This window comes from Anguilla anguilla, chromosome 11 (assembly GCF_013347855.1).
Source record: "Anguilla anguilla isolate fAngAng1 chromosome 11, fAngAng1.pri, whole genome shotgun sequence".
Classification (NCBI taxonomy): domain Eukaryota; kingdom Metazoa; phylum Chordata; class Actinopteri; order Anguilliformes; family Anguillidae; genus Anguilla; species Anguilla anguilla.
Window position 1 is genome coordinate 28,427,360 of NC_049211.1, and position 72,089 is coordinate 28,499,448.

General features: G+C 39.9%; 4 protein-coding genes across 4 annotated transcripts in view; 1 reads left to right on the forward strand and 3 right to left on the reverse strand.

Moving 5' to 3' along the window:
- Nucleotides 1-9,991: 9,991 nt before the first annotated feature.
- Nucleotides 9,992-16,759, reverse strand: ocstamp (osteoclast stimulatory transmembrane protein). Its single transcript, XM_035382237.1, has 3 exons — nt 16,681-16,759; nt 13,128-14,130; nt 9,992-10,312 (listed from the first exon to the last, which is right to left on the reverse strand). The coding sequence occupies exons 1-3, from the start codon at nt 16,722-16,724 to the stop codon at nt 9,992-9,994; spliced, it is 1,368 nt and encodes a 455-aa protein (XP_035238128.1). The 5' UTR covers nt 16,725-16,759.
- Nucleotides 16,760-18,288: 1,529 nt separating this feature from the next.
- On the reverse strand, nt 18,289-40,754 carry slc13a3 (solute carrier family 13 member 3). Its single transcript, XM_035382392.1, has 13 exons — nt 40,612-40,754; nt 38,650-38,915; nt 36,928-37,091; nt 34,584-34,647; nt 33,429-33,611; nt 30,549-30,674; nt 29,487-29,585; nt 28,177-28,281; nt 26,952-27,049; nt 25,045-25,157; nt 23,833-23,994; nt 23,098-23,235; nt 18,289-21,186 (listed from the first exon to the last, which is right to left on the reverse strand). The coding sequence occupies exons 1-13, from the start codon at nt 40,720-40,722 to the stop codon at nt 21,004-21,006; spliced, it is 1,812 nt and encodes a 603-aa protein (XP_035238283.1). The 5' UTR covers nt 40,723-40,754; the 3' UTR covers nt 18,289-21,003.
- A 430-nt stretch (nt 40,755-41,184) lies between these two features.
- mc3r (melanocortin 3 receptor) lies at nt 41,185-60,243 on the forward strand. Its single transcript, XM_035382394.1, has 2 exons — nt 41,185-41,373; nt 58,211-60,243. Exon 2 carries the CDS (start codon nt 58,312-58,314, stop codon nt 59,281-59,283), a length of 972 nt encoding a protein of 323 aa, XP_035238285.1. The 5' UTR covers nt 41,185-41,373; nt 58,211-58,311; the 3' UTR covers nt 59,284-60,243.
- An 11,804-nt stretch (nt 60,244-72,047) lies between these two features.
- Nucleotides 72,048-72,089, reverse strand: part of LOC118207998 — a 5,654-nt gene continuing 5,612 nt past the window's right edge. Inside the window, exon 5 of the mRNA XM_035382238.1 lies at nt 72,048-72,089. This exon is cut by the window's right edge and continues 15 nt beyond it. Within this exon, the coding sequence (XP_035238129.1) occupies nt 72,048-72,089 (42 nt within the window).

Sequence of the window (72,089 nt, forward strand, 5' to 3'; positions counted from 1 at the left end):
GATGCAGCAGGATGGACAACTGTGACATCAAGGAGATCCAAGCCCTGTGGGTACAGGTGTTTAAAGCTTTCTGATGAAGCAGACACGCTCCCTCTTTATACAGCTAATTTTACCCTAGAAACACTTCTACCAGCAATCACAGACAGGAGTATGACCTTTCAATAGTCTAACGTGATAAGTACAAGCCATCCAAGGTTAACTGGGAATTCATTTGAATTATTAACTGCTTATTAGACTGTAGAGGAATTATACTCTTCCTGTGTTCCTCTACTCCCAATCCTTGTATATATCAGTTATCATCTTATCTCCGATGTTTCCACACTTTGAGAGCCACTTGTGAAGAACTGCCTGGCTGTTTCTGCTAATGGATATGCTGAATGTCATACTTGTCATACTTGTTCCTGGTTATGGTTATACACTTTGTTGTACGTCGCTCTGGATAAGAGCGTCTGCCAAATGCCTGTAATGTAATGTAATGTAATGAAAGTCCTGTTCTGAGGAGCTCTTAGCAAGCCAAACAACTTCAAGACTTCCTGCGGAGATCACTTTTTATCTCAAACTTGCATTAATCATTACGTTATACTGGTAATTGCATTAGCCTAAATATTTATATATACATCATTCATCTGTTGCTGAATGGTATTTTCTACAAGACATGACCTGACAAGAACCACCTCCCCTGGAAAGCTGCCATGGGAGAAAGTGGCTTTAATGATCTTGTAATGGGTGGCGCTATCATGTCATAAGCTCACAGTAACTGTCGGACTTCAACCAATCGAAGTGATTGTGGACAACAGAACATTTTTACTGGCTTATTACACCTGGTGATGAAACCCGCTCCATCCCATTATCAGGGTCATGAAGTTTAACTGTCCTATTAAGGCTAGGAAGTAGGGCACAGTTTTCAAACTTCTGTAAGTAATATGTATAATAAACGGTCAGTTTCAAAAGGCTGGAGGCCATCATGAGGAGTACTGTAGTACACATTTTATTGATCAGCCAAACAGGAGAGAGAACGCTGGAACTGACATGGCTGTTCAAAACAAATACATCTTCTGCTGACCACTGCAGGGAGAACTCCGCAATCGCTAAATTCGGTGTAAGGTCGCCCCTGCTCACAAATGTTGCATTAGTGCGCAAACACACAATAGTGTGCAACACTCTAAAGATACACAGGCATTATACCTGAAATTTGACAAACCGTTCTCGTTTGAAAAGTCTCATTCCTGCCAGGCGCCCGAGAAATTGCGTCGTTTCTGTGTTGTGAAACTCAAATGCCTTTTCTCCTGAACGGTCTTGAATAAATGTGCGTCTAATGAGAGTCGATTTGGATGGAGATGGAAGCTCCACAAAGCATGGTGCGGAGTAATAAGAAAACGTGCATTTTAACGGTAAGAGAAAAACGTAGATCTATGCAATGGCGGCATTTGCATACGTTACATAAAATAAATCAATTTACCACTCATGAGGCGCACAGTAATTGTGATTGGAATGTGAATGCTTTTACGCACGACTCGACTAAATCCAAGAGCAAAAATGCATTTGAATATTATCCAATACGTTTTTGATAAGGTCTTACAATTACAAATTTCTCAGCTGTTTGTGCAGCAGACACTAGAAATTTCACACGCAAATGATAATATGAGTAGGCTACATTAGATGTTAATGACAATATAATTACACACGGGCCGAATAAATAATGGATGAACTGTAAATGCCCTCAATGCAACAGTGGTGCTAAAATTTGTTTGAAATACTTAGAACACATCACAAAAGGGAAGTGTGTGTTCTAAGTTTCTTGGTATTAATTCTCCACGTTTTCTGTCTTAATTCCAAATTACGCATTTTCCCACTGGAGTGACTCGTTCTCGTAAATGAATGTTCTCTCTCAATACGGCAGTTAGACTAAGTAAATTCAGTCTGCCACCCTGACAATAGGCAATGCTCCTTCCGTCAATATGGTATCATTCCAAGTTGTATTCTTACTTTTCACCCCCGCATATCCTTATGCAAATTAGCTGTGGCAAACATCTCGAGGTGCTTTGCGGCCCCCTAGTGGAAAGAACTGATTTTTACACAACGTCCCAGGCCCTGCTGAATGGTAGCCCTTTATCCTGTGACCAAACACACATAATCCCATGCATTTGATACACTTGACGTTCAATAAATGGTGTTCCATACCGTTTTAAATAGTAGATGGTGTCGTGCGGTATGTACTGTAAGCCTGCACCCTCGAGACGATACACTTGGCAAAGCTGGCACTGATTTTGAGGCTTAAGTAGGCTTAAGTACAATGCTTTGTCTTTGGACATTGCAGTACTACTCCCAATTGAATAAGACATTTTAATCAGCCGGCTTTGTAAACATTGTACTTGGAATTAAATTGAACCAGCCCTTAACATGTGCTGCATCACCAGCCAATCATGTAGAACATATGCCTACGACGTGTATGACCAATTTCAAGTCACGCAGAGGCCTTTAGAGAAACAAAACTCTGGACCAATGCAGACATGGTCTTTCTGCTTACCTTCTATTGTAATTTAGTTGTATTGAGTCCTTTGGGAATCTTTTTTCCCTTATAAAGAGAAGGACTCCTTGTCTGGACAACTTTAAGGGGACTTGCCTGAAAAAGGAATGCTGGAGCACTCAGAGCAATAGACACTGTTTAATGAGCAGAGGTGGCCGACGTTTTGACCTCTTCCTCAGAATAAAAAACCAAAAACAAATACAAGGACCGCACCAGTAGGGATATAAATACCCTCCCAATAATTACACAATGTAATGTGCACATGTGTAAAGACTAATAATTCTTTGCACAAATTACCACATACAGTACCAGTCAAAAGTTTGGACACACCTGCTTAAACCAGTTTTTTCATGATTAAAAATACTTTAACCTGTATAAACTTGTCTATAAACACTTAATATTTAATTATATGATATCTGCACTTATATAAGCAGATAATCATAAGTGAATTGCATTCAAAAGTTTAATTTTTAAATGAAAATTGAAATCTTGTAAGGTCAGGGGGGGGGGGGGGGGGGGGTACGTACCTTGGTACGTACTGGTGTTCATGGTGACGTCTATCTTAACAGGTGCAGAATTTTTCATATAAAAAAAATTATATATATAAAGACCACCCACCATATTTCAAGATGCATGGGATTTATTCCTACATCAGTTTCACCCTTCTACCCTCCATTGGAAATATATGATACTGCACTCCAACTAAAATGATTCTATCTATGTGGTAATTTGTGCAAGGAATTATTATTATTATTATTATTATTATTATTCACACATGCAGACTTTATATTGTGTAATTGATCGGAGGGAATTTATATTCCTCCTGGTCCTTATCTGTTTTTTTACTTTGAGGAAGACGTTGTAGGCGTTGAAACGTCAGTCTCCCCTGATCATTATACAGTTGGCTCATTACAGTTACTAATTTTATCTGTCCTTCCTTCCTTTCCTTGCATCCTTTCCTAGGATGAACGGCCAAACGGGTTAAAAATTCTTGAAATTGAGATCTGGAATCAAGCGTTGTCAACGTGTTGTCATATGGAATGGAAAAGGGTCAAATTAGCCTAAACTAGTCGCGGTTTACTTAAAAAAGCGGCGGAAAACACGAGTTGTCTTTCCACAAAAAATGTCGAAAAACGGCGTAAAAACGCGAGTGTTCTTTCCACAAGATGCACGTTTTTTACGCATGACTTGTGCCACTTAAAACGCGTATTGCGAACAGTCAAATAAGCTCCGCATGGTGATTTTCATAGCCAATAATGTTGAAATTGCTTCAACCAAATCAATTATGATCAAGGTCAGACCAGACCAGGCAGACCAGTTCACTACAAATGTTATCTGCTGCTCCAATTCTCTCTTATCTGATGCTAAAAAAGTGCCTATTAAATTTTACATATGTGTGATATGAATTCATGACTGTACGTTATTTCTCAAGGCAACGTGATGTTAAATTAGATAATATAAAAGTTACAGGTATTGAGATTGCGGAGTGCTCCCTGGCTGTCACAGTCCGCAAGGAGTTGCACCGATGTTAGATCCATTTCTAGCCTACTATCTGCAACAATGTTTGTCGGCTCACTGAAGTAATTGAGTGCCGTCTCATCAGATAAGCCGAGAACATAATGCATGAATTATACGTATTTCTACCGAACTTTTCCTCTGGCAGAGTTGACAAGTTATACATACTGCAATCTCGTTTACAGTTGCTCCATTTCAGTGGCGCAGTACTTAACTCTAGGCATCAGGATACATTCTGCTCACAATAAGTTTTAAATTCCTAATAGATTGTTTTGTTTCATTTTAAATACGTTCTCAATATGGGCGTTTTGTTTCACTACTTTCACTAGACAGCTCCGCTGACTTGCTGAACAAAATTAATGTTATGTAATTTCAACAAATTTCCACAAGGTGGCATTCAGACACCAACCATTAGTAGTGTATGGTGGAGTAACTTCTTTTTAAATAAATCAATTCTCAACATACATACAGATGCATTTTTTCTCTTATTTAAAATATAAAATCCGTATTAATAACAGTTTTGGAAACGAAACGCGTCGAGTTTATGGCTTAATTTTGACCCATTTGGCCTTCCATATTGTCAATGTGTTTTTTGCGCTCTCAACGTGCTGACAACGCATGCTTCCAGACAACAGTTTCACGTATTTTGACCAGTTTGGCTGTCGATTCTATGAAACGCAAGGAAAGGAAGCAAGGACGGTTAAAATAAGCGATTGGAACGAGCCCAGTGTCTTTTTCTCCGAGTGCAGTGTGCTGCAGCGTTCCTTATTTCGGGCTAGTCCCTGTGAAGTTGTCCAGGTAAGGAGTCCTCTATATCCTCCTTCCTTTTTAACTGCACTCTTTATTGTAAATGTACAATTACCCTATGCCATATTTATCGAAGACATTCACCTATGTCCATTTAAGTGTGCCCAGACAGTGTCTGTAATTGTAGTCATGGAGAGTAACTATATTTGTAAAGACCGAGGAGGACCCATATTGACATGTATGAAGAGTAGCCTCTCAGAACGGGCTCTACGGAGTGAGTAATTAGGCTATATAGAACACCTCATACAAGCAACATACCCCAACAGCAGCGTAACTGCATCCATCATATTTTAGTGACGATGGTACAGTCCCGGCATGCATTCAACTATATTTTTATTTCCCCCAGTTTCTAGTTTGCCTTAAATTTTTTTTATCTTTATTTTTATTTACCCAATGGAAAATGATTAACCCCAGGGTTTGTAAAGATAAGCAATACAAGTGGTTTTGTGTTACAATGAGTTTTTGGATGACCTGAGAAGTAAGGTAGCCTATGCAAAATATGAACACTGACAGAAACAATGACGCTAGTTTTAACGAGTTGCTTCTTTGCAGCAGGCCTAGGTCCTAGCACTGCCGGTAGATTTTTGTGGGTAAAGGAATCATTAATGAAGTAACTTAATTGCATTAGCTGACTAGAGAACAACAGATGTAAGAGATGTTTTGTTAACACTCACATTTTAAGTGGGCTACAATTTGTCTTCAGTGGGCCTATTTCACTTCAGTCCTGGATTTCACTTAGATTTTAGTCCGCACTTTAAAGAAGGAGAATTTTTGCAATTGAAGCTATGTGAAAGCAGAAGAGGCGATACTCTGCATTTGTTTGCTTCTGTTCTATTACCATTAGATGTGAAATAGGCCCATTTGCTGCCCCATGTCTTTTGACGCTCTAGGCGGTCAGAGTTGCCTACCCCTTGTAGTAGGGAGCTAATGGTAATAAGGTGTTAACTTGAGGAACCCTGGTCAACATAAACACGTCCCATCCCTGGTGAAATGAGACCATTCATGCCCCCTCACGTCAGAGTCGCAGTCAGTCAATGATGTCCAGTTTAGATAGTAATAAGCAATATATGACAATCATGTACAGTGGAGGAATCTCAAACCAGAGATGCCTCTGTCTCTGCTTGTGGCAAGTACCTTGGCTACCCGGGCCTCTCTGAAGCCACCCTCTGTAATTTAAACAGGGACTTGAATAGTATTTTCTGTTATGAAAATGATTGGTTTGCATAATACACTTGAATTCTGAGGACAAACCACTCGAGACAGCACAATTGCTTTAGTCAATTCAGATGAATCTGTCATAAATGAAGATGTGCAAGCCAGTTTTACAGCAAAACCAGGAGACATAACAGTGGTGAAATTTTTAGCTTTAGAAACTTCTTTTCTCCATTTTTTTAAAAATGGTGACCGCTTTAAACCTTGAACTCCTTCAGATTCTGCGCACAACCCTAAACTTGCACGTTGATGTGTCATGACTCACAAGTCACCCTCGCTACATGTAATTCAAACAGTGGGTTGACCCATGTGGCCTTTTAACAGTGGAAGGTGAGAATGCGCATCTTACTGTGAACTTCAAAGTCCCAAAGGCAACAACACATTAATATGTGAACAGAAGGACTTGAGCATCCTTTGTGCTAAGACTTTTACATTAGGCTGCCAGATATATTTGAATGCCTTTAAAGTGTAAAAAGCTAATTTCGCAATGGTCATAGTATGTACTCAGAATTAACTAATACCCAGCTGAATTACTGGAACTCATGTAAAATAACTAACTTCTAATACTGACACATACCAAGTACAGTGCACAAAACCTTTTAAAGTCAACTTTAGCATAATAACATCTGAGGAAATATACTGAGAATTACATTATAATTACTTTAAAATAATCTTTTGTATTTTAAAAGTAAAAAAATGAAATGAAAGGGAGATTGTTGTTTTTTTAAAGTTTCTTTTACTTTTTAGTTAGAAGCAAAGATTCTAGTTTCAGTTTAATTTAAATTTCTTGGGAAACTGTGTTTCGTATTGTTATTAGAGTGTAAAAATGTTTTTTTGAGGCTCATTTTAGTTTCAGTTTTCATTAACTTTGCTTGGATGAATACACTACATATAAATTAATAAGTTTCTCTTAGATGTTTATAAAGGTTTTGGCCAAAGAGAGTATGTCTGAGTTTAAGGACTATTTAAGTGAAAATTTTTATTTAAGTTGCCGTGAAAGATTCATGTATTGGTTATGTTTAGAGATGACTTAAACATGAATTAAGTTCCCTTGTACAATATTTTATTTTCAGTTGCTGAGGAGCACATCATTGTAAGAAAAGGGAATTCATACATACAGTATATTCATTACCTTAAGTGAAGTATACAGCATTTTAAAGTTTTACTTTGGCTTTGGTTTGACAAGGATAAAGACATTTGTTGCGTCCAAATCAGTGCCCTGCCATACTATTGCATTGTTGAGTACACTGGATGAGAAAGTTAAGTATGTGAAAATTTCTGTAAATGTGGTATACATAAAATCCCCAAAAGATATACTTATTTCTGGGTTTTCTCTGAGTACATTTCAGAGCATACTTTTCAGGAAGTACTTGAACATTTTGGTGCCATAATTATGATGCGCAGCTTCACTTTAAAAACTTTTTCCTTCAACAACAACGAAAAGTGAGCAAGGGCCGGACATCTTAACAACATTTCCACAGTATGGTTGAAAAATGTGACAGGAGCCAGAAAACCGGGCTTAAGTGCAGGAAAGTTGATTTAGAGTTTTTTATACCATATGCAAGCTGAGAAACAGAGCTTCAAATAGATGTATCATACATGGAGATTGGAAAATTACTGAGGAAGTTGTGCTATTTTGAAGTTAGATATTTATGCTGGATGGGCCGCCAGAAAACCAGAGATTTTCACTTCCAAAGATTGACAAGGGATTCCCACAGTTTTGTGACATATTTCCTTAGCAACCATGTGTTTAAATAGATACCAGTTACACCAAATTACACATAATGCATTGGGGTGGTATATTCTACCTATTTGATGTTGAATGCATAGAATACAAATATTTAAACTGCTTAGAAATCAACTTTAATGTAGGTTGAAAGCAGAAGTTGGGACCCTCACTGCCTCTTGTTCACACCCACTCAGACTTTGAATTAATTTATTCAGCCTTAGTCACACCCCTCTCTTGAATAACAATGATGCCTTTGACAAGCTGTCAATAGCTGATGTCCTACTACTCACCAGTGAAAAGAATAGTACTGTTCATCATTCTGAAAGTAATTAAGCTACCACAAACTACTGGGAAATGTAGCTACTAGAGCTTAAATAGATACCAAATTACACATAATGCATTGTGGTGGTATATTCTACCTATCTGATGTTGAATGCATGGAATACGTAAGGAATAAACCACGACGGGCAACTAGAAAGGTTACAATTCCTGAAGGAATTGTGTGGTTTGCTTCAAATTCCAACTGGCACTGTCCTCAAGCCTCAACGCGGGTTGTAGCTGTGTGTCCGTAGCTTCTACTCTTGCGTGCAGGATAGCATCCGTACGCGCTAACTAGGTTAACTAAAGTAGGCGAAACGCTAACATGTTAAGATGTTATCTTCTGTACAGATGGGATTTCTGTGAGTTCCCGCATGTTTGATGAATGGTGCTACTCGTTTCAGCAAGGCATCAAAACGCCTAGCACGCATTCGGAAATAAGAGAAGTGGACCCATACCATAAGTCAATCAAATTCATCTCAATAGCTGTCTTGCTTTTTAAAATCGCACGGTCATGCACTATGCAGCGTTTTTTCCAAGACCCCCTGAAACCGGGTTTGAATGCCAACTAGTTTTATGATAGGTTCGCCGCACTTGTTACCTAGCCAACATTAAAATTCAGCTGGGTTTTAGCTGAAAATCGTCCCACGGCATGCATTTTATCCCGGTTAGCTAGCTAGCTAACTAACTAATGAATTATATTAAAAACAGCGGTTAATATAAACGCAGTCGTTAACAAAGATAATGCGTCCCGTAGCCATGAGTTAAATACGGAACGCCTATTCTAATGTCCAAATAAGAGACGATTCAGTATTTTGCGCGATGGTTGGCAACCCTAAATGAAGCCAGTAACTAGAACCGTGATTCAACGTTGCCATCAATTGCGAAATTGGTCACTGAAAAAGGGAGGGGACGTAACAACAATTCAAAATCGAAAGAATAATGTTGTTGTTTTAACTTAGAATTTGGATTTTGTAGCGCATTGATTTTAGAACTGTTAAAAGGCCGAGGTATCCCTTTACTTCATTTACTTTTACCATGTCAATCCATTCGTTCTTGTCACTGGCACTATCTAAATTTAGCTCTGTAATTTGGCGGAGAGCATTAGCCATGTTACCAGCGTTGTCACACATGATAGAATCTCCCACGACACTGGTAATCACTCGTAAAAAAGTAGACTAGATTCTAAACAGCACAAGGTATTTCCTGACTACTTATGCAGGAATGTCATGCGGAATGGTCATTAATATGGATGTCCCGCCCATTGTCCTGCCCCCTCGCAACAAGCAGACAGAGAGAGAAAGAGAGTTTAATTATTTAACTTTTTCTCATGTTTACCGATAAAATACGAGTTTGATATTAAGGTATTATAAAGTATACATGTTTAAGAAGTCATTTCTGCAAAGAAACCGAATTTTGGTGAAAGTGAAAGTGAAGTGTTTTCAACTAAGACGCGATTTCTGGAGAATCACCTCGTGCAACTTATGCCTGGGTTCAGTGGCTCCTGTCACAAATAGTATGAGGGATATTTTTTGCATACTGCATGTTGCGCACTGAACAGTATGCAATTAAAGGATCACAGTATGCTAGTACATAGTAGGCTACATAGTAACACAGGGCACAGTAGATAGGGTTCTGATTTGGACGCAGCCCATGTTTCCACTACCAAGGTTTGGTATATGTATTTGCTTGGATGTATTTCATATATCATATTAGTTGCTCACAGCCTTTTTGTATTGTGCCACTAGCAAAGTAACCTATGCCTCCACAACTTTGATTATAATATGCAGATACATTTCTGAAAGGTAACCTGTATTTTGTCACAAGATATATTTCAGTATGCTTTGCCCACCTCGTTCTGCCTGCTTCCTCGGATTTCACATTTAACTGCCACCCTTCTGTTTCTCCTGTCTGGTCAGTATTTTCTTAAAAATGAACTCCGTCCTTTTCCTCTCCTGCGTGGGGAAGAAGGAGGCGGAGACCTTCCTGCGGGCCCTCCTGACGTAGACCTCCAGTAGCACCATAGAGTAAGCCAGCAGGTAGAGCAGCCCCAGGGCGACAGTCACCCCTGCATCGGGCTCGGACGGCTCTAGAGTGCAACGCTCTGACATGAAGCCAAAGTTCCAGCCGTAGTCCTTCGTAAAGTTCACTTTGTTTTTCCTACTGCAGAACACTATGCAGGTGCTGGGGATGAAGAGCTGCACCTGCCAAAAAATGTGGGGAACAAAATAAACAATGGGCACTCACGCAAAAATAAAGCCATCTCTTCTAATACTTCCAAGGATGGGGCAGTATTTCATAAATACATATTTGATATATGCTGTTGCTTTTATGTGCTTCATATATAGTGTGCTTTTATGTGCTTCATATGGGACATATTTTTTCTTGATTTGTTTCTGTACTCCACAATTTTATTTTTTTAATGTAAGGACATCTTGTTAAAATGTTGTTTAAGTGCACATCCTCTGCTTTTACATTTTGGTTTCACCAAGTAGAAATGACACCATTTTATACATAGTCCACCATTTCAGGACATCATAACATTTGGGACATACTAATTAGTGGTGGGAATTATGGTTACTTTCAGGGACTCAAATCATTTGATTTGAAAAGTCATTCAGGGATTCATTCACCGATTCCCTCACTGCTCTCGTTCCGACTCCCGCAAGTGAGAAGGGAAATCATGCAGTGACTGGTTCCGACTTCAGACTCTTATTCACTGACTCCAGTTCCTAACGAATGAGAACAGGAGTCATGCAGTGACTGGTTCTGACCTCAAATTCTCATTCTTCGCGAACGAAAGAGAGTTGTGCAGTGACTTAAAACTGTTGTTGGCTGAAGCTGTAAACCAATTTCTTGTAATTTTACTCAGACGAGTGTTTGTCATTGCAATACAATGACATTAGGGGAAGGAAGAGCAAGGGGCCAGCTTGAAACTCTTTATATTTCCACATTATAAAGAGAGTCTATGCTATAGGTTTTTTATTATACTTTATTCATAATTATTTTTGATGTCAGATGATGCCCCCCTAGCACACAGGCAAATATATTGATGTTTTATTTCTTAAAAAATGCTCTGACATCATATCTTTGCACCCTCACTGGCAACTGTGCATGTGTGTTGAGTGAGGAATTCTGTTTTCAGTACTGCTACATTACTACTGCTAACGAGGGATTACATTGGATTTGACTCGACACTATTTCAGGTGGTTGCTGGGCATTTAAAGCATGTCCTTTTCTGATCCTAGTGTCACCAGGTTACATCTGCAGTGCTTAAAACTGGGATATCGGTATGGCCTTCCTGATCTTCAGGAAACAGCAGGTGCTCTGCTGTACCGATAGTATACTTTCACTATCACATAACGTTAGTATGGCCAATTTCTGATCCAGGAGCACAGCTTGTGTTCCATCTCCATGCTGGAGGCATATCGGTATGGTCCCCTGATGTTTCAGGAAACAGCAGGTGCTCTGCTGTGCACATAATTTAGCGTTTGTCTCTTGGATGATCTGCTGTTTTTGGGTTTTGGTATTTCTCCCATTTAGTAGGGGATATGTATTGTGATCCCTGTTAGGGCACACTGGTGCATGGACAGACATAGCTTATTACAATTAAAAATGACCAAGCCACTCAATTTTAAAACAAGGTATATTGGTGTTGTAAATGTAAACAACACCAACAGATGTTGATTTAAAAAAGATGAATATAAATGATCACCCTGGGGGGCTTCTGGCCACAGGTACAGGGGGCACCTTGCCCTCCTTTACATGATTTTCTAATTTTGTTATAAAAAATAAGTGATTGCCCACTTTTTATATTTATTTTCCCTAAAAGCATATTGATGTAAACATAAACATTATGTAAATATTAAACTGATATCCAAATGCATCTATACCCTACACCTCATGTAGAAAATACAAAATGACTAAACTGAAATAACACAGAAATTATTGATTAAACTTCAATCATCTTGTATTTTCACAATTAAACACATTGAAATATCGATATATTGCTAATTTGTAGGTCAGACTAAGAAGTATGGAAGACCAAATATGACCAAATAAAAAAAATCTATTGATAGTTAAATAAATAAATAAATAAATAAATAAGCAATAAAATAAATATCATAAAATGATATGCTTATTATAAAATAAGCAATGAAATAAATATCTATTAATTATTTTATGTCTCTTTTATTTCTTGATGTCTTTATTTCCGAAGGACACTTTGCACATTGGCTCTTTTATCACGTATTTATTTTTATGCATATTTATTTCAAGGCCTATTTAATTTCACTCATATTTATTTAATTGCATATTTATTTCAAAACAACTCTGCCTGTCATTCAGCATGGAAGGAGCAGGGGCTACGATCCTGTTAACAGTGCAAGAATAGGCCACGCCCCCAGGATAGAGTTAGAATTAGCATTCAGAGGATTTACAAGATTATAAAAATGTCAAGTGGTTGTTGTGTGGTGGGCTGTACAAATAAGGCCAAGACCATTGTGAAAAAAGTCAGAGCCAATGAGTAGGAAAAAAGTGATTCATACCATTAGACCTGACCCACTGAGCACAAGCCCAAATCTAGCCGTGTAGAGAGTTGGAAGTCTAGGTTGAGAGATATTTTGATATAAACGGATTAGCTCCTATTTAGCTCAGGTTTTACCCGGATATTGCCTGGCTGTGTCTTAGTTGGCTAGAAAACTTTCACTTTTCAACCAAATGTAGCCGAGTTTTCACTAAAGATAATCCTAGCTAACCTACATCATGAACACCTCATGAAATAAATGGACGTTAAATAATTGATTGATATTTATTGCATTGCTTATTTATTTACTTCATTATCAATTTATTTAATTTTGTTACATTTGGTCTTCCATATATTAGCGGTGAACTATGGTTAAACACAAAGTGTCGATGTTCAGTATCACACATCTATATTTCCTAGGCAAAACAAGTAGCTAGCACAAGGAATTATGTATCTTAGTAAATACACAGACAACATTAATGAGGTCCACATACCTTGTAGTTTATAGTGATGGAGATTGACGAGGGTGGTTGGTCCAAAAGCAAGGGTTGACCTGCTTTAACTAGATGACAAACCGCATGATCCATAACTACAATAAAAACCACGACAACAAAGTACAACGATACTCCCGCCAGCCGCAGTACACATTTCAAAAATTCCTGTTTAGAAATTTTATAGCTTGTTGAAGATACCATGTTTTTCATATCACTAGAAAGTATCCCATTTTCGCGTGCCATGTGCTCCAGTTGCCCAGTAATGTATATGTTGTCAAACTTTACATTGGTTAGGTATGTGTTTAAGTACAAGGCTGATTCAACAAATAGGTAAATGACAAAAAACGCAGCAAGAAGCCTGTTTGCCACTAGTCGTATGTCCTCAACGACTCTTTTTATGTGGGAAATGTCATTTTCTATTTGCTGACTGACGACCACAAACCTCTGTTTGACTTGGGACACGTTAATGTTCGTGTCGTGATCAAATTCCGTCAAAAGCCTGGGCACTAAAAAATCGACTTTCCTCGCCTCCTTGACGAGGTCCCCTTTCGCTGTATTGACAAGCTCCGAAGAGTTGATAAGACTTTGGGCCAGGCCGCTAGCGGTGCATTTCAGGACGTGCGCCACTACGCCCACGTTGGAGGCGATGTTGGGAATGACGTTGAGCGCCAGGAGCATCATGGAGGTGGAAATGATCAGCTTGCGCCCCTGTTTGGTTCCGAGGGAGGGCAGGATCAGGGCGAGAGTGCAGCGAAGGGGGTGAACCAGGGACAGGAGGAGAAAAGCTGCCACGGCATAGAAGCCGGCCACTGTGGCCGACGCCAGCTGGTCATATCTCAGGCACTGTGACATCCAGTGGAAGAGAAAGCCGCCTGTAACCATGGCCACAATGGAACACAGGCACAGGAGGGTCAGGCCTTCCCTGATGGTCTCTGGTGCAGGCTTCGAGTACGCATCCCAGAAATAGCATAGGGCCGGTTTTATCCTCCGGTAAGGACCTTGCCTGCAAATGCAAAAAAATGCCAAATTGTTAGCGTTTTTAGAAGCTTCCGGCTAAGCTTAGGTCAGTTTAGCCTGGGGATTAACTCATTACTCTCAAGAAAAATGTGAAAAGTGTGCTCAAATTGTGTGCACTTGGGTCAACAGTGCGATCCTTTCCCATTTATCGACGTGGTAGGGGATGGTTACTACCCAGATTTTAAATTGTTCAGAATTGTTCACAAGCTCTGTGCTCTATTTCGTTGTACTATGGACATACCCAGATGCAGTGGCATGCATGGGGGGGGGGGGGGGGGGGGGTGCTCTGCGTGGCAAAGTGCCCTTTTTAAAAAACCTTTATTTTACCATTGTAAGTCTGTGACCTAAAGGGACACTTCTATGCTCTGCGTGGCAAAGTGCCCTTTTTAAAAAAACCTTTATTTTACCATTGTAAGTCTGTGACCTAAAGGGACACTTCTATGCTCTGCGTGGCAAAGTGCCCTTTTTAAAAAACCTTTATTTTACCATTGTAAGTCTGTGACCTAAAGGGACACTTCTATCCTTCATTTTTGCCCTAATGTCACACCAGACAGGTACTAAGGTCACAAGGTACCTGGGGCAAAAACAAAGCGTATTTTCTCTACCATGGTAGCACCAGAGGGGCACTTCTAGGGCACCTTATTGGGCAAAACTGAAGCTGGCAAGTGTCCCATTAGGATACCTCTTTTGCATTTTCAGATTTCAGTTTCCTGGATCTTTAACATTCCTTTAGAAACACATTTTAATGGGTTAATGCTGATGATCAGTGAATTTGTAAGTTAGATGCAAGGAAAAACATTGATGGACTCAAATTCATGATATTACACTGTTTCTCAGGGCTAAGACTTTATTTGGCTAAATACCAAGTAAGGCCCATCCAGATACTATAGCCGCGTTTCCACCAAAATTACCCGGAACTTTCAGTCCCAGGAACTACTTTACCAGGAACTAAAAGGTTCCTTCAGCCAATGGTTGTCTGCGTTTCCACCGGGGTCTAAAGTACCGCGAAGATTAGGCAAATTAGCCCACTGTCGTTGTCGTCGGTCCATCTGTCATATGATTTCTTCTGTAACCCCATACTACCACCGAAGTAGCCTACATTATTTTCTAATAACCGGGACAGCCCAGAGGGGTTTATTCCACATATATACAACGGGTTACCAACAATGACTATATATGGTTACTTTTGTATTTATTGATTTTCATATATCCTCTCAAACACATTAATTAACAGCAGAAAACATGCACACGTTGTAAACAATTTGCTGTTTTATTACTTTCTCGTCGTCAATTCCATATAGGCTAATCGCAAAATGACAAGAATAGAACGAAAACTCGGACTTGCGTGAAAATGTAAATTAGTAGTGGCACAGCCACCGTTTGCTTTCCTTCGAAGTTACTGCTAGCCGAGCAGCGAAGTGTGCCCTCCAGATGCGAACCATGCACCATAAATGAGTCCATAGTCTTCCTGGTCTTTTCGTGGAATTGAAAAATGGCAGTAAAATTGAGTAAAATTGCGGCAGTCTGAAAAAGCTAAAGGGAAGATTACTAGAATTAACCTGTTATTTTACCCGGATAAAAAGTGCGGAAGGTGATTTCCAGTTTGCTTGTACTGTATCACCAATGTTAATTATGCAGAACTACCGCATACCTCATGTAACTGTATCAAACGTTTTGAGTCAATTACAACGGGCTAACAAAAAAGAAAATCCGGAAGAAAATATTCAGCAACCGAATTAATCCGTTTGAATGTTTTGGTAGCCTACGTAATATGCTGTCCCAACACGAATGCTTAGCATTTTATAAAACGAATACTAAAGCAAGAAAAGAAGAAGAGCACACGTTATAATTCCAAGACGTTGACAGGCTATAACCAAACGTAGGCTACTGCGCCGCATAACATACAAGTTTGATTTGAAGTTATTATGAAAATAAATTGGTTTGCCGCTGCATATTTTCAAACATGGCGGGTAATGGCGGAAAATAAATACAACACAAATGCTACGAGTACTCGACCAATCAGAAATGTTCAGCGCTGCAAGCTCCACCCAAAAGGTTCCTGTACTTTCGGATAGTACTACCCCCCGAGCAGGAACGTTTTGGGGGGTAAAACAAAGCCCCCAGAACTAAATTTAGACCCTAGTTCCTGCGGTGGAAACGCACTGAGTTCCTCAAAAGGTTCCTAGTTCCGGGGTATAGTTCCTGCGGTGGAAACGCGGCTTATTAAGCCCACCTTTGTAAAACATAGGAACTAGAAATCTATGCGAATGATGATTACTATGGTATGAGAAAGCAAAATAATATACAGATGCAGACAACATGAACATTTTTTCAAGACCATAAGATTGATAGTTTGATCAGAGGGCTTTGTGTTCATTTCATTTTTGTGTACATTCATATTGACAGCTTTAGTCCCTCATGTTGTAGGTATACTAACCTGAAGATGATTTCAGCCAGAAGGTTAGTGCTATACATCATTCTTTTCAGTCAGTACAAACTGTTAAAAAGTTGAAAATGTTTTTAAAAGGGACCATACCTGAAAGCATGAGTGAAGCCAGCCCATCTGTTAAAAAATGCCATCTTTTGTGCGGATTGTTGATGGTGTATGCAGAGTCCTTGCTTCGGAGTGAAAAAGAGAACTGTTCTCCTCACAGTCACTGTCACACAGCTGATCAGCTGAGCAGTTAGTGTGCTCACACATGGGCAAAATGACTTCTCTCCTCATCACATGCGCATGTATACGCATGTGCACACGCTCACGCACAGAAACTCATGATTTGGTCACTTCAAAGACAGTTGATGATGCAAGATGTTTCCACACATTGACCTCTCTTTAGGCAGCATCAGACTCGAATTGTCTGTTGCAGAAATATATTGTTTTTGTGCACCCATGCTACATAATGTAAAACACCCTTATGCAACAAACAAAAGTAATAATTCAGGTACTGCTTTCCCAAATATGTGCATTCTTTGTCTATTTGTGTGAAAAATGACACAATAAATGGCTGATGATATTTTCATAATTTAGCTCTGCATTTCAGTGATATGAATGCATAGCATGAAAATATTTATGAAATAAGGAACAGTTACTTCAAATGTACAATATTCTGCATGTTATTTCAAAGTACTGAGAAATGCATTGAATAATATATAGAAATAGATTACAGTAGTTACCAATATATAAGCAAAACTAGTATATATTGAAAAAATACTTTGGAGTGATTCCATATAAAACTATTGCTGTATTTGTTAGGCATTATTGTATTGTGCTAATTGAATGCAAAAAGGGAAAGGTCAGTTTAAAACAAGTAAGCATTTTTGTTGACATTTGACATTTTAACTTTTTGTTCACAGTGAGTAGACCTAAACTTGTGTTTAACTCTGAACGGTGGTGACTGTCTGCTAACTGATGTTTTGAGAGGTCTTAAATTGGACCAGTCAGGCCACACACACTAGATATTTTATTAGTTACAAGATTGTAATGTGGTACATTTTTTGTCTGTTTTGGCCCAACCATGACCATATCAGACAGATCATTTGTGATGTCATACTGGCGCTAAATCTTCTTTTTGGTATTTTTTCTATTGAGCTTAATGTTATAACAATTTAAAATTCTGTAAGTGAAAATGTCTGTCATGTGACCATCTCAATCAGAAAATGTTTTCAGTGTTTTAAAAAGCCATGTTACTCGCATGCACAAATTGGCGAGTGAAAGCATTGCTTAAGTTCTTCGCCCAGAAATAACAACAAAAGAAGACAGTAGGCTAGATCAAAGGACAAAAATTAAAACCATTTTTTATTGTTTATAGTCATTCTGTAATGACTTTTTCCATTTTTAAAGTTGAGACTAGTCAGTTCATTTGGTTATGCATTATTACTTTTTTTTCAATTACATTCTAAAAAACAACATTCTATTTTTTAGTTTTTATTTCAACTACTTTTTGTGGTTCCTACTTTTAGACTGTCATTACATCTCTTCCTCTTCAAGGCTGTTGCAATTTCCTGTTGTTTATTTTTAAGTTCCTCTGGTGACCCCATCTGTTACTTAAGCAAACACACAGCAAGGTCGGTTGCTGTTCACTGGGGTAGACCGTGTGAGCTCACATAATGCTTCTTTCCCATTCACAGACACAATACAAGTGCATTTCGTTATTACATCACCCTTTATTACCTCACAAAACTGTCTGAGATAATGGAGGCTTGCACTTAACACATAAACACTGAAAAGCTCTGGGGTTTAGTCAAAGATGTTATATATCAGTCTTAACTAAATGGTCAGCATTCTAAACATAAGACAATTTTCGCATTTTAGAAATGTGCAATTGGGGAAGGGGTAATGATAATATAATGCACCAGAACCACCTGTCACTATAAAGTAGAGAGGACAGATGGAATGTTTAGTGTAGTGTAGTGTATGGACCATCTGTTTAGTATATAGAATCTGTGGTTTGGTTCCAAGGTTAAGGTTTATGTTCAGAGAAAGATATAATAGCAGCAGCACTGTCCTTCGCTGCTTGATAAATTTTAACTGCTCGTAATATCAGGCAGCCATTTGCATCTCTGTGGCTTGAACTTATGCACAGCATTCACTCATCTGTTTGTGGCAGCACACCAGTGGACTAACGAATGACAAGAGAGTATATGTCCACCTAAAGAAATCAAAATCTAGCCCTATAATGGGGAACATCAGTGTTTAGGATATAATTTCATTTTCATTTGAAAGAAATAAATTGTGAACAGTAAGACAGATCTGTCTACAGTTACACGTGTGATGAATATACAATAGTCCAGCAGTGGTAGAACTTTACATTGTACTAATTTGGGGCTATCGACCTTACTGTGCAAATTATACTGAATGGTATTGACTACATAATAACAATAATGCATAGACACACATAAATTACATGAAAACATAACAAATTCCAGTTGATTTGTTGGTTCCAATTCGACTGTAACATTGCCTAAAATTCTTAACCGTTTACTTTTGTCAAGAATCTTATAACTGGCCCCCTTAAATACTTAACCCCAGCACAAGACCTGAAGCCAAAGACCTCTTATGATACATCTTACACAACATGTCAAAAGTACAGCAGAACTTTACAAAGTACACCAACAACAGTCAGCTGAGTCATTATGAAATGAATATACCCTGCTCTGTGGAATATTGGTCAATCATCTGTGATTCATTATTTCAGTATGAAGAGAGGAAGTGATTCAAGTCATCATACACATGACATTAACCCACAATACGCTGGTATGTGAATGTATCGCTTTACTACGTGCTTACCTACATTTATATTAATTGGCAACAAGCCCTTTTTACATACAGGAAACACGCTCAGGCTCACACAAACACACACACCTACACACAAAACACTCAAAAACATGCTGACATTCATTCTGTGGGCAAGAAGTGTGTAAGGAGGATTTACACATTCAACCGTGGAATCAGTCGGATGAAATTTTGGATGATCTCCAGTTGAACACTGAAGTTGCCTTCCAAGATACAGCCTCGATACTCAGGAAAATAGATCCCTATTTAATCACGTGCTCTTATGTTGATAAGTGTTCATCATAGGCTACATTTACAACGGTAAAAGTTTAAGCTTGAGGCCTATCACTTAGCCAGGAAAAATCAAGGGTGTACATACCGTAGTAGGACATGAATGATCAATTAATCACATTTACGCCAAAAAAGATTTGATCAGTATTCACATTCTTCACTTTATTTTTCTAAAAACATACAGTATATGCATAAATAAACTATTATGTTCCTGCTCATATGCAATCTTTATTTTTTAGGGTGGGACTTCCCTCAATGTACATTTTCATAGCAGCATTGGTCCATTTCATCTCATTGGACAAAATATAATTTTAATGCCAAGTCCTTGTAATATTAATGCCGAGTTCCTTGTAATGTCTCTCAATTTGTGTGTCTATGTCTGTCTGAGTGTGTGAGTGCTTGTGTTTGTTCAGGCATGAGTATGAGTGCCCGTGTGTGTAGGTGCACATTTGCATCTGTGTATGTGTAGACAAATGTGAGAACAAATCTTGGAATGTACAGATATTGTACTTTGATACAAATGTTCATCTAGATATGACAGGCATTTCATATTTGTGCATTTCCTCTGAGTGCCGAATACAGTGACAATGGCCATCGAGGTAACTGTGTAACTAGAATCACCCAAGCGCAAGTTTACAATTATCTTTCCATGACTGTGACATTGCTCCTTTTCAACACTGAAATGCAAGTTAACGCATTCACACAGAACAGTGAGGGGGTAAAAGATGACAAGTCACACCTCAAATCAGTGAAAATATCCCAAATAATAACAACCGTGTCTCATAAACATACTTCAATACTTCATACATCAAAAATGTCTGCATGTGTCTTTTGAAATAAAAATGCATTGTTAAAACTTACATATACAGAAGAAAACTCCTTACAATCTATGTGTACATTCATGACCAATGCATGAACCGTTAAGGCAATTACATGATGCATAGCATAGAAAATGTAACAGTTTCTCAACATCCCTCTCAGAAAGACTCAACCTTTATGTGCCACAGAACTTAAAATTAACTTTCAATTAAAATTGACTTTAAATTAAAAAAGGACAAATAATTATACCAGAACACATAAAAAATGTTTAAAGTCCAATACACAAACTGAATCAGAAAACTTCCAGTCCTTTAAATCACAGTTAAGTTAGATATTTGTGATATAACAACACTGATTTCAAACCTTAATTCTCCTGATTCAAAATAATATTTTAACCTTAAATACATAGGCATGTAGATTTGCATTTTGATTGGAGGAGCCTGAGAGATAGGGGTGGGGAAGGGGGTGTGTCCTACTTCACCCGGTGGCGTTTAAGTGCCTGACCGTGAGGTTGTGCGGGTGTGCGAGAGCCGTGGACGTGTTGACCGGAACGGCCCAGTCGGGAAACGTGGTCAGATCGAACATGTACACCCCCCAAGTGTTCACAGCCAGGCAGACCGCCAGTATGCCCAGGACGTTCATCATAGAGCCCGTCCTGACCTGCAAGAGACGTCACATGGTCACAACACTAGACTGTCAGGAGGCAGGGGGAGCAGCTAGTGCACCACATTATGGGCCTCAGTCACTCATATCAGCCAATCAGGACGTGCTGCTCTCCATCACACAGCTCAGTGCACCCATGCACCCAGTTACATATACAAAAAGGCTGTGTCTCAAGGGCTCCGCTAGTTCTGTGTATAACAGACAAAATAGTGCAGCGCTACCCAGCCCCCTTCCTGGAAATATTCTGCCCTGCAGGTTTTCACCCCAACCCTAACAAAGTGCACCTCATTCAAGAATTAGAGATCTTGTTGAACTGCTAAGTAGTGGAATCAGTTGTGTCAAATTAGGGTTGAAATGAAAACCTACAAGGTAGATCTCCTGCTGCATGGTAGGGCAGCCATTTGCTTGAACTTGGCTAACAGTCTTGTTAATCCATCGTATATAGAACTAGTGAACCATTTGAGAATCTCATATGTACTCACAAATAGTATATTATAGCAGTATTGTTATTACTACAAACATCATATTGCAGTATTGAAGGGTCCCTTTGTTCTGGGATGATGAGATTAGCTCATTTAATCAAATCCAGGTTGCACTGGCCTGGGCTGCTGAATTAAAGGACTGTACTAAGAAATATCACTGCCCAGCTAATCGCTGTACTCCTAATCATGTACTCCTTTGGCTTGGTTTGCCCCAGTCTTTAAAGAGGAGGAAGTTCACACCATCAAGTGGTTCCCACCTGTCTTCAGATAATGTTAACACTCCTGTTGAAGCCTTTCAGAGACCTTTGTTGCCTATAAAGCATGCAGATAAGGATGGGCAGGGGAGGAATGCAGTGTAACATTAGCTAGAGGATGAGAAAACCTTGCTAGACTACTGGGATATCAAAGTCCCATAAAGGTTGAACCAGACTGCTGGGTGTGAGCAGGGCAAGATGAATATGAGCAATACAGACTTTTCACGTCCTCTTCTAAAACCTCCCATTCTGCCTTTCTGAGAGGATTCCTTTTAACCACCAAATTGAAGAGAGAAGGGATAGTGCCACATGTCAACAATGTCCAAAGCACTCTGGATAATTCCATACATGGTCCATACAAGTATGTGGGTCCACCCTTTGCTGCTGTAACAACCTACACTCTTCTAGGAAGGCTTTATTCTAATGCTGGAGCATTGCCGCAGGGATTTGCTTTCATTCAGCCAGAAGAGCATTAGTGAGGTCGAGCACTGATTGGGCGATTAGGCCTGGCTCGCAGTTAGCTTTCCAATTGATCCCAAAGGTGTTTGATGGGGTTGAGATCTCGAGGAAACCAATTCTATATGGACCTCACTGTGTGGGGGCATTCTCATGCTGAAACAGGCCTTCCCCAAACTGTTGGAAAGTTGAAAGCACAGAATCATCTGTAATGTCACTGCATTAAGATTTGCCTTCACTGGAACTAAGGGGCCAAGCCCAAACCATGAAATACAGTCCCAGACCAAGGGGTGTCCATATACTTTTGGTTTTGTAGTGTATGAAACTAGCTAATCTGACCGGGCTTATTATCTGTCAGCATTGAAGCAGGGAGTCACTGGTAATGCTCTTTCTTTGTGGTGGGAGTGACCGGATGTCTCTGTGTGTCCCACCCAATCAGAGCTCAGGCAGTGGTGCTTTGGACTAGCTTACATCACAGACTGGCTTTGGCATCCAATCAGACCAATGGAGGATGAGCTCTTGGTAGCTTGATGCTCACCACCAAAACAAAAGACAAGTAGCAAATGACTGGCTAAGTGCACCTCGGGAAAGGATGTCAGTGAAAATGGGTTGTCTGTCCCAGATTCCACCACTGCACCATTTGTGAAGCAGCAGCATTAATGGACACATGCATAGCACTGTCTGAGAGAATGTAATATGACTGATGTCAAACTCACCATGTCTTTCACCATAAGATGGCCAGATGCAAAGGCGATGGAGTTTGGCGGGGTGGAGACGGGCAACATAAATGCAAATGAGCAGCCGATGGTAGCGGGTATCATGAAGTAGAGAGGGTTGATCCGGATGTTTAATGCCTGAGGAGAAAACCCAATGCCTTGTTCAACCGTTTTTTCTAACGTTGTTTCAAATGACATCATTTAATGCGATGATCATTTGCTGTTCAACGGTTAAATTGTTTGTTGAATAAATGTGTTTCATATTGCAAAAAACTAATTAAAGTATACAACTGGTAGCCACATTATATGGAGTCTCCATGTGTCTGGAGGGCCACTGGATCCATGTAGGAGTTATGTTACATATGTAGGCTATGTGTTGGAGTGGGCTGGACTGCATGAAGATCCATGATGCTGTGGCAGATGTAAGATCAGTGCAGTCCCAAACACATAGATAAATATCATAGAGTAGAGTGTAGCATTTTCTGCACTGAGGTAGATGCATTAAAAGGGCATGTGGAAAAAGCTTTTGTTAAGCCTTGCTGAAGCTCATTTAGGCCTGTTCGTCCTCGGCAGTTTGGTTCCATTAACCCTCCTTCCACATACACACAAACACATACACAACACACACACACACACTGCAGTACCCTCCCACATACACACAGACACATTCACAACCCCACACACACAAACACACACACACACTAACAGCAGTGAATGGGAGGGCTTTGTCTGTACCAGCTCGGCGATGATGGGCAGGAATATGATGATGGTGGCGGTGTTGCTGGCGAACTCGGTGAAGCAGGCGACGAAGGCGGTGATCAGCAAGAGGGCCAGGCCTGGCGGAACCTCGGCCAGCGGCTGGAGATGCTTCCCGATCCACGAAGCCAGTCCTGACTCCTGTAGCGCGGAAGTCACGCGTCACTCTCCCATAGGGCTGCCTGCGTCACTGAGTAATGCTCAGCCGCTTCTAATTGTATGCACTCTGCCAACATTTACCTTTTAAAAAACTCATTAGACAGACAGACGCCTGGGATTGGTGTTTCATGCAGGCCTCACTCCAGTCCTAGAGAACTGCAGTGGCTGCAGATTTAAATCCATTCCTGGAGAATTGCAATGGCTACAGGTTTAACTCTAGTCCTGGATGGCCACATTGCCTGCAGATTTTACTCCAGTCCTAGAGAACTGCTGTGGCCCCAGATTTAACTCCAGTCCTGGAGAACTGCAGTGTCTGCAGGTTTGACTCCAGTCCTGGAGGGCCAGAGTGTCTGCAGGTTTAACAGCAGTCCTTTCAATCAGAAGCACAATTCAGGCCTTGGAAACATGTTGTGTGCATTGTTTAGCAAATTGATGACTTAAATAGGCACTTAAGTGCTGAAATGCTTGGTGCTGCATCCCTCCATGACTAAGTCGTTATTTATATGTGACGTGGATGTGATCGTATGTCTGTGTGAAGTTTACTCTCGATGTAAGTTAATTAACCCCTGGCTACGTGGAGGTTCTGCACGCTTGCGGGCTGTGCGTGATTCCCCGAAGTGGGTTGTCTGTGCGCTTTAAGAATAACATTCAATTGATAGTCCATGCTTGCTATGACCAAAATGTTGAAGTGCAATCTTATTAACAGGAAAATGGCTGTTACAGGCCACATTCCCAAGACAGGGTAATTGTATAGCACATTCATGTGAGTTCAAATTGAAGTTCATTTGAGATTTACATATCACAGGCGAGTAAGGTGAAATTCAGGTATTTTTACAAATCAAGCATAAACACAACTTGGGTAATGATCCTCAGATTATGTTTACATTTAAATCCAGGAACATTTTTGGAAATGAGGCCCCTGGAGTTGAAACCTGCAGATGTCATGACCATCCAGGATTTGAGTTTGAGGTTCTTGATTTGTAATGAAAAAAGAAAAAAAAATCTATGAAATGGACAGAGGGGAGACATTACCTCACACCCTTTGGCCATTGCAAACCCTCCACCGAGCAGCAGGATGATGTTCCATGGGACAGAATCCTGCACTTTCTTCCATGAGACAAGAGGGATGTACTGTGTGTTTGGTGCTTTGGAGAAAAAAAGAGAGTAGTGTTCAATAATGTCATCACTGAAGCCAATACATACAGCTATATTGTATTTGGCTGAGGTAGATGGTTTTGATCTCCTAAGGTCAGAGACTAGATTAGGTAACACAACCATATGGACCATATCACACACAGATTAGAGTTTTTCAGGAACATCCTTAAAAACACTCAAAAGATGCCATTTTTACGTTTGCTGCTTTTGATACAGTAAAGGTAGATACCCCTTATGTACCCTTATGTAGGGGTTCTAAAACCTCCACTGTAGTCCCCTTATTTAGGGGTTCTAAAACCTTCCCTGTTGTCCCCTAGATATATGTAGGGGTTTTCAAACTGGGTTCTATAGTTCAGGGAACAGGCAGTAACTGAACATTATTATTTATCCAACAAGCAATCTTTTACTAGCAAAACACAACAAGAACAAACCTGCCTCCTTCCAAAATAAATACTTGAATCATTAAGTGAAATACATTTGGCAGTCAGATAAAACACTTAAATACTGTTCTTTTTATCATATGGCTTTTAATTTTTAACTGGCTTCTTTTTTTCTTTTTTTTTCCCAAATGAGCAGAGGCCCGCTGACTGAAATTAGATTTAGGAGGTGGGAGGGTGACTCACAACCTCAGCCTTTTGACTATGGCATAAAAAAACTCCTCCGAAGTTTAATTTAAAAAATAAAAATCAAAACCCTTGACCCTGTCTGAAAAGCAGCTGGTTCAGGTCATGACACGGGGGTTACTGCAGTACAGACAGAGTGCGCACACAAAGACTGGGAGGCATGACTGCAAATTCGGGAAAGATTATGATAATCGCTCAGAGTGGCCATAGTCCCACAGCACAGCATGGCTCTTCTCTCAGCCTTCCTAATCTAAGTCATTAACATTCCTGGCATTATTTACAGTACAGAACATTTTCCATAGAAAAAAAAAATGTTGCACGAATAATTAAGGATAGAGATAAATGACAAATGAGTATGTTGACAATGAAACGATCAACAATATTGAGTACTGTATGTTTCGAGATTGCATCCAGCCAGATCAAGTCAAATAAACATGCATGTACTGCATTTTACAATCATTTGTCACAATCCACTTTACGTTGGACCCTGGCCTGAACCCCCACGAAAGCGAGGCAAGGGCGAAGGGAAAAAACCCGCTAATGAAGCTAATGAAGGTCTAACACAAGAAGCAAACTTGTCATTTTGCAAAACCATTTCAAGGTGGTAAACCGCTTTACAGCCAGTCTACTTTCTTAGAATCCTGTCTCAAAACTGAACCTCAAGTAAGCCTATTTTCACACTGCCATATTTGATACGCATGAGGCCACAGAGACACAACAGGGGGGTTGTTTCCATGACAGTGCTAAATTAAAAATGAGTTTACAGCAGTTGCACTGTCAAGAAGGTATTGCTTTTTGTAACACTGTTTTACAAGTTAACATATGCTGAAGTATACACTACAACAGTATACACTTAACCACGGTATGCAAAAAACCAGAGTATGTAAAATCAATGGGATTAGAATGGGAGGAGCAACATGTTATGCAATAAAAGGAAGTGTGCATTTATGTGAAATGAAATTGCAGGGATTAGCCTGTATTTTCTTATAATTACTTTGAAAACAAATGGCACCTTTTGTGCCTATTATAGCAACACATTCTCTTTTAGATTTGCCTGCTGTGGCATGTTCATGACTAGTTACTGGAGCCTACAGACATATCCGAACGACCAGTATGCTTCCTCTTGATAAAAATGGTATGAAAAGGAATTATGTTACTCACATCGGAAATCAAACCACCAGTTAAAAGAAGGCCTTTGAGAGGGGAAGAAGAAGAGTATGGAGACTATGACAACACCAGTGACAGCATCTGAAACGTACCTACAACAAAAATCAGACAAACAGAAGCATGTTAGCACACGTATCACACTAAAACTGTCTTGGTGTTGGTTTTCAATTGGCCAGACATTACAATTACAGGTAATATTTTAGATACTTCAGATGAGAAGTTTCAGGTGATCACACTTAAACTGGCTTCAGAAATTTGTCAGGGGGTTTGTTGTCTAAAGCAAAACAAATAACTTATAAAAAGTATTTGGGCCTCACTCACAAAGCTTAAATTATTCTTACTTTTGTAAAAATGTTCCTACGAAAAAAGCAATATGAGATTCAGGACATGTGCTGAACTTTATTTTTGTGTATGACATGCTGGCTGTTTGTAAATGTTATACGCAATCCTGTTCATGTGATTTCAGCCATCAAAAAATACAGATTTTAAAAAATTATGAATGCTGAAATGGTCTTGGAAACATTCGTACACGCAGTTTACGCAGGGGTCATAGATGCCACAAAAAATAGGTCCAACCAAAAATATAGGTTCATTCTTTTAAAAGAATAATCTGGTAATACACACATGTACAACACATACAAGCCTCTGCGGTTATATTTGTGAAGTCTTCTGCAGACAGTAGGGACTCACCCATCCACTTCTGCTTCCAGAAGACCATTTATGATCTGCTGGACAGGTGTTTGGGGTTTTTTCTTCATTATGGGGGCCTACCAGACCCTTTGCTATTACTGAGCTCACCAGTGCTCTCATTCGTCTTATGATGCTCCAAGCAGTTGATTTTTGTAAGCCTAAGATTTGGCCTATGTCTCTGACAGTTTTATTTCCTCATGTTGACGAATACGAATAGCAGGCTCCAAAAGCATGGAATGAAGGCTAGATAAGGAAAACTCTCATATCTGCCCTAAGGCAGCAATTGAATACATCTGACTAATAAGAAACATCTGTTCCAAACATTATGGTGCCCAGAAAGATGGGGACTCTAAAAGTAAAATGTAATTTCTACATGGTGAAAACAAAATATATAGAAATGTCTTTTTAAAATTGTGGGTTACAGAGCCAAATAAAATTTTAAAAAATGTCTGTGTCCCAAAAATTATGGAGCTCACTGTATATCACTGTATTGTTACTATATGTGTCACTGTTTAGTCATCTTACTTACCCCTTATTGAAAAACCTTTCCCATCCTGGAAAGAATTTTGGATCTCTGGTGAAGAGGAGAACGGCGAACATAATGAAAAAAAAACCTATGGATTTCTCCGCAAAACTAAAAAAAAACAGAAAAATGGAAGATGTCAGTGCTATTAAAACACAACATGCCACATCCAAAGAAGTAAAAAAAAAACTAAAATCTATTGTGATTAAGGTTTTGAATTAACTACAAATTCAATGTACAAATGAAAAGTTGGTTCAATCAAGACAGTGCTCTCCTTCCATGAATTAAATCTTGTGCATGTAATAGAAAGATTTAAGGCTTTTTTGACTGTGAACAGGAACTTCTAGACATTCAATTACCAATCTGTTTTTTTCAACAACCAAAAAATAGTTTTTTTGTTTTTTTTGCAATGAATATAAACTGAACAATAAGTCATAAATTACAAGTTAAAAGGAAACTTCTACCTAAAATCAACTTTTGGTGGGGAATTTATCTGTCCATCAAAAATAAGGTATGAAATTTTAAAAACCACTTAAAAACATAACAGTCTTTAAGATATCTATCTCCTGTCCTGGAAAATCTATCCACAAGACCTGTTCTGCATTACCGGGGCAACCACACTTTTAATATAACAGTCATGCACAGCTGACTCAAAGACAAGGGTCCAAGACCAGGCTATGTTTTTGAAACTCACTTCCGGGTTTTGTTGAGAGACTTTGCTCTCTAGCGCCAATAGGGTTGGCTCCAGCATAGATCTTTCTATCACCTATTTCAGTGTTTAAGTCAATGGTACCAGTGGGGTCACAATACAGTCAATAATTTTTTTCCCACAAGAACATATAGTTGCAATAGGTGTGTTCTCTTCGTTTAATGTCTTCCCACGTGCTGATTTGTTAAGTTATTGTCTGATTTGGACAATATTTAAATATTTTGTAGTCCAATCAGGGATAGTTTGTGTCACAGACTAGTCACTGCATGTCACTTGGGGCAGGCAGTATCTCACGTGCTTAGTGGATGACCTGAACCCCCCCTTTTCCCTACTGCGTAGTCTCTGGCTCCTATTTGTACAACATGGTGGTACAAAAATGGACTGTCCCAGGCAAACTACTGATTTCTCAACTTTTTCTCAATAATTTTTTTTAACAATCTATGGTCAATCAATCAAAGACCCATGTTTGGGATGGAGGACGAGGCAAACAAGATATCTAGCCAACCGCAATATTTAAACGTTCGATTTGTTTTTGACCTCCCAACAGTGGAGAGGTCATTGATCACTGAGCTTGTTATAGTAGAGCAGGAGCCACAGTTTCACATACTTCATAGGGCCCAGTTTCTTGTAGTCTTCTTCAATGACGGCCTTGGCTTTGGCCTCCACCGCCGCTCTGTTGTCCTGCTTCGCGGCACAGGGCCTCAGCCTGTGCAGACAGAGAGCATGTCAACGCCCGGGAAACACAGGCCAGGCGAGCCTGCAGAAAACTGTGCTGTGAAATGTCTCAGCGCAAAGGTAATGAATCAGCCATCTGCGCAATAAAGAACTGCAATCAATAACAGAGCCAATTTTTAACCAATAACTTAAGAACTCTACAGCCTTTCAGATTAGCACAGTTAGCAGACCCCCTCCTCGCTCACATGATGGGACAAATGGCATGCATCACTGCATGAGAAATTAGAGATGAGTTGAAGTAATATGAATCAATGATTTATTTTTGAAAATGAACTTTCCATAACGTAATTTGTCCATTTATTTACCTTACTACATGGACAAATTCACTGTTCTTTTTAAAAATTCCATATACTGTCAGTCATTTTGCTGTTTGCAGGGCTGCCGTCAACTTACTTTCAATCCAGCCAGTTCAGGCAATATATTTTAATTACAATTCCTGAATTGAAAAATCTATTGCCATTTTAAAATCTGTGACTTGAATATCAGTTAATTTCCTGAATTGACTCACCTAATTAGTACTGACCCCAAACCTAATCATTTAATTAATCAAACCAAATAATTCATTTTTTGAGTGTATATATCTTTCTTGTGTTTATGGACACAGAAAAGACAATACAAATGTACTATATGCAAGTATAAACATGGCACGCTGTAAAATTAGAAAATCACCTCAACCAGAGGTACACCACACCAGTATGTCTGCTGGTGAAAATAATGAAGTCAACTCACTACTCACTATACATAAGTACACACTGGATTACTCTACTTGCACAGCATACAGCAGGCCCCCATTCTGTCCCACTATTAAGTGACTTACTTGCTTACTCCTGCTATACGTACACTCGTGTTAAATACACAACAGTGCGTAAGGTATCGTATGAAGTTACAGCACTGGGAAACAACCATTATGTAATTCCTCTGTGTCTTGTCTTACTGTGTACTGAGTCCTCCGTAGAGAAAGGCGATCCATATCCAGCCCAGGAACAGAAACACCACCATCAGAGGAAAGGCAAATATAAACCAGGAGCCGAAGTTGATGAGGTCGCAATCGGGGAAGTAGCTATAAATAAATAAATAAATAAAACACACTGTAAACCATACACGATAAAATACAGTTAAGCAATAATTTCGGTGCAAAAACCCAAAGAGCAATCAGGAGCAATGCTGGTTTCCTGTCTGAGCAGTAAGCAGCTGAATCAACCAACTGCTTTTAGGCACCTGCCAGATGAAGCAGTTATTAGCAGCTGCGTGTACAGATTGACCAGTGGATGTTCTGCAGGAAGAGTTTTCACTGGAACGGCATGTCCAGGAACAACGGGCAATAAAGAGTTTTCAGATTTAGGTGCACTGCTACGAATTTGCAACCTGCTAAAATCCAGATGATGAGTTAACAGTGTATAGTGTCAGCTTTTCCTCAGGGAAAAAATAATATACTGCACAGCATGTAAGCCTCAACGTGTTTCAACTTAACACCTTTTCACCTATTTGTGATGACGCCTGGAAAGAGACTCACACCGAATTGATAATGAGTACACAGCTGCCGGTAAAACATGGAGGTTAACAAGGTATTTTGCCCTCAATGTTGAAATGATTACCTGGAACCCAGACCCTTTACATGTTGCTTGCATACAGCTGACTTATTTCTGTGGAAAAGGCTGACAGGAAGTCACTGATGATTAACTGCGAACTACCGTCAGCAGGAAGGGTCAGAAATCACATTCTAAAAATCATAAATGCATGATTGGACATTTAATGGCTCAAAGAAATACGCACATCGGGTGTTTCACAATACCAAGAACGTCAGCTCTTGTGAAGTCAGCTCTTGTCAGGTTTCCCTGGAAGAGCGGTATTGCAATAACTGCTGCTATATTGTGCCGCACAATTACGCTACCATGACAAAACAGACAGCAGCAGGCTTGCCCGACATTTTAGTCACATTTATTGCTGAAATGAGATAACTAAAAACTTATAATTGTGAGCTTGTCCCATCTCGTCTGTCATAGTGCAATGAATTATGGGATATCCCGACTGTTCTCATTAGGCAAGGATACATCGGGTGCATCCTTGATATTTAGGGGAATCAAGACCACTTCCTTAATCTTTAAGATAAGATACGATATAAGATATATAAGATATACTTTTTTATTTATTGAACCCCTTGGGGTAATTTGTCCTCTGCATTTGACCCATCCTAGTTACTTAGGAGCAGTGGGCAGCCACGGTGCAGCGCCCGGGGACCAACTCCAGTTCTGAGACCAGTGCCTTGGTCAAGGGCAACTGCAGGAGCGCACCTAACAGGCATGTCTTTGAGTGTGGGGGGAAACCGGAGTACCTGGAGTAAACCTACGTGAACGCGGGGAGAACATGCAAACTCCATTCTCCATTTAACCATTCTCAAGCCTGCTTTGGGAACATTGGGAACAGAACTTGAGTTGTTAATTATTATGTCACACAAGTTCACAAGGATACAAGAACAGACCAGAAGAGATATTGCGAAACACCAACGGCCTCAGTTGAGATTTGGCCCGGGAATTAGAAAGAATTCTAACAAAGCTTCCCAAAAAAACTTTATACATTGTTCTCCGGGTTTTTGGCAGAAATCAGTGACAAAGCATGTCTGAGGTGCCAACCTTTTTCATCCTGAATATAAAGGAGCTTAGATAACACCATGGAAAATCCAATCATAAACATTTTCCAAAAAATGGTGAGTAAGGGCCAATCCAAGAGAGAGAAAAGCAATGGATTGAACCATTTTTAGGATGTAGGTAGGTCTGCTATGCGTATCAGTATGAACTTCCACGCTTTGGTGTGAAATACTTACTCCCATGTTTACACTATGGGGTCCAAAGAGAATTTTGCACTTAAACTCCCCTTTCTTCACATAGTTTCAGGTAGCCAAATGCAGCATTTCAAACCAGTAGCCTTTTTATAATTTCTTTTCGGCTGGCTTTCTTCAGTGATTTGGTCTTAAATTTCTTGCTAAAGTAACACACACAAATATCAATTTTTCACTGTATACACATCTTAAATAAATACAAACTGTGATTTGAGGATTTGTGATAATGAGTTTTGAATATTCCTATAAGGCAACATTCCACGTTCTTCATTTTGTTGTTGTATTATAACAGAATTTTGGCAAGTTTGTATTAAGTTTTTGAATGTGTATCCTAATATTCCCCGTCAATGGAGCACCTTCTTGCACTTTCATTATTACTGCATAATTAATCTGTTACATAAGAGTAATACACGTGAGGGCAAAGGGTGAAATTAATATAAGAACAAACCACTGTCAGCTCTGCACTCTCATAGAAGGTGTAGTCCAGTCCTTTATTTGCTTTAGCTTATAAAAGATAATCTGTGCTATACACTGAATAAATAATTAACTAATCACTTAGTTACTTTAAACAAAAAAGCAAAAAAAAATTTCCAAAAAGCTGTCTACAGATAGAACAGCCAGGGCCCATATTTGTAAAACATCCACGCGTATAAGTAATGATCGAGGACAATCCAAGGTGCTTTACCAAGACGGCCCTGATCTGCGTTCACTTCTGATCATCAAGCTACAGTACAAGAGGAGTATCTCTGCTTAGCTAAATATTTGGCTTGAAAAAATAGAGTTAACTTTGGATTAGTTCCCCAAGGCCAAAGCAAATCGGGGCTCAGGTGCATGTGCAGTACAGTAGGTATTGGCAGCCTCACGACTCAGGACGTGGCACCACTTGCTGCAGCTCTGGGCACTGTTGAGTGGTAGGAGGGACACAGTTTCAATTCCCTTTTCCCCCCAGGGGGGGAGTACCGTAAGCAGCTGACTTACCTTTTCATCTGGCCCACCAGGATAAGATTGGGGGCGGTCCCAGTCAGGGTGGCCGTCCCTCCGATGCTGGCAGCATAGGGGATGCAGATCAGGAAGCCCTTCCACACCTTCAGCTGGTACTCGGCCTCCGTCCTGATCTCCACCGTCGTCCTCCCATCAAATGGCTCCTGACCATCCTTCCTTCTGTAACAACAACGGGACAGTAACCAAGGGATCAGGCGTGAATCTCTAAAGGCAAATTAGTTCAAAATCTTAGGGGCGCACTGGTTTAAGTTGCATTTAAGGACCAAAACCCTTGCAAAAAAAACGAAGAGAGAGACACAACTCAAAAAATAATATATGGACAAATTTGTTGCATTCTGATGCTTTGATGATTTTGTTTATATTTCAATGTACTGTTTCTTGTTTACTTATAATGACATTGCAACACTTAGTGTATAGGCTATTATAAAACGGGTAGCTCAAATCAAGTAATCTGATTGGTTCATAACCGTGGTATATTAACCATATACCACGGCTATGACGCCTTATTCCTTTGTACAATTCAGTATCACTCCACTCCTGAAGAAAAAAAAAGCCTAACAAACTACGATAGATAGTGTGTACGTTGCATAGCAACCGCTATTTTATTTTGAACATGACTATTTATTAATAAAAACTATTTAAATTAGAGTGTGTCCGCTTCGCGTCAGGCCGAAGAACGCCCCTTAGCTGTGATATAATAACCATATACCACGGCCTGTCGTGAGCTATTGCTTAAATATACAATGTGTTGCTGCTTTTGGATACAGCAATATACTGTACATATTTCAAAAAGACATTGCAATGAACCATTTATCATTATATTTTCCAAAAAGTAAGCATATATACAATCTATTGAGGTACAGCGTATGCGATTTTTGAATTTTGTAACACACATGAGGGTCAGACTTTTATGAATCTTCGAGTAAAAATTAAAACATCGTAGTCTATAGCCACTTTTTCGTCATCTTGTGGAAGTTGTTTGGACTAAGAATGGGACACTGTTATCAGATTGCCCAGGTTTGTGCAAACGGGCGTTGGTGTTAAAGCAACCCTGGCTAGGCTTGTCCTAAGGAGGGAACAAGGGGTAAAACAAGCCCTCATTGTTCCTTGTGGATAAGTTAGCTTTCTTACCCGTCCTCCATCGTCAGTATTTGTTTTTCAGAGGTCAGCGCATGCAGCTTCACAGGTGTTTTACCTGCAGGGTGAGAAAGCAGACAATCAGGCAGCACTTAGTGGTTATATTTGCTTAGCTGATATACCTCTGTCCAGCATGTCTTACACAAGTTCAGTTGTAAAGATATCCCTTCAGACACATGGAAAGCAATTCAGGATAAGTACAGACTTTTTCTTTTCTCTGAAACTGAATTTGCAGGCATGTCCCATCGAAGAAAAGTCCTCCCTGAATTCTGGAGAGCACAGACGAGCACGGGTTCTCCTTCGAGGTGCAGGTAGACAGACGTTACTACTTTTCACTCAGCATTCCACAACAGGAGCACTCCAGTCACCACATCAGATTAATACGCTTCAAATTCTCACAATAAGACCGGGAAATCCCAGCCGACTGATACCTCTGTCAAAATATGACATCGGACTGCAAAACTACAAAGACCATCATGCACTTTAACCAGGACAAGCCACTCAATAGCTCCATCCCTTGGAAATATTGTGCAGGAAACCGCACACTTGAAGTTTAATTAAAAAGGACTTTCATGAAAAATATTCAGCTACAGTTCACTGGCCAATGAAGCGGAACAAGCACTTCTTACGGAAAATAAAAAAGTAAAAGTTCTGAGCGCAGTGCTTCCGTTCGCCAAGTGGATTTTCTCACCACATCACCTCAAACATACCCTACAAAGTGTGCCAAACCAGTTAAATCAACTAACAGCGGTGTCAAAAGAATATTGACCCTTGCCCCAAATTCACATTTGGATCAACAAGTGCAAAGTTGTTTTGCCGGCAGACTTGTTTAAATAAGTACTACATCTAACATGAAGTATACCCTATGTTCTGACATAGTAATGTATTACCAAGAGTAGATTGGTAACTAACTGGAATCCTTTTTAAGGCACATGACAGAAGTAACTGATCAAAGATCACATACTGGTTTAAATATAAAGACTATTTTCCCATACAGGCACAGCAAAGCAACTTTCCTAACACTTAACAATTAGCATAGGTGCAGGGCTTTTTCTTTAAAAAAGGAGCTATTAAAAGGCTTCTTCCAATGCAAGACATCTACTGACATCCTCTTGACACATGTCCACGTGACTAGATCCACGGTTAGGGTAAACTATACCTAGTAGCAGCACTATGGGAGGGCTACCCGGGGCTATAGCCTTGACATAAATCTGCGTGGCACTGGCACAGACCCGCAATTTAATAAATTTAATAACAATAGATTATCAGTAACTCCATGTATTAGCCTAGCTCCCCCTTAGCGCTTCCAGGGAAGAATTCCTGGTTCCTCCACTGACTCAGTGTTTTCCATACAGTGAATTTATTTGGGCGGCCCGCCCAGATAGATTTGCCCCCACCCAAAGAGATTTTTTGGTACATTTCTATAAGCAACACACTATACATTTGTATTTGTTCTTTTAAATGTCAAAGTGACATACAACCGTCTCTCTTGTTTCGCTGCGTGAGCTGGCCCTTCCCCCTCCCTCTTGTAGCCAGTGGATGTAGAGCAGATAGGGGAGGACAGTGCCTGAACACGAACATCACTAGAAGGGCAGTCGTGCAACCTTATCTGTGCCAGATACCAAAATATTTTACGTTTTTCAAAATCGATAAAATTTTATTGTTGTTATGCATTGTTTCTTTAAAAGAATATGTCCTCTGCCCTAACTAAGTCTGCAAATTATCAACATTATTTGGATTAATGTCAGTGTTCACCTAGTTAAAATTAGCTTATGAAAACACTAACTTTTCACTTTTGACAGAGATGAGTATAAAAAAAATTCTTCTTTAAAAAAAGGAGAAACTGCACCACAGAGAGGTTGCATAACATTACTGTTATAGTAATAGTTTCAGTTAACAGTTAGGCCTACTTTAATTGAAATTGATGAAAATCATTGTGTTTAAAAATGAGGGCATTTTGGATATCAGCCACCAATTACTTTAAAGTTACTTAACTTCTGTTTAGAATTTGTTTGTGATTATATTATCCTCCAAATCATTCTGATAGCATAAGGGTTTGCCGGTAACTGAGAACATTACTGCAAATTGTTTAAGTTTGGATTGATTTTGCATTCTGTTCATTCACTGTGTCACCAGAGCAACTTGACGCGAAAAGTGTCGTACAGACTTTAATAAATTAACCTTTGGGAAACACTGCTGACTAGACCCCAGGATGAACTAAGTCATCAACATTTCAGAACACCCAGCATCCAGCATGAAATTAGAATAAAGGGCTACCTCACATTTGCTGTACCATGAGAGACAGAGAGAGAGAGACAGAGAGACCCTACGGGCTCACCATCCGGCTCATCCTTGATCTTGCAGTTGTCCTTCAGTGTCTGCAAGTCTCCAAACAGGCTCTCCAGGATAGCGCTCGCGATGGGCAGCATCATGGCAGTAGTGGCCGTGTTGCTGAGCCACATGGACAGGAAGGAGGATGTGAGCATCATGCCCAGTATGAGCCTGGCGGGAGAGCAAGGGCAACACAGTCAGTGGGTGTCATGGTTCTGTTTTACTGTTTCTGTTTTTCCTTGTTGGGCCGCCAGATGGCGGCACTTCTGTTTTGTGTCCTGCTCGTTCCCCTGTTAATTGTATTATTGTTTTCCATTATTGTCTCGTTATTCTATCATTGTTCCCACCTGTGTCTTGTTATCCCCTCTTTTTCTGGTTTGATTGTTTTTTGAGTTCACCTGTGTCTTGTTACCCCGTCTATTTAAGTTCTTTGTCCCCTTGACTCGGGTGCTGGTTCCTTGTGTTTATTTCCTACTTGTGTTTGTTTCTGACCATATGTACCTGCCCTTGGACTCTGCCTGCCTGTGTTCTGCCCTGCCCGTGTTTTTGCCCATCGTGGCCTTTCCTGTTCCCCATTTGTGTTTGCCCTTTTGTTAGTAAAGTCTGTTAATTTTGCCTTTTGAGTTTGTCTTCCTTACTCTGCGCCTGGGTCCTAAACCCCATACCCTGACAGTGGGAGGAAAGGGTGGCGCCTGTCTTGCTGACACACAGACAGACAGACAGACAGACAGACACCCCTCTCACAGTGATTATACTACACACAAGTGTCCTTGTTTTGCTTCAACCATAATTGTAACCTCTGAATTATACCAAGCTGTAGACTGTTCTTAGACACATTCAGTGCCTACTGGCTGACTTTATTAAGTGATTGGTATGGAAAACTTCAACCAATATTGTAGCTACTGTGCATTTTAGTTCACTGGTGGTCATACATATTCCTGCCTCTGCAGAGAGTATTTTTGGTAGACCGTTATTCATACAAACAGGCTAATGCTGGACTAGCAAGGGGGAAAGACAGAAAGTACATCCCCCCATGCCTTGACAAGGTATATAAGCTAATTGCAGATTCAGATGCTTTAGACTTTATATGCTGTTGATTGGTGTGGAAAGACATAGCTGGAATTCCAGGAAGTTGTACTCCAACCTGTTTCAGTGATGCTAAAATGCGTAAAGGCATTTTGGTCTGCACTGCCAAAGATCTGCATGCAAAAAACTAGTATCAAATCACACAGGTGTTCTACCTTATGAAACAAAATCACATATGTTCAAAAACCATGTGTGAACCATTAACATAATCCCACTTATAAGACGAGAGTGAAAAAACGTAACCTATACTATTGCAAATCAAGGTTGTGGTTTCACATGTGAAAACTGTAGTTCACATTTTAAGTCAGTGACATGAGTAAATGTGAAGATGCAAATGACTCAATGTGGCCAATTTTCTTTTCACATATGGACATTTTGTGCCATGTTGTGCCAGTGTGCCAGTTTTTAATTTTCACATTTCATGTCACATTTTCACAAATGTTAATTTCACATGATTTTTTCAAAAAGGACTGTTATGCGTTAGAAGTGTAATGTGTTCACACAAGACGAACATCAAATTGAGCAAAATGTGGAGCAGATATCGAATTTAGCTAGTGATATTTGCATAAAATATTGTGGCGAGGGTGTGTAACCAATATCTGAAGATCTGATTTAGGTGCACAGGTGCTAAGTGTCTTCTCACCAAGCCGGTTTCACCCCAACAACCATGAGGACCTTCAGAGCGATCCTGCGGTGCAGGTTCCACTCCTCGATGGCGGACGCCATGACCAGGCCGCTGAAGAACAGAAAGTTGGTGTCGAGGAAGTACTGAGGGCAGACCTTTTTCGAGGGGAGGATTCCCATGGTGGGGAAGAGGCAAATGGGCAGGAGGGCGGTGATGGCCAATGGAAGGGCCTCTGTGCACCAGAATACGGCCATAAGCAGCACCACATACAGGCATCTCCCCTCCTGAGAGAGGAACCAGAGAAGAACGGTCAAGCACCTGCTCATTCACAGACTTCATCCGCAAATATGGAACTGTGTACATTAAGAAATGTCGCTGTATCTGTATTGCGTTTATTTGACAGGGATCGATGCATTGTGTCACACCACCGTTGTTGCCAATGCCTGGAACCGGCTCTGGATACCAGCGAAACTGCATGCACAATAGTATCGGCCACCCCTAATTTTCACAATAGAAACAGCTGAGTAATACACTGCAGAATGTTACGAGATTTGTGAAAGAAATTTCATCACATAACCCATAAAAAAAATCACATCACCCATTTGAACTTTTTTGCTGCCTCTAGCAATGTGGGCTAGGGTTGGAGTGAAAACCTACAGGGCGGTAGATCCCCAGGAACAGGGATGGTTACCACTGCTCTAGCCTGTAGTTGCTGGTTTTTTAATGTGTCTCTCTTCACTTTGTTTTTAAGACAAACGGCCAAAATGACACGTACGGTATAGAATGCTGCCTTAGCACTAAAACTAATTCATGGTCACTCCCAAAAATGAGAGAATTTAAATTAAATTAAATTAAATTAAATTAAATTACAACACAGAAGAATGCAGGTTCACCACTGCGTATGCTGCGTTATGCTGAGCTGGATTATTTTAAAAACTGGCATATGACCTCAGAACTACATTTTCATGAGAGAGAAAGAGGAACCACATTTAATATGAATTACGTAAATTAATTAATTGTATTATCCTTGCTCAGAGGCCTCAGTCAATGCAAAATTAAGCATAATGACAAAATAGCAAAAATGATAATAATTATCTGAATAAATGTAACGCTGAAGATATTCTGGCCGCCTATAACACAGATTACGCTATTTTCTTGTATGAATGTTTATTTCATCATGTACACTTTTATGACTCGAGTCAGACTTTGATTTGTGATTGTGCACCATCAGCGGTAAGATCTCAAGTGTGTGAAACTATATGAAGACGCCTGTCAAATTATGACACGTGATCGGTTCTAGTGTTTATTACGCTTCATGAAGCTAAATAATAATGTCCGGTATGCCTATGGATTACGTGTATGACATGTAGAGAAAGGTTGATGTTATTTTTATTTATTTATTTTTACTTAGGGGAGTTACATTTTCCTTTTAATTTCTGTTTTTTTCCACTTTCTGTTGATATTGATATTGGCTGGATTGAGCTGTTTCAGTGTGCTCCGAACAAAGGCCAAACGCTAAGACAAAGGCCAGCAAATGAGAAATGCATATGCTGAAGAACATCTAGATGTAGTGCATTTATTTATGACTTTCTGTATTTAATAATAATAATAATAATAATAAAATGAAATAACAATAATAATAATTTATTATCATTATTATTGTTATTCTAAGACATCTACAATTCCTGTACAGTGCTACTCAGTGTCAGCAATGACTATTTATGATAGCCTTGATTTTGGGGGGGAAAAAAAAACTTCTTTACACGTAAGCTATTTCCCATCCAAGATATTCCAGTTAAAATATCGCACGCGTTATTGTCTAAGCGTGAGAAAATAACAAATGAAGTGTGAGTAAAACCTAATAAAATTTCGAAACCATTGATTTGCTGCCGGAGCCTACTTATGACCGTGGGCTTGACTGGAGGAAATTACACTATTTCAAAAATAATACTTTAAATTCATAAACAAAGCGTTACATACCTTCTCTGGAAGCACAAAAACTAACGGGAGAAGTAGAAGCGGCGTGAGAAGTATTATCAGCTGTTTTCGGACGCACCACAGTTTTTTTATGAATGCCAACACTGCTCCCATTTCAAACTGAACGAATTCCCCTCTTGGTCGACTTTCAAGTTTGAAAACGCGCTGCTGAGAATGCAGACCTCCGAAATGTGGAGTCCACTTTAACTTTGTTGCTGAACTACCCCTACAGAAGATTAACCATCCGTTTACAGGTTAACTCACACGACTGGGTAAACCTGTTATGAGATGCTCGACTTTCCCCCCCCTATTGAATACAGTTCGATTAAGCGCCTCAACTTGTCTGAACCGTACCCCCAGCGCCATTGAGTCATGACCAATGGGATTATTTTTTTCAGTTCTTCTCGTAATTTCGCAAACTTTGAAAAAAGCAGAAATAAAATCGATTGGCTATATCTGACCCTGCATGCAACAAGTGCTCCCGTGTCCTCGCAGCGGAATGTCCGAACATTCCAGCTTCTTGCTACTCAGTGGCGACGTTGAGCCGGTATTACACCGAAATTGGTGACCACCTGAATGTGTAGCCTATCGCTGTTACGTAAAATCGGCCGTTCGCTGTTGAGAACGAGCTTAAACTCGCTACACCTGTTTTATTGCAAGAAAATTATGTACATACATAAAAATCTGTAAGAATTGAATTTGAGTTTTTTAAAATAGGCTTTCGGAGGCATAATCTGCACAGATGAAAATATATGAATGAATCTGGTAAGGCACATTATTCAAATTAGATAAATTCTTCTTGTTACATTAGAAGATTGTTCTGCTTAACTGATTTTTTAAAATCAGATTTCATTTCCTCTATTAATGGCAAAAAATAATCCTTAAATAATTTTTTTAGTATAAATAATATGACATCCCAAGTATTTTAGTTTATGGGATGCATGTCAAGGCGGTCAAATGTCTTCTCTGCATCTGCAGTTATCACTGCTAGATCAGTGTGATTTCTTTTTGTGTAGTGTATTATACTTAGGCAATTCCTAATGTTTGTTTGTATATGGTGATGTTTAATAAAACCCAACAGATAAATAGATATAATGTCTGGTAAAACTTTAACTATTCTATTACCTATGATTGAGAATATTTTATCATCACAATTGATTAGACTTATGGGTCTATAGTCTGCCGGTGACTGTCCTATACTTCCTGGTTTTAGAATAACTGAAATTACTGAATGATACATTGATTGTGGCATTTGGTTACTTGTTATAGCTTGTGTAATTGCTTGAATAAAGTTACAATATCTTCCCAAAATGTGGAGTAAAATTCAATGGGAAAACCATCCAAACCAGGTGCTTTCCTTAAAGCAAAGCTATGAACGACCTCTTTTATTTCTCTAATTTTTGCTGTTAACACTTCTGTGTGTGGAGCTTATCTGTTTTAATTGGATTGACTTCAAGTAGTCTGCTATTTCTATACTGTCTTTTAAAAACTCAGATGTCTATATGTACTTTCATTGAAATTTTAAAAAAGTATTGTTAATTATAGTATTGTTGCATAAACCAGAACCAGAGACTTCATTTTTTAACATCATTACAGGTTTCGAGTGTATCATTTTAGTTAAAAGTGTAAGATAATTCCCTAATTTATTAGAAGTCAAATAGCGAGCTTTAGCAGCATTACATGTTCAATTAGTTGCTCTCCTTAATAACAATGAATCATTTTGATAGCTGAGAGATGCTGCCATATCAAAAATGGTGACCCCCGTAGCATTGCCTGCCCGTTAACACCAGTAAAACCGGCTTTGCTGTGTACGAACATGAGAGGATGACATGTCACCAGAGAGGTTTTGGTAAATGTGTGACTCTTTTCAATTGGTACACTCAGGGCACATATTTTGATGGCTGCGAAATGCCTGCTTATCAAAAATGGTGACCCTTATCATGTTGTCTGCCTGTTGACACACAGAGGAGGATGACGTGTCACCTCAGAGATTTCCTTGAATGAGTGGCTCTTTTTTCCATGGGTAAAGTCTAGGAACATATTTAGGCAGATGTAAAATGTTTTCTTTAAAAAAGATTTCCCTTATTGTATTATGTGCGTATACAAACCAGGCTTTACCACATACACACACGAGAAAATGGAACATAGCTTGATTTTAATATTTAATATTGTCTCAAAACTATCTGTTCATCACGCTCTCATAAATTCAAATTATACACAAGTGCTCATACATTAACCATATGGTCTTCAAGTAAACTGTATTTTACCAGAAGCAGAATACTAAAATCAGAGTGCATTGTGTTTTTGTACAAGGATACATAACAACACAAAATATATAAAGCTTACTTTGAATTACTGCAATAATGTACATAAAAATTGTGTAATTTTACTATGCTCACTAACAAATTTCACAATAAACGGAAAGGAATTAACGATTAATTACTGATGGATGTATTCATATATTCCATCTTTTGAAGTAGTTTAACTAAATAGAATTTATTCTTTGTAAAATGCAATGAGAACTGATGAGAATCTACTTCACAGGCCCGACATGGCCTACATAGTGCGCTTGTGTGTGTTGTATCGAAAGTGAGTTTGTTGTCAGTGCAGGAGGGAGTTTATGCTCGTTCTTGAGAGCAAATGGCCATTAGGCTACTTTCTGTTTCTGTTCAGCTACCTTCTTCGACTGACAATCAGACAACTAACTCGCTGAATGATCAATATCAATGTGCACAGATGATGACCAGATTTATTTCGTGATAGCATTAGCCTATGTCTGTATAGGCCTACATCACAACTTTGTACAGCATACTCTTGTATTCACAGATGATCAGAATTTGAGGATAATTACTCTTCGTTCTCTGTTTGAATTCATGGAACACTATTGGCACGTTTATCTGATATCCCAGATGGAAATTCCAGCTTGGTTTCTGCTGGATTAGAGATGGTCAAGCAGGCAAAGAGATAGTTGAGATAGCAACCATGGTGGGCCAGCTTGGTGCAGACAATTAGACCATCGCCAAATTCCAGATGGTACTCAGTCGGAGCAGCAGCTGGTTCCAGCTATGTTCCATCACCAAATTACAGCTGGAATTTCCACCAGGGAGGCACAGATTCTGTTTAAATGCTCCTGAAACAAAGCAGATTTTATTCATTTGTGCTCTTGGCTTCATCCCACACTTGTGATGCAAAGAAAGAGAAAGCTACTGTGTGATTTTTCTTTTATTAACAAGAATGGTGAGGCAAACAAGCCTGCCACAGGCCACCGAAGTGGCTTTCCAAGGGGTCCTCCAGCACAGAGACACAGGGAGATGATGTTCAAACAGTCCACGTTTATTTACAAGGGTGGCAAGATGGTACAGCCAAAGAGCAGATGTTAACCCTGTCAAGACTGAGAGGCTCTCCTTTGAGTGGGTGGGGATGGCAGATTTAACCTGTGCGCACTGATTGCCTCACTACGCACAGGTGCAGCCACCCCTGTTCCCGGGTCCAATTAGCCTGGCCAATTGTCTAATTCCTAACCAATTATCTAATTAGCCAGGTCTAATTAGCTTGACCCAGGGCAGGTGTGGCTGCTTAAACCAGCCATCCCCACACCACAAATGGTATAAAGAGGTTCAACTGTGTAACATTTGGAAGTTCTAGCTCTTCTTTGGTAGCCTATATTAGGCTCTTCGTCATTCAGCAGTAATACAACAAACATAAATTAAACTTAATTGTCTGCATCTAAGGGCAATAGGAGACCAAATATGTTGTCTGAAGACATGAAATCCATACACATTTCCTATCATTCATAGAAGGCTTTAAAGTTATGATCCACCATCACCCCCCTCCCCCTCCCACCCCTTGTAATCTATAAGCATTAAAATATTGGGGCATGAAGTCTCGGCATTGACAAGTCATAACAAGAGATTAGACAGAGAGCTACATAGATGTACATTTGCACATCCAGGCTATTGTCCCCAAGACGTGCTGCCTAGCAACCCAGCGATGACCCTGGACTGTACTAACACACAGAGAGTGTGGACTCCATGCATCCAATATCTTCACTCTGCTGATAGCCTATGTTTAGGAAAAACACAAGGCGTTAATGAGGGAACCAAGTGTTTGCTTAATTAATTTGCAGTTATTCAGTTACGAAGACAAACACATCTCTCTTCACCACAGTTAGTACACTTGTAAAACTTCAGCATTGAAAAGTAGCCTATATTTCAAATCGTCATTTTGTCAGGAAAAGCATATTCGTTAAATTATTTCAGCTCATAACCATTTGGTTAATGGACGCATCAAAACCTGAAATTGTTTTGGTGTAAAACAAAAAATTCTCTTTATACGTGGAAGTCTCCCTTCTATCAGCCTGCTTAACGATGGCTCTTCAACTACGTCTTACTGCGGTTCATGTTCTCTTTAAAAATGGTGCATATACCTGTAGGCCAAAGATATTTCCACACACAGTTCATAAACAGCATGTGAATATTATGCCTCCCCGTCCATGTGGCTCACTTGTATTTGACTCTTGACCTCTGTAGAGCACCCCATTCTGCACATTGTCACGTCCCAAAATCCACCAATGTTGCAATAATGATGGACTTAACACTAAGCCACATTAACCATAACCGAAGATCCAGTCGAGCAAGCCAAAATGCAGAAAGACACAGGGATGTTTATTTGCAACATGGAAAGATGAAGAAGACATGGAAATACATAACCTTACATACAATAGGAGGTTGCCGGATGATACTGGTTGGAAAAATTGGAAGGCCACAAAACCTCCCAGATGAAGAAAAGGATTGCCATCTCATGAATGTTTAAAAAAAAAAAAAAAAAAAAAAAAAATTCTCTGTGATGCAGTTTGTAATTTTGTATGGATAAGTGCTATATATTAATAATATATTATTATTATTATTATTATCATCATAGAAAGGCAAAAGGGAATCTGTCATGATCTTATCTAAGTTTGTTAAAGCGTAACTATTCTGAAAGACTGGCTGTCCACTGCAACCTGTGAAACTATGAGGACATTCTGTGACATTTAGCTGAAGGACAGAGAAACAGGTCTTGCTGGGCCTATTGAAACTAGGTGCGGTTGGAGAGCAGATGGTGATAGGGGTGAACAAAAGGGCAGCGGAGGGGATCACTCCTGGCCTGTGTCCATATTAATCAGCTGGTAATGGCACTTCTGAATCGCTGCAGAAACAATGCAGACCTGACAGTCCTGGGAGAAAATGAGCTTCAACTAGCATGCAGAAGTAAATTTTAGTTTTGTTGTCAATTTTGCAAGGTTCTCCTTTCCAGAACAATTAAGACCTGCCTGTAACGACTTACACATTAAATGCACAACATTACAAAGGGTATTATTGTTATTTTGGAACAATAAAAATGTATACATCAGTGGACCCTTCAGTAAGGATCAGGTGTGATGAATCAAACTGGCCACCACCCAGGACATTGAATGGAGAATTAAAACCCTTCACCACCTGATCGATGGGAATTTTTTGGTTTTAGGGGTTGATTTTTAAGGTTTTTAAGGGTTGATTTAAAAATATTCTGTCTCTGTCAATTATTCCCCGCTGAGAGTTTCAGCATTAAACTTGTGATTAATTAAATTCAAAACATGGTGAACTGAAAAGGCCATAAAATGTTATCGGTAGTAATAAAGCAAAGGTTGAACTGGCCTTTTCTTTTCTTTTCGTCATCCCATAAATTTCAATACCGAGTCTCACTGCGGGGTTACTAAGCACGACAGCCCTGGACTTACGTTCTTGACGGCAATAAAAAAGACAAAGCGCTCCCTCATATGGTGGACTATGGAAAGTACAGTACAGTTCTGAATATGGCCGTCAAAGCAAGAAGTCCTCCGTACAGCGTGTACAGCAAAGCTATGCTGCTCTGCCGCTACTGGGTCCACAAAATGCTCATTAGTGAAATTCAGTTGAAGTAGAGAAACAGTAGAGTCGATTGCCACATGTTCCTACTGCTAATTATAATACAAAAAATATATATAATTAAAAAAAATTAAAATAATAGATCAATATCGTAACCTTATATCCTGCTAAGATGAAAAAAAAAAAAAAAAACGACTTCCAATTCGCAGTACATCTTCATTACCTAATTTTCCCTAGGACGCTTATTTGAAGTGCTATAAATTCACACGACTACTTTGCATCTCCTAAACAAGTACAGCAGCCATGAGGAAAGTGCTAGTGTGCCAACATCAGGGATACTGTCGAGGTTCTCTTCGATTTGATCATTAACATAGATTAATTCCACTAATTGGCCCCGAGATTTTACAGCATTAGGCCTACTACTAGCCTCGAGGAACAGATTAGAGTATCCTCGGCCTACATCCGATATGTAGTGGTATTAAAGGGAAAGAAAATGGCCGATCCTATTGACCTCAGTGAAACCAAACCTCCACCACACCCACAAGTAACTTATTCCTCTTTGATCAACCTATTTTATAACTGCACTGCAGCTGCGCTACCCGCGTAAATAGGACACGCCTTAATTTGCCAGAGCCTCGCGTCACCGATAGCGCTTTATAGTTGCGTCTTGACTACTGAAATAGGGCTCAAGAACATGTATGAGAACAGACCATTCAGCCTGTCTCGTTTGACTATTTATAATCACAGATGCAGAGACAATAGTTTATATTAATTCATGTGATAGGTTGAGGTAGCTTAAGCACATGGCTTCATGGGGGAAAACCCCTCATCATTTTCCTTGAATGTAAAAATGGGTTTTTGGTTGACAATACTTTAATAAGTTTAGTGAGTGTCAAAGTAGTAGTCTTGTTGTTGCCCCTCCCCAGGATGTCACTCAAACAACAGTAGATGGTAGCATGTCTTGAAATTAGTGAACCAATCTCAACGTAAAATAATTTCCAGTTTGGTAATATGAGCATTTATCTTAAATTTCACTGCTCTTTTTTATGTACAGGATGACCTATCTTTCTCTCTCTTGCCACTGTTCAGATCTATTTTCCAATCTTGAACTACTAGCTAAATCAATGTTTTTATGCCTTAGCAAATCACCAACATGGATGATATACATGCACAATGGTCATTATGCAATATACAGTTGCCTCCATAAGGTTTGCGACATATTTTTAGGCATATTTTTATTTGGCTCTGAACTTCAATTTTATATTTGTAATTTCCTGAAATGGGGGGCTGTTGTAATGTCTACATGGTCAAACCAAAATGTATAAAAATACCCTATAATAAAAGCTGAGAATCTGCACAATGTGAATTGTTTGATTACAAGCGTAAAATTGTGGAGGACAAAGCCAAATCAAGAAAAAAATTATCTCTTTGTCCCTAACGTTATGGAGGGCATAACTTTTTCTCTACACTAAAAAAAAAACAATTACTCTCCCCTAATTACTGAGAAAATACATCATTTCACAATGTTGACAACTCAGAAACCCCTTTTATTCCACAAAAATAAGAGAGATTTTGTAAATAGGCTTATAAGAAAGGTGGATAGAAAGACACGTGGTTGGACTTCAGTATGCAGATCTGCTGCTAATTGTCAGGCTCCTGAAAAAGACATGCGGCTGGATTTTTGTCAGCATGCGGCTGAAGTATCTACCAGGGAGATAAAATAAAAAGTACATTAATGGGAGCGTTGCCATGGCTACAAAATTTTAAGACCTCATTGGCCCTTCTGAGGACCTCTGCTTTAAGATGTGTTGTTTTCATTATGTTGTTTTGTGTATATGTGTGCCCAGACATTGTAATCCGGAGCTATGTGCATTTGTGGTTTCCCTTTGCTGATGATACCTTTCCTTCAGATTTCTATACAGACATTACCTGAAACATTTCCTGTTGCCTGTAGAACATGTGTTGTTTTGGTCCCTGGAGCTCCAGCTGTATGCACCCCAACAATCAACCCTCTTTGATAGTCACTGAGGTCTCCGCTTGCAGCAATGCTGGCCAATATTATAGGCAGTCATTTGTCATTTGCATTTTTATGCATGGCATATACATGTAAAGAAACAATTTTATATTTGTAATTTCCTGAAATGGGGGGCTGTTGTAATGTGTACATGGTCAAAACAAAATGATGGTGCAATGTATTCTGGGTATTGGGTAGGAATTGGCCTGATAGCTTTTGCACAGTGCTGACATAGAGGATGAGGGATCCTAGCGGTATCCAGGGACTGATGGGTATGAGCGATGCTGTTGGGGAAAACGAGGTGTACTCCAATGCCAGGCCAACCGATGCGAGTGAGGCGCTGCAACCGCCTTTGCACTCCAGCAGCACTTCAGCAGGCAGCTTCCACAGAGCGCGAGCTGAGAGTGACAGCATTCCTGCCAAAAGGCAAGTGCGTCGTAAGAGCTAATGAGGGGAAGCCCAGTAGTGATTGGGGAGGAGATATTGATAGGCGGAGCTACCCGACAGCAAGCCTCAACCCGCCTTGGTGTGCTAATTTTATTGTGCAAAGAAGGGTATGCGCTTCCACAGAAGAGCATAAAGGATATGCAGAAAGAAAGAGTGAACATAGAGCATTAGAAAAACAAAAAAGTATATCAAGATAATGTTTACTGGCTTTGCTGAGATGTTGGAATACTGTAGGAATGGCGCTTGAACTTTAGTAACTCATTCTTCCTTGCATCTCTGACAGCATGCTGTTGAAATGGTTGTGGGGTGGATGTTTTGCGTCTCTAGCAACGATGCATGCTGGGCGTGTAATGCCTTTCCAGGTCTCAGCAGGTGAGCCCCCCCCCCCCCCAACACTGTCAGAAATAATTTCTCTCACAGCACAAGTTAGATTTCATTGAGATCGGCATGTTTATCCACTCCCTGTTCCAGTGTAGAAACCGTTACAAGCTGCACCTCCCACTGTCTGCACCTTTCTTAAGGAAAGCATCCATCACTGTTAATCGGTTGGCAAACGAGATGCAAGATTCATGGTTTTGAAGCTGCTCTTTGGAGAGCGCTACAGAGCCAGTGACTATTTAAACCTTACAGATCACACACAGTACTACAGGAGAGCCAGTGACTATTTAAACCTTACAGACCACACACAGTATTACAGGAGAGCCAGTGACTATTTAAACCTCACAGACCACACACACTACGACAGGAGTGTCTGTGAGCATTTAAGCCTTACAGACTACACACAGACCAGGATAGTGAGTGACTATTTAACACAGTGCGACAAGAAAGCCATTGACTATTTAGCACCTGACAGACAGATCGACAGGTGTGTCTCTCCGGTGCTTTGTCAATGCAGTGGTAATCCAAGAAGCCTTGGATAATATAAAACCCTCCCACCCTGACAGGATGAAGCCCACAAGGTCCCAGTACTTTGGATTCCAATTCATAGTTGACCAATGACACAGCCCAGACTTAAACCTACAAAACAGTCTTGTGTACCAGGCTTACACTTATCTGGAATACAGCTTGCAAAAGCAGTGCAGCTCAATGCCATAAAGTCATGGGAGCAAGGGAAAATGTATTTCTTGTTTTTAAAAAAAAAATCAAAATACTGTTATGATAAAATGTCTCCAGTCCCCAACCACAAGAACCGAAAATTATTCTACTAAAAATGCAAAATCCATATTGGCCCTCCTGACCCACAGCTTCCATAAAACTCATAAAGTATGCCCATTTTCCTCTTAGAAAAAACTGCTAATTGCAATGAGTCACTGATAAATTGTCAGGGCTAAGTAGAAGCCACGTTCTGTTCACTCAGTAATGCATCTGATTCAAAGAAAACCATCAAATAAAATGGAATAAACAAGGTCAATCTATTTCAGTTAACATGGGCTGACCTCTGTTCCTCTACACAAATAAAACCATCCCCTGTATCAATCTGTGGTAAAATATTAAATCCTGCACCTTACAAGGCATTTGATATGCTCTGACATATCCTCCCAGCAGAAAAAAGGTTCAGTATTTAAATTTTTTTAAAATAGTACAACTGTCCTGGATGATAGAAACATGATGCAGTGAACATATTTAAAAAAATCTTACTTTATTTGTAACCCTTCTTTTAGATCGCATCCGCCTTTATTGTTTGCCACAGGTGACATCAGAGAGGTGACTTTCTGGGATTTTCCATAGTTAAGGAACCAGACGAAAGCCGGAAACTTGTTTTTTAAACAGAAATGCAGTGGCCAAGAGGCAGGACAGGTTGCCAATCCCCGGACAGGTTGCCACACCCCGGACAGGTTGCCAATCCATCACAGCGCCCACACCCTCACTCACACAGTCTTTGCGTTGAGGGAGGAAGCTGGAGTACCAGATGGAAACCCATGGGGACACAGGAAGAACATACAAACTCCAGACAGAAATGCCCTCGGTCAGGATTCAAACTCAGCACCTTCTTACTTACGAGGCGATTGCGCTATTCACACAGCAATACCTGTGCCATAGACAAGAGTACAGATATTCCTCTCATGATCTAATCATTGAGAATTTAGTTACTTCATCATTAACACACAGGTCCCACACAGGTTTCATTTTGGAAATAGGCCTACGGTAAAAAAAACAAAAAAACAACTGCTCTCAAACTGCAAATCCAAATGACACCAAATTCAGTACCTGTTGACAATGGATGTGTCTTAACTTTGTGTCTGAAAAAGTAGAAATATTGATGTATTCATTTTTTAAAGGGTCCCGAACCCCAGGTTGGGAACCCATACCATATAACAAGGTCTAAATTTTGAACAATCACCCCTATCACTCCATTTGAACCACAGTGAGATAACACCTTAATTATTTCAATGCCATTATGAAGAAGAATTTTCCACTATGACCTACAAGGTTCACCCATTTTTGTTCACCATTTCGGTAATTTTTTGCATTGTGGTGGAACCCAGCCCATTGGTCCCCAAACAGCTATGATTTGATATTAAATGCATTTCTGGACTTGAATCTCATGAGTGGGTTGCCCGCTCTTCAGATGACTCACAAAGCAGAAAAATATGCAGAAAATAACAAAAATACCTTTCATTGTGAGGTTGAAGTAATATTTCAAGGCCTTGGACAAAACAGAATATGACTGTTCAAGCAGTATGTAAAGGTCAGAATAGAGATGATGGCAACATGTTCTGACAGGTTAGATTTTGTATCCTAAATTTCTTGGACCTAGTTGGTCTCACATCAATACTACCAGATGACTCAAGGTAAACAAACAAGTGGAAAAACAACCTGATTCTTTGATATATAGCTTCAAAAATGTTACAATCCATTCAGTGTGTTAGTATCAGGCGCTGTGGTTCAGGCCTTTTGCTTTCAAGTGCTTTCTCAGTTTTCTCTCAGATACCAAGATTTAAAGGTTTTTTCCCCCTTGATTGACACTGTAGCTGGTGCACTGTAGCTCAGTTCAGTTATATGAAATTCAACATATTGATGTTGAAACGTTTCTCAAATTGATGATAAAGAATTTTTTCGAAAATGTGATACAACTTCCTTCCACAAAATAATTAATGGTAGTCATGATTCATCCTGAAAGAATTTTCATTTAATCTATAAAATCTATCAATCCACTCCTCTGAGTATTACCTTAACCTTACCTGATCTGGCTGACTGAATTTTAATTAGTTGCATTCTTCTTTATCATTGATGTACAGAAACATAGAACAAGGGCTGCTTGGTGACTCATCTTGTTAAGGCACTGATCTAGTGCATAAATGGTCCTCACTATTGGTATCAAATCGAGAATGTGATAGTGGTGCCGGGCTGGCAACCATATGGGGTGATGCCCAATTGGCTGTAGAATCACTCAGGGATGGAAGGGTTTCAGTCAGCGGGAGTCAGAGTGTCTCATGGTGCACCAGTGTCCCCCAACTGGCTGATTGGTTGCCCGCAAGCTTGTCATTGAGCTGCACGTGAAGTGTCTTTTTCCGATGGATGTCTGAGCAAGTCCAACTTATAAAACGTGGTGTGCTAAGAACCGGTGTACATACATGAAGTCATGTGCTTCTGAGGAGTGCGAGTGTTTGTGCTTTGCCAGAATGGACAACAGAGGCATTGCAGCGTAAGCATGATTTCTTAACTGAGGAGAAAAAAAGGGGAAAAGGCATTGAACATAGAACAAATTTTGCTCAACAGAACCTAATTATGGTACAGTGCAAGGGTTAACACCCCTGCTATTTTGAGAAGTGTAAAAGCTAATGATCCACAGCAGTTCAAGATCACAGTTTAAAGTCTCATCCCAAGGCCGGGAACCTTCCAGAGCACAGTGACGCACTCTTTGGTCAGGCGGCAGGGGTGACCCCTACTGGCCTGCACCTCATCCAGCAGCAACTTGTTTTTCCCGGGAAGTCTTTAACTGGACGCAGCCATAATGAAATAAAGAACAAAAAACTTGATAAAGTTCTGTGCAGTCTCCTGGTCAATCCCTATGTAATTCTGACTTTTTCCTGCAAATCTAATTTTCCTCTGTTTTTTCACTGCTTTACTTCAGGAAGAAAAGAAAAAAGAGCAAGTATGGGCTTATGTCATGTATAAAGACATTTGTAATTCAAGTGCTTGAGAGATTTTCAAGTGGGTGCACTGCAACAGTTTTCCCTTGGTAATAATTTCCTAACATTGTAGTTTTGTGATTATGAATTAAAAGTATTAAATTGAAAAAAAAAAACTATTTAAATGAACCTTTCATTAAGTTTTAGAAGAGTTCTTACAGAAACCGTAATAGGTTAGTTTGGCATTGCAATAGCATTGTTAATGCTATTGTATTTATATGTAGAGTATATACAAAAAGCTCTATCAGAGATAATATATCAGTGGTTCGCAACCCTGACCCTGGTGTACCACAGTGTCTGCTGGTTTTTGTTGTTACTCAGCACTTAATTGACCTATTATAGCAATCCATTAGAGTTTACTCACTTTACCTTTACTGATTACACTGTAATCAGGAATCATCAGACCAGGCAATGTTTTTCCAATCCCCCAGCATCCCATGTCTTCATTCCTTAGTCCGTGGCAACTGCAGTTTCTTGTTTTTTGCTAAACAAAGCAGATCATTGGTGTACACTATTTGTGTCACGGTGTGGCAAATTGTGCATTCTTTTACGGGTCTTTCGGCACGAGTGTTGAACTGGACTGTCAGTTGACTAAATGTAGACCATCTGTTGCTCTGCACAATTTCTGTCAGCCTCCTTTCGCCATTTTCACCAATTGGCCATTTTGACTACTGGCTGGATGTCCTTTGGGTGGGGAATCATTCCAGATGCACACAAGACACTGTTGAGCTTGAAAAACCCAGCAGTTCTTTACACACTCAAACCAGTGTGCCTGGCATCTTCCACTTATATTTTTATAATATTCACGTAAACAGTCCATGATTCTGTCGTCTCAAGCCTTAACAATCCCTATTTAGCCTGTTTCCTCTCCTCCTGCATTTAACAAATAAAAGCAATTAGGGACAATACATTTCATCTGGATTCACATGTATAACACAATTCATTTTGTGATGTTTATCCTGATGTATTTGCATGCATTTTTGTGACCTTGCTGAAATTGGTTTTAAAATACAAACAACTATGGAGAATAACAGATTAATAAAAGAGAGTACTAACATCAAATGGTCCCTGTTTCTTTGGGCTGATGAGCTGTTTTCAGGTTTAGGTTAGCTATAAAAAGAGAAAATACAGAAATACAGCAGGCCATAATTTGTTTTTTAATGCATGTGCCCATGTGAATATATTATCCTGTTCTAGGATACATCACTTAGTTAAAATAACTTATTTTTTTTAAAGGCAATAAAACGCTGAAAATACATCAGATATAACAAAACAAACAAACTGATGTTAGTACTCTCTTTTATCAATCTATTATCCGTAGTTTGTGCTTTTAAATTATTGATTTTGGCATTGATATTGGTGATGTCATGAAACTAAATGGAAGTGAATTGGGGGTGTAATTGCAAAAATGGTAGACATATAAAACCTGCATCAATTTGTTTCTGGTTCATGTATCATTTGGACATGTCGACCTCTTATTGGATACCATGCAATCACAGGATTGTGTACTTCAGCACATTGTTTTGCGCAAGCGTACATGCAAGTTACTGGCACGTTAGTTAACTTAGTAGCCTCATATGTCGCTTTCTTAGCTATGAAGGTGGCTAACAAGGCTCTGTAGCTGGTTTTATCATCTCGAAAGTTAGCAGTACACTAGCTGCAAGCTAGTGAGGTGATAAAGCCACGTTAAATTTGGTTTAATTCATATCGTGGAAATGTTGCACTTTGTAGCTGAACAAAGTCTGCACTACCAGGCCAGAATTGGGGCAGATCCGGCCTGGATTTGCTGGCTAGCTGGGTAGCTTGATAGCTAAGCAAGTAGCTATTGAAATATTCATTTTCTTTGCTAACTACCTAGCTTGCCGTGCTTTAGCCAGTAGGCTAATAATAGATAATAATGTCCAATGCAGACCCTACATGAGTAAGAATATAGTTATGCATGCTTAGCATTGTATCCAATAAAGCGGTCTATACATCCAGTTGATACCTGAACCAGAAACAGATTGACTCAGGTGTTGCAGGTCAATCATTTTTGCAATTACACCAGACAACCCAGAGGAACGATGCTGTTTACTGAAGTGAAATATCCAGTTAAAGGAAATAAGAGGCATCCCAAAAGTTTTGTACACTCACTGTACGCCTATAGTGCTGACAGTCCTTTCAAGGATTTTAAGAGTTCAAGGTGCTGTATTGAATAAAAAAACCCTTATGTTTCATTGAAGGTCCTATTCACACTACCACCGTGCTGCTTCAAACAGCATGCTGGAATTGATTGGACTCAAGTTGCACGTCATTGCCTGTGTCCTTGGTGATGCCAAAAAAATTGAAAACTCCACTGTTCAAGAGTCACTGCTGATGGTGAAATGCAAGGTTTCAGAAGCTAAAAGATAATAACATCATCCATAAAGCAGCCAACTGCTAAAATTAATGTAAAAATTAATTATGAAACTAAAACTATTAATTCACGTACATTTATTTTCAAATAATTGTTTCAAGTAATACATAGTGCTTGAGTAGCCCTTGTCTTTCAAGTCTTTGAGAACTTGAGTACTCATGCTCTTCCCTACCAGGCGCTAGCACAGGGTTGGGCAATGAGACAGTTATTGGATTATAAAATGCCATAATCATCAACCTGGGGTGTCAATTTCAGCCCTGTTTCGAAGAAGGGGACTACCTTCCTATTTTTTTTGTTAGCTCTAGTGGTTCTACCAATGGGTTTTTTTTCACCAAAGTGCAAAGAGTCTAAGCTTTACAGAGGTTTAGGTGTTACAGCAGTGCACCTTGAATTAGTAGTGACTGTAGTGACTGATAAAAGCAATAATTTAAGATAATGCCATTTTTTGCCCCTCCCCAGCCACCTCCAGGAACTCATTAGGTTAAAAGGGGTCCTGAACAACAGCAGTTGAGCGGTGAAAATTATTGACATATCCCTGTAGTGGTCAGATGTTTTGCCACGATTGAGTCGCGTTTTCTCTTTTTGAGATCCACTTTTGTGTTTATAAGCCATTTTGATTTGCTTTTTTGTTGCGAGGACTCCTCTTTGCTCTCATCCTTGTTGGCCAACTATACCTGACCTTTTCTCCACCAAAATAGTTACATCATTCTGCATCATACCTAGGGACAAAATGCCTCTTCTTAGTCAAATACTCACAGACAAATTACTCTTTTTCACAAACAACTAATTTCTTTTTCCCAAATAGATGCATGCTGAAAAAGCATCTGAACATTGGTTCTGGAAAGCAATTAATTCAATAGGTTAGCCACATTAATCACTAATGGCCTCATACCTGCACCAAGGTATGAGACAAGTGTGTCCACTTTCACCAGCATTATTAATAGTACTATTAGCCATATTTATTGAACTCCTTGCCACTGTCATCTTACAAATCAGTGACATAACTGGAATATATGTTTCAGACAGATCCCAAGTTTATATCCAGAGGATGTTTTTTACATCTGCAAAATCCAATGACCTCCCTACCCGAAGTCAATTTAATAAGTTCTCAAAAGTATCAAACTGTTCATTCAGTTGGACCAAACTGACAGACTGAACACTCAGTAGGGAATCTTGGGAAGCTGACTCAGAAACTTTCAACATCAGATACCAAGTTATTGATTTCCACCAATCTGTCAGACTTATTTCACCTTGACTTCACTCCAATTTTCAAAACTATTGAAGGTGATGTAAACTGATGGAATAACCCAACCATTTACATAATTGGTGGAATAGCAGAAGTAAAAATGAATATATCATTTTGAATATATTGATGGATCACATACATAAACATGTATAAATAAATTGTAATAAAGTTTAACTTTGCAATGTGAGTGTGGAGGGGACGGGGGAGTGTGTGCGCTTAGAAAACAAAACAGGCAATGAACATACCCAGGAGCACTGTGTGGGGGCCCTGATTGACAGAGGCCCTCAAAAAACCCTGCTGCACTTGTGCAGGAATGAGGTGGTGGGGCCAAATATGACATTTTTTCACGGGGGCAAAATCCCTGGCATCACCCCTGAAAATACCTACAGAGTTGTCTATTAAGTGGAAACAATGACAATCCAACAGTCAAAATCTGATATTAGGGTATGAGCCTTTATCATACCCTGAATGGGATGTAGGTTGAGAAACATTCTATTATCTTTGCTATCAGTCATCCCAATATTTGTTTGTTCATATTTATGTATTAATGTGCATGCTCACACACACACATACACACACACACACACTGTGGTGTGTGGCATGAAGAAGGCTGAAATAGAGCACTGTACACATGCTGAATTGATCATTGCATTCCCTGCTCTAAAAAACAAGTGGATAGTGCAACAATGAGATTCTGAACAAAGATATTGCAATCAGCGACCCAAACCACAATAGCTTTCTGGACGGGCATTGCCTCTTCAGAAGGTCAAGTCTGTAGCCTCTTCGACTGAGAGTAAAGACTCTATTTTGTCAGGGAGTCTTCATCTAAACTGCAGGCCATTTCTGACCCTCGTCTCCTGTGAAATTCAGGAGGATTCTGCAGTATTATCATGGAACAAACCAGACAACTGCATAAAAACATGTAAGCTTTCCACTGAAAATCGTTTTAATGAGAAATGGAAATGCAATGTTGAAATATGCATGAATGCACCAACTCCACCAACATTAATATACATTAACCTAAATATAATGCTCAGTACCACAGCCAGTGCAAGCGAGACCTTGAGGATATAGTGCTTTATTTCAGAGTAACCTGTTAGCATAAGTAGGGTTATTCAACCCAGTATGCCCACTCAGACTTTGAAACGTGCAGCCTGTCTCGCAATGTGACTGAAGGGGGCAGCATGTGCTCTGGTTTCCACAGTCTCACGCTGCCGGTAGACTGCAGGAGTGGCCAGCAGTGGCTAACACTGATGCTTGTAACAAAAGGTGGAGCTTGCTGACGGTGATGTCTGCCTGTGTGTGTGTGTGTGTGTGTGTGCATGAGTATTGGTGAGTGTCTCTCCGTTATCCATTCATACATTCAGGAGCCGTGGCGGTCATAAGCAGCAGAGATCTGGACCGACAGAAGGGAAGGCAGGTTCTTTCACTACTCTCTCACTCTCCCTCCCTCTCTTGGTCTCCGCTCTGCGAGAATGATAGGCTCAGTCAGGGAGAGGGAGCAGCCGGGAGAGCATTAGAGGAGAACCGCTTCCACTCTGGAGGCTTGACCTGAGGACCACGGTGAGATCGAGACCCGCTAAATGAACGGCACCCGCGGGCTGCTGCCACTGCCGGACCCCTCCCTCAACGACACGGGGGGAGCAGGCGACGCGGGCAACCGCAGCGCTCCAGGGCTGTGCGAGCAGGTCCTGATCAAGCCCGAGGTCTTCCTCACCCTCGGCATCATCAGCCTGCTGGAGAACATCCTGGTCATCTTGGCGGTGGCCAAGAACAAAAACCTGCACTCGCCCATGTACCTCTTCCTCTGCAGCCTGGCGGTGGCTGACATGCTGGTGAGCGTATCCAACTCGCTGGAGACGGTGGTCATCGCCATCCTCAACAACCGCTACCTGGTGGTGAGCGACCGCTTCATCCAGCTCATGGACAACGTCTTCGACTCCATGATCTGCATCTCGCTGGTGGCGTCCATCTGCAACCTGCTGGCCATCGCCGTCGACCGCTACATCACCATCTTCTATGCCCTGCGCTACCACAGCATCGTCACCGTCCGCAAGGCCCAGCTGGCTATCGGCGCCATCTGGGCCGCCTGCGTGGTCTGCGGCATCCTCTTCATCGTCTACTCGGAGAGCAAGACGGTCATCGTCTGCCTCATCACCATGTTCTTCACCATGCTGGCGCTCATGGCCACGCTCTACGTGCACATGTTCCTGCTGGCGCGGCTGCACGTCAAGCGCATCGCCGCTCTGCCCGCCCAGGGCGTGGTCCGCCAGCAGACCTGCATGAAGGGCGCCGTCACCGTCACCATCCTGCTGGGCGTCTTCGTCTGCTGCTGGGCGCCCTTCTTCCTCCACCTCATCCTCATCATCGCCTGCCCTAAGGACCCTTACTGCATCTGTTACATGTCCCACTTCACCACCTACCTGGTGCTCATCATGTGCAACTCCGTCGTCGACCCCGTCATCTACGCCTTCCGCAGTCTGGAGATGCGTAAGACCTTCAAGGAGATCGTCTGCTGCTTCGGCGCCAGCTGCGGGTTCCGCTGCAAGTACTGACAGGTCCCCGGGGGGACCCCCTGGGTCTAGCCGAGGGGCAACGGGAAGCATTGCTTGACTTCTAGAAGGGTCCTTTTCCGTCTGCTAATGTGTGCCTCTTTATGCAGGGGTACCCTCATGTTGTGGTTTGTAATAGCTGCTGTGTAGTTGTGTATTAATTTGTTTAAAAAACCAAGCATCAAATCAAGTGAAGTGAAGTGGCTGCATCTGAGCCCGCAGTTTTAAAAAAAATGGCACTCGACAATTGTCTGCTTGCATGTCTGCTTTTTGCTCTGATTGACTGGCACTTACCAGCACAGAACGGTCAGACAGGTTATGTTTTAATGAAAATGAGACAGTGTTTGTACAAACAGTGGCTTTTAAAACACTTGTCTCTAGCTTAATAGGTCTTGTGTACCAAAGGCAATTATACAAAAGCTACATCCCCGCTCCCTGAAAGACAAGAAATCCACCATGTTACAGGAATACCTAGCAAATGCCTAGACCTGAGATGCATAGATATGTTTGCAGCGATATTTCTGTGGAGCCAATGAAGCTACCATATCCTAACTTCCGAGTTAATGGAAAGACAACTGAGAGACTAACCAGGCTGTGCAACACTGTGTGCAAAGATATTTCAAAATAATAAATGATGAAAGAGCACGCTGTGTGGTGTTTCCCATCTGTTATCATCATTATAAGCTTTTCTTCAGACTGATTGTTCACGTGCTTAAATGTTATTACTGCTAGTATTAGCTGTAGGTGGATAGATCCCCACAAAAACATTCTTGTCACTCTTACACAAGTACAGCAGTTACTAAATGACAATTAAAAATATGTTCCTATTCTATAGGCAATCATCAAAAGAAAAAAGACATTTGCATTATCTATAGCATGTGTTTGCATTTGAGTATTTGTTGATAATGATTTGAACAAGGGAATCAAAGTTTATGATTAAAAAACATTTGAAGCAAGGCTTTCATTTGTGAAAGATTAATATATCTGCGAGTGTTCAGTGCATGCAGAGTGTTTTGGTTTGTTACAAAAAATACTGAGAGCATGTATTTGAAATATGAATGTTTGTATGTGTGGTTTATGACACTGTTTATTTAAGAAAATTGAAAGGAACACAGAACGTGGGAGGTAGAAAAGAAATTGTACAGAGTCTTGGGGTGAGGTGCTTATTAAGTCGTACAGCATGCCTACAAGTATCTAACATAAAAAAAAAAAAAACATCTTCTTGCAGACATTAAATCATGATGATATTGTGCCTGATTTGACTGGAGAACATTGATACAATAGACTAATACAGTACATAACTAAGCAGATAAGTGCATCTCTTTTTTGGAATGAAGAAAAAAGGCTGTGTCTAAGTTTTGACTGAGTACTCCATTCAGAATACCTTTCCTCCTTCGCTGAATAGAACTCACCATTAAAAGCATCGCATTTACAAAGGATTCTGTTCCCTTTCCTTCAAGCGACCACAAAGCAGCTTTCAATCAGACACATAAGCCAAGCAACTGATTGTGCTCTAGGTGATGGCGGCTCTGTTTCACTCATTGTTTACAATACAGCTGAACTGCATGTCACGATCACGCCCTTACTCAGAATCTAATCTCAGTCCACCTGACTGAGACTCAAACCTCAAGTCATTAATTCGCAGTCAGATAATTAACCAGGATGTCTTCACTTCAGCCTTTCACCTATAAATGAATCTTGCCTTGGAATGAATGTAATACTTATTATGAATAACCCACTTTGAATTTGACACTTTCCATGACACATCTAGGGTGAACTTGTCAATATCTAAGTGACCCAAATAATCATGCTTCTTTTTTCCTTCGCATGAAGGTTTTAATTCCTCCCTACCTGAACAGAAAGCCATTGACTGAGAAATATCTGCTTTCTCAAAGTTAACAGGTGTTCCTTTCTGTGCAGTTAATCGATAGATGTTGTCAAGTCAATGAACACAGGATGGTGGCGTTGAACCAACTGGATTCCTTCTCACCCCCTCTGGAGCATAATCAATCGGGGCCGCTGAGGTATTCAGACCCACTGAAGCTCTGTTCTGTCATGCACATAACACACAGCCTAATAATATGGCAGAATACCAGTCATAATTGGACAAATTGATTTGCTGAAAATCTGAAAAAATATGCATTGTCTGTGTTCTTCAGGATAAGCCCTTTCATCCCCGCCTACAGCAAGATCATTACACAGGTTGTACAAACCTCAGTAGTTTCTTAGCTGATTTTGTGAAGTACCTATTTTTACAAAACGGAGGGGGTTAAGCATGAGTCAAAAGCATGATTTTTCTGTCACAGTGTATGATTAAAATTATAAGGAAAACTGGGACCTTGGGCTTATAAAGTTGTCCAAGTCACAATAGTTTTCATGGCGGTGGTCCAAATGACAGTTTTCTTGTTCACCCCTTTTGGAAAGCAGGAGGTATGGTTTCCTTGGTATCAAGCTGTTGTAGGATACATTTACAGAAAATCTGCTTCACTCATTTTTTTGTTTTTAGAATAACGTACACAAGTACCCCAGGGCCTCTTTGTATACTCTAATCTATGTAAACAAAATAAATTAAGAGAGGAAGAGAGGGAGGGATGGACAGAAAGGAGCATTTACTGCTAGGCTGAGGGTGTTGTTACCTCTGCCAGGCGAGAGCCTGGAGGGGATTATGCGTTTGGTCGTGTGTGTGTGTGCGTGTGTATCTTTCCGCAACTAATCTCGCATAATACTGGGTCAATCAGCCTAATACTTGTTGTGCATGCTGGCAGCAGGCCAAGAACCTGAATTCTCGAATATCTTGCAAATCGGTCAACGACAAGTATTTTATTTGAATTAATTTCCAGCATTGTTCATTGAAATAGCCTACATTGACGGCTAACGCCACACTCTTCCTAACCGGCCGGTAGTGGCCGCAAGTGATCAACAATTGCTTCGGTTTGGAATGAAATACCAGCGATGTAAATGTCCATTTCAACGTTAAAATGCCAACAAAATAATCCGCCAAATAACGGGGTACGTTAATGTTTGAATCTGTGGCAATTATTTTGTTGCCATTTTCACGCTGAAATTGATATTTTACATCGCTGGTCTTTTGGAATTGTTCCCGTCTAGATTGTTCCTGTCCAGATTTGAAACGAAAGTGCCAGACTGTAACGTCAACATTAGCTCTGTCTAACACACCGTAGCTGATATGAATGACATTAACTAAAATGTCACCACCTTTAGCATTACTTCACTGAATCGGAGTTTTTGGGATTTTCAGTGGCACATGGTAAAAACTTGTAATATTGTATTTGTCTGGTTGCATTTATTGTGTAGCCTCTATTGTTGCATCAGCAAAGCTAACTAGCCTGTCGGAGATCTGCACTTTACTGAGTGCACTCTTCTAGTTTGTTATGTGAACCTTTTAGCTGTGCCAATATTCATGATATAACACGGCTTAAAGTTCCATTATACCTTTATAAAACAAACTCATCCAAAGATATCCGCATAGACCTTGGAATATACTGGCAGTCTGTGCCATTTTATTCACAAACCCCCCTGGCAGACAATGGACAACAACAGGTGCTTTTACCCCGGTGCGATCGTGTCGCTGTCTACTCCGGCACGCTATTCAACAATTAGGTATGGATGAATAATTGTAGACCCTGTAGTTATAGAAACGATTGGCCTATAAAGCCACCTACATATTTTCGAGTTTTCTCTGAAGCTGAGACTTCAAATAAACTACAAAAAAACTACTTCTCCATTTTGTTTTGTCATGCACATTTTAGGGCTTTTCTCGATGTTTCTGGAATATGCCTCTCTTAGCCTATATGATAAAACTGCTATAATTTAGAAATGCAAACATTGAAATTGGTTTTGTAATCTTTATGAAATTAGGTCGCTGCTTCATGCCGTTCATACTCTGCAGTTCAGAGTAAGGATGAGTAACTATGTTTTGATTTATAAAAACATTTGCCTGTGTTTGAAGCTTGATTTGACTGTTTGTTTACCTCAGTGTTATAAAACCCTGTTATGGCTATATAACATATAGGTCATTGTTTGTTAAACACAGCTTTAAAAAGCAAAGAACCTGTTGTTAAACTGCATTATTTTTGATGTCATTGTAAAATCATCATGACTTTAATGCTTTAATATCTCAACAATAGCAGTACAAGTGATTATAATGGTAAAAAATCTGAAATTTTTGGCATTTAATACAGCTTCCATGTTAAAATCCACCCACATCCGGTTTATGCCACTCCCACTTCCGGTTTGTATCAGAATATACAGATACTTTTTTTTTGGCTGAATACAGATAAAAAATTGAAATAGTGGCATCTTTGTCCATCCATAGTACACACTACATATGGCATACTACTTATTACCTACTACTCAGCACGCACTGTATGGCACATACTACTTAGTACATACTACCTAGTGTGTACTAGGTTGTATGTACTAAGTAGTAGGTGCTCAGTAGTATGCACTAGGTAGTAGGTATTAAGTAGTTAGTGACTAGTAGGCAGATGTGGGGGAAACAAATTCTTTGGGGTTTTTTTGGGGGGGTTAACTTAAGCGTAAGTCTTCAGGTTTTTAGGTTTGCGCTGAAGACTCTGTTGCTCTGGTAACCAGTATGGCTAAATTGTGAACTCACTTTGTGAACATCCATTTGAGTTTATCCCAAAATGTCAACAAATGAATCAGATTCACTGAGTTAGCCACATATGTGTAACTGCAATGAGGCCTGGTTACAATAAACAATGTTGGTTACCTTATCCTATGAAATTAAACAAGGTCTATTCCAATACATTGCTACCCCAATGTTTCCTAAATTATTTCAGGTAACTTGACCCTGTGTTTTTTCATCTTACCATCTGAAAATAATGTGCTAATTTAAAGTTCATTTCTTTTTGTACAGTGTTTGTTATGAGTAACTGATAATAATGCATATAAATGTATGAACCATAAAATAATTAAATAGAGAGCGAGAGAGCCATGCAGACTCTCGGCCTTTAAAAGCATTAACTTCTGTACCTTTTGACCTCATGTAAACAGACAGAATCCACGAACAACTCCACGTGTCCACGCAAGCCCCAAAATTGGGTTATTGTACTTTTTCTGCCAATTGCATCATCACAAATGGTTCGGTACCACTTTCAATAATTTCAATAAATCCCTGTTGGACATTTAGCTACATCTGCCAATGAGAACATCTCATCTTGAAATTAGCCAATTACCGGACACTCGATACACAGACGAAAGAACGTTGTGAAAACTTTGCATTCACCATCTTGGTCTTGTGTGGAAGCTACCTTGCTTGCTAACTAATAATTGCCAATCCAAATACCAGCAAATTAGCTTTTACAGCTAACTGAAGAGAATGCCCAATCACACAGTGATTATAAAATGACTATGAATAATCACAAAACTATATGCCCAAGGACAGAACATCCATCCATAAACTTTCAATATTAAAAGTGCCAAGCTATATAACTGGCTTGTTTATATACTATGTGTGATAAAACCCAAAGTATTTGATTCCCTCACTTCTGCCTACTAACTACTAACTAATTAGTACCTATTACATAGCACATGCTACTTAGCACCTACTACTTAGTGCATTACACCTAGTACACACTACCCAGTACATACTACTTAGTACATACTGCGTAGTACATACGGTCAGTATGTACTAAGTAGCATGTAATAAGTAGTATGCATTAGGTAGTAGGTACTACGTAGTAGGTATTAAGTAGTTAAGAGAGAGTCTTAAGCCAAAACCTGTGAAACTGAAGGCTTATGCTTAAGTTAAAACCCCCACTTCTCCACACACCAATAAGTGAAACAGCGGACAGCCCACATCTGGACATTGAACTGAGGGGCTTAATGAGATGTTTAAAGTCTCATTTGTTATTACAGTTGTCTGCATAAAATGTGTCCATATCATGTATGTTCATCTTAGTGGAATATTAAAAGGGTGAATGAACATTCTATTTCTCTATGCTATATTATGAGTATCAGCAGAACAGCTTGTCAACCAATCAACATTCAGGGCCAGTACTACCCATTTTATAACTGTTGCTGCAGTACATGGATTTTCTCAGTAATCTTAGTTTTCCAGCTGGACATGCAATGGAGGTGCAGTTTTATGTGAAGGTATGGGAGCTGACACCACTGTGTTCTTTTTTTGTCCATCTCATTTCAAAGTCAGTAATTTAGTCATCTTACTTTTCCACTGGAATTTGTATGTGACTTAATTTAGCGATATGAAATAATAAGCATTTGGGAATAATAGGACCATAGAGAGAAAAAAATGGAAGTATTGACATTTTAATTGATGACATACATCCTGTCACGCCTGGCGTCTGTCTTCCCCTGCTGCTTTCTCTGTGCCTGTATTGTTTCAGTGAGCCAACAGGGGGAGTTGCCACCCTTAATTGCTAATTGTCCTGGGAATAAAAGGCTGAAGATGGCGTGAATCCAGAGCTCCTTCTATCCCGACCTGGCGGGACACTAAATTAATCTAATGTATAGGTTGTAAATAAATTATTCACTTTTTGCACCATGACCTCTGCCTGGTTTCCGTTTTTGTTCGGCCTGCCCGACCCGGGCCGTAACAATCCCATTAATAAGAGTGGTAGGGTTTTCAAGCATTCAAGATCTCCTGGAACTGAAGGGATATGATATCTGGAGGAATATGACTTCCAAGGCACTTGATGGCAGTGTGGGTGCACTGGAGGGAAAGCACTGAGCCGGTTATTGCTTGCTTTTACTAGTTATGAGAAGTTTCCAAAACATATGCCTAAGTATGAGAACATTCAGAAGGTACCTCAAGACATTGTCCACATAAAACTGATTTTCTGATTAATGTTGAAATTTCTATTCTGCCAAATCGTACAGGCAATCAATTTGATGAATAGTTTAAAATGAAATTGGGATATTGGGCAACCTTGCCTTGTTCCAGGAGCCAGTATGACTGGGTTTGGATATCATGCCATTGCTGATAACTGATTCCACTGGGGAGAAGTGTAGAGTTTTGATCCAATTCATGAATTGCTTGAAATGAAATTGCCTCCCAATCCAAAACATTCAAGGGTATGTCATGAGCCCCTGCTTGAGTATTTTTTTTACTGGGCTAGGGAGTGCCTGGCTGTGGGCAGAGATGCATAATTTCAAATGAGTGGTGCCTAGCTGCAGATGAAAGTTGAAAGGACACTGTCTTCTAGTGCCTTGTTCTTTTTTTTCCCCTCTCTCTCCGATCTCACTTATTTTTGTTGCATCAGTATGTGCACCGCAACAGGCCCAACCCAGGAGGCTTACATGTATGATGGAAAATTTTTTCCTGCAATATTCCATACATGAAACATAACACATGTATTGCAAATGATTTCTGTTCTTCCTTTAACCTCCTGCTATAGAGAGGCAGGTACTTCAGGTTGATTATTTTGAAGTATTTTATTTGCTTTCCCCCCCCATTTCCTCAAAATTTGGAATGCCCAATCCTATATTAACACTCATAACTGAAGCAGCCTCTAACGAGCGCAGACAAGCATGTGTTCTCTTCTGTGGTAACATTCAGTACGTAAAGTTATTAATATGCCCTACAGCGCATCCACAATACTCACAGAGATCCATATTTGTTTTTCATACAAACATTTTACAATTTATGTTGCTACCGCAGAGATTGTCAAAAAAATATCTGTGCACCACGTGTTTGAGTACAAACTGATTTTCCTGTATGGCTCTTGCCTGTGACTGGGATTGGTTGGGGTTGAAGCGGACTCGATTAAAAGGTGTAGTTTCTCAGGGAAATGTTAGCGTTTCATTACAGAGCCTGCTTAAGTGATTTAACTGACCCCTTGGGCCGAGTCATCCAGAGATAGAGGGTCCTGCTTCGAAAGAGCCAACTACACCATGCAAGAGCACCCCCTCTGGCCATTCAAGCCCCTGCAGCCTGCCTGCACCAACTGCACAATGAAGTACCCTCTTCCCACCCAATGACTGCTCAGATCAACTGATGGACCGAATAGTCAAACAGAAACTCCAGAACGTGCTTCAGACGGGATCAAATGCTTCCCTGCAATCTCCTGACTTGACAGAGAACCTTGCTCAGAAACCGGCAGGCCAATGAGTACAACTGGCCATTCCAAAGTGGAAGAAAAAGCACGGATAAAAACTGGTGTAGAATGAGAAGTTGATCATTAATACTGCCGGCCCTGCGGCAGATAGAGCATTTAAAATCAGCCGGCTCATGCGACGGGGAAAACATAATAAAGGTTTTTCAGAAATAAAAAAAAACAGCAACTTTGAACCTCATGACTGCTTCAGAGCTGGCAGCCCCTGGAAAGAACGTAAAGGTCTTGTTTGATGAAATATCTAATAATGAGAAAAATTTACCGAATCCATGTTAGGTCACCACTGTGCTCCATTGTTAAGGGGGAAAATAGAAGTTAATGCGGGCTGAAAATTACATATATTTTCTTTTCCTTGAAATTCTCATTTCCAGTGTGTATCTTCAATTGGTTTTTCTCAGTCTATCTAGCTAATGCGGTCTTTTTCTTCCAGAGAACATTTCCCCCCCTGAACATTTCCCTCCCCCTTTCCTCAACCATCAATCCATCTCCTCTGCCCCTTCTACTCAGTAGCATTTTCTACTCAGTAAAAAATCAGCAAGGCATTGCATTTAACAAGGATAGAGTAGTAATGCTAGATCTGGAAAATGGATAGAGTCACTGATTGTAGTTAATTGCAATTGCAAGGAAAAGAGTGCCAAATTGTTTTGTTTTTTTTCCGTGGAGTCAAGCTAGTAGTCATTACAGGACTCTAGCTTATGGTTATGCTTCAGTGCAGTTGAGAGGAGAATAGCAATAGCAGCCTAAATGTCTGAAAAGACAGGTTGAAAAGCATTTTCAATTTTCAATTTATGGCAGAAGACTGTGAATACCTCAGCAGTGGCATCTGCTGGTGATTCTTTCCATCACTGCGGGAACATAATCAAAATGCTTGCCCCTATTTCGAAGGAGCCATCAAGTCACCAGACGCCATGGATGGGAATGCTTAGGCTTGGGCATGGATGTGACGGTAGATAGCAGCCTGCATGTAAACAGGAGCTGTCCCTGTAGGCTAACAGCAGTGTTTAGATGCTGCTTGACTACCACCTGATATGGTTTGCCTATATAAAATCCTTTCGCATATTTTGGATTAGGGAACTGTAGCTTGTCATATTGCAATACAACGGCAACAAAAGGATACAAAAGTAAAAAGAAAAACACTATAAAACTATTTTTCCCAGGGGGCAGCACTGGCCCTACAGGCACGTATGGCCGCAGCCGTGGTTCATTGCAATCACATCAGCTGTGGCCCATTGCCTAATTATGGGCTGTATACGAGGCCTAGCTTTAAGGCCTAGAGAGGAGGGTTTTCAGGGCGTTGGGTGTGGGTATGTACGGTGTGGTGAGTTGATGCCTGGTTGGTGCCTGGTTATTCTTCTTCCTTTAAGCTGTTTGGTTGGTAAATTTTTATTTGGCATTTTTAAAATTTATTTCTGTAGCGTAAGGGTTTTTTGATCAGTAAAAGACGGTAAGCCAAACCTTTCAGTTGTTTTCCTGTCTGTTCACTACGTGAGCAGTGGCCATCCCCAGCCCTGCCTCACATGACATAATTACCTCGATATATAAAATGTTAAATTGCTGTTGAATTACAACCATGTTAGCCTTTGTTATTATTTTTACAGTTATGATCATAATGACAATGGTCGAATGGGCACCCCACTGCATCCAGGACAGCTGAATTACTGAAGATTGTCTTCCACAAACTGAAAACACCTCTATTTACACTGCATCTTGCCTCAACTAACCCAGAGCTCTGAGCTGTTATCATGGATTTTGGATTACTGGCCCTATCTTTGCTACATGTAACATTTTATTATCAGACCCCTCCGCTACAATTTCCCCAATAATAACAATAATGTTGATGATGATCATTATTATTATTATTACTACTACTACTACTACTAATAATAATAATAACTCATGGCTATTTGCACCAAAGGACACACAGGGCAGTGATGGTGTGTGAATTGTCATTTTACCCCCCTGCACAAAGCACAAACCATTTTTAGTCCTGTTGATTATTGTAACTTTGAGGTCGCTCTCATGCAGTAATTTGCTTTTCTCCACATGTACTTCTGTTGCTATAGAAAGCCATGCTCACCTTGAGTGCAATGTTCTCTGGTTGAATGCGTACAGGAAAGTTCCAGGGTAATGTGTAGAAAATTAACGTACAGCCTCCGGCCGGGTAACACAACCAAACGAGCTGCCTTGCAGTCACCTGAAGTGTTTTCAGTGTGATTTCCCCGACACCAGCCGCCCATCGTAAAGTCAGCAAGTTGTCAAGTTTGAATACCTAAAATGTCCTTCGTTGCACAGAAAAACTGTCTGGGCATATCAGTCATACGCTAAAAGGGAATTTAAATAAAACAACCCCAGAAAGGGCATGTTTGCCATGTTACTTACCCCCAAGAGGGCCTTGGAACATGTGCATAGGACCAATAAGGGCACAAAACTTTTACAGTCACCAAATTTGCTCGCTGGCATGAGCATTAATGATGTCAAAGCTATCCACTGTCTATAAAAGAAAGGTCACAGCATGTTAACAGCAGGGCTTTTGAAAAGGGAAAGATTCTTGACATTTCTAAATAACTGTAATAGCAATATTTTGCCAGTAATATTAGGTGCAACTGCAGAGTCAGGCCAAAATGCATATTATCAGGAGATGGCAGGCTTGCACACAGTTCTTGGAAAGCGGTTATGAATTTTTATTTTTTATTTTTTTTGCCAGTCATGTCAGCCAGAAACATTCAGCTGAATGACGACAGACCTTAACTAGCTGGTGCAGGCAAGCAACAAGCATCCCATCAACCAGATGAGTCATGAATTAGGATGGTCAATATTGCAAATCCCAGAGAATAAATAATAAAGGGCCCAGCAGAAAGGCTGCCTTTCAACTGACCATTTATACCATTACTTATTTAATTTTTGATAGATTTGTACATACATTTTTGTATGATTTATTTTACAAAGAGCACTTTAATTTACTGGATTTGACGTAAATCGTTCCACAATTCTCAAAAAAGGGGAGTACGACAATTCACTTTCAAAATGTTTTAAAGTCCTTGAAAATATTTTACATGACAATTACATAATGATCACTCAGAAGATGCTCTTATTCAGAGTGACTTGCAGAAGTGGACAACATCAGTGGTCCTCTCAGGAATACAGACATCATACAAAGAAGGAGAAGAAAGAACATTTACAATCAATCAATGCCAAGTTAACCAAACAAACCAACAATTAGGATTGCAAAACAGTAAACACCATCATACTGCTGACCTATCTTTGTACAGATATACCTATATGATTGTCCCAAAGCTACCTCCACAACGCAAAGACTTTCTAAAACTAAAAGATGATCATGGCAGTATGGGGGCACAACAGTGTGGAATAATGCTGGTTTATATGGGCAACAGTGTGAAGCAATGATGCTGTGCTAATGTATCAGCTAGCATACCTGCTACACACAATACAAAACCACAGTTCACAGTTGGGTAGTCAAAAAAAGAGTTTTCAAAAAAGAGAATGGGTGGGTAGGCATGGTGAGAATTATATTAGGCCTTTTATTTATTTATTTATTTATTTATTTATTTATTTACAATCTATCCAATTAGTAAACCCAACCCTCAGAGATTTTCAGTCCCGAAAACAGGACATGTTCAGAAAAAAATAGGACATCAGCCTAATTCACAGGGGCAATATGTAAAATGTGAGTACATATTTGGACCAGCATACATGAGTGTGCAGTGTTAGTGACAACGGCAAAACTTTCTTTCAGGCGTTTGAAGAAGTATGCGATATGAAAACATACAGAAAATAGAAATGTCTGCTGGGAGGAAGTTGTCACATTGCTTGTACACACCCTATTACAGCAGCAGGTGGCACTGATGAGCAACAGTTAAATAAACAAGACCACCAACTCTCTTCCTTAGCTTCTTTTTGTCAATGCACATCTGCTGTTATTTCATTTTGTAAAGGGTTTTTCTAAGACAGATGTTTCTTACATTACATTTTACACAATAAAAATAAGTTGAATTATTTAAATAGGGAGTCGTTTATTTTTCTGTCTTTTTGGGTGGATTATCTTTTATCATGGACATTACAGATCACGTAAAAAGCCTACTGCCATCTTTAACCGACTATAATTAAAAAACAACGATTTGGATTTAACCGATTTATCACTTAGAGGTCTTTCTGGCACTTTGCATTTAAAAAAATAGAACTTACTAGATTTCAAATACTATTATGACTCACAATAGAGAATTTTTTTTTAAATAATAAAAAAATATATTTTATGGAAAGACTCAAGATGTTCATTTCATCACCACACATCCAATGAAATCTAAGTACAAATATACACATAGCCAATCATTAATATTAGAATTTAACATAAAATATTATATTAAATTATAATATTAATATAATTTTTTCCCAAGACATTATATACACTATATTATCAACATGTTAGCCACCTATATGTATGTACATGCAAATAATACACATTAACGTACACATATGGGTTTTAAAAACACAGTTAAATTCAACTTAAATCCCTATGCAACAATGCTTGATTTGCTTCATCCATTAAAAAAATAGGAATGTGACCACGCCCCTGCCTCCCCAACGCCTGATTGATTGTCCGTGTCCATCCCCCCCCCCCCCCCCCCAGTGGTCTTACGACCAGTCGTCCATTCTCTGTCTCTCTCCTCTTCTTCT

Bases quoted from the DNA above. Each gene is read 5' to 3' on its own strand.
- mc3r (XM_035382394.1), top strand. From the start codon at position 58,312: ATGAACGGCACCCGCGGGCTGCTGCCACTGCCGGACCCCTCCCTCAAC.
- slc13a3 (XM_035382392.1), bottom strand. From the start codon at position 40,722: ATGGGAGCAGTGTTGGCATTCATAAAAAAACTGTGGTGCGTCCGAAAA. The intron at 33,612-34,583 runs GTAAGAAAGCTA...TTGTTGTTACAG, and splicing joins ATACTGACGATGGAGGACGG to AAGGAAGGATGGTCAGGAGC. The intron at 25,158-26,951 runs GTGAGTAACATA...TTTTCTCCAAAG, and splicing joins CTGGTGGTTTGATTTCCGAT to CACCAAACACACAGTACATC.
- ocstamp (XM_035382237.1), bottom strand. From the start codon at position 16,724: ATGGCATTTTTTAACAGATGGGCTGGCTTCACTCATGCTTTCAG. The intron at 14,131-16,680 runs GTATGGTCCCTT...TTGCATTTGCAG, and splicing joins GGCTTCACTCATGCTTTCAG to GCAAGGTCCTTACCGGAGGA. The intron at 10,313-13,127 runs GTATGTGGACCT...ATTTTTTGGCAG, and splicing joins CCATCACTATAAACTACAAG to GTGCAGCTCTTCATCCCCAG.